Consider the following 72,089-nt stretch of genomic DNA (forward strand, 5'->3'; position numbering starts at 1 on the left):
AGGGACATCACAAAGTTGTTGACATAGAATGAGTTCCCTTGAACAAAAGAATGACTCATATATCACTATACGAAAGCATAAAATAACTTTTTATAAGTTTGCAATTCAAGAGGCATTAACAAACAATCCATATGATTGGAAGAGATAACCAACCAGAGTAGGACTGACTCAATAACAAGGTTATGGATTTCCTAAAGCCAAACTAAGTCCCATCCCCAAATGGCATAAATACTTGTTTTGAGTGCTTTGTTCAAGGGCGACATAACTGACTCTTGTTGCAATTTAAATATCTAAGTAAATGTCCCATTCTAACTCTTTTTGGAATATATATATATATATATATATATATATATATATATATATATATATATATATATATATATATATATATATATATATATATATATATATTCTTTTTCATATTTAAAACCTAAAAACGAATAAAAGAATGCCTATAGTACAATGGAAAGAATGAGTGTCTAAAAACATAGTATCTTGTTTCTTATTTATCGATGAAAGGTGGTGAAAGTGGTCATCGACACTCAAAGGATGTTATTTCCATTGGTGTAAGGTGTCGAATCATGGAGGGAAATGAATTCATGGTTTTGAACTTCCGAAAAGGCCTTGAACAAAAGTGGCTTATATATGAGTCCAAATGAAGTTGGCTTAAGGCGAAAAAGGTATAAGTAGTCAATATGCAATGTTGCGATGCAACTTAACACATGGGAGCCTTAGGGTATAAAGCCAGAAAAATAATGTAGAAGAAAGAGGCTTTGTCGCAAAGTCATGGCGGGACTAAAGAGGACTCTCGAGCCTAAGAATTTCTTGTAGCATGGGCAAAATATGTTAGCGAGGAACTAACTAAGAAGCCCATGAAAGGAATGGCTCTACCATTATGTTATGATTTTTTCAAACAGATCTTGTGGTTATAAAACCATAACTTAATGGGGTTGAGCATATGGAAAACTATCACAGTATGAGTTTGAAGTGGATAATGCAGTAGAGAGTGATATATCCTAACCTATACTCTAGTAATGAAAACGATACCTACCACAATATTTTTGTGATCGTGGAGTCAAAAATGTAAAAAAAACATCTTAAATTCTTCGTTTATCATGAAAAAACAACCTTCTGCAACATTTCAAGCAAAAAAAATTAAAAGTTCATAAAATAATAAAATTTAAAAATATGAATTTTCAAAAAGTGGGTCTTAAAATTTCACTACAAAAAGACATTTATGCTTACCAAAAGTCATTTTGACCTTTAAGTGTTGAGAGTTTGAGAGCTTGGGAGAGAAATTTGGGCATCTGTAGCAGACAATTCCCTCAGACCATTTGTCAACCAAGAGCTTCTAGGTAACTTTAAACTTGATTTCTAGTCATTTTGTGCAATTTGAGTAAAATCTAGTGATTTTTCACCATAATATTTTCAATTTAAAAAATTTTCTTCTGCATGTACAATGGTTGGGTTTTTGAAAGTTACCTGTAGAAATCCCTGCATGTAATTTAAGAAAAAATGCACATACGTAGGCAAATTTGAAAAAATAAAAAGCTAATGGATCAAAATGTCTCAAATTGTAGGATGTAAATCATTTCGAAGGAAACAGAGAATAGTGAGGTTGATAATGAGGTCTTAGGAGATCAAGAATCATTATATGCTTTGAAAATTTGTGGATTTCTCAAATTCTACATGCTACCAAACATGAAAACCCAAACTCGATTGCTAGAAATGCTTGTCCATTACTGGGACCCCGACCAAGTGGTCATTATGATAGATAAAATTCCCTTGGTAATAAATGTAGAGGATATTTACATCATAATAGTGCTATCCCAAAAAGGGGATGTATTTGATCTAAAAGAGAGGGCCTAAGGAGGCCTAAATGTCTCCGATTACATAGAGATCTATTTTAGAGGAGGAACTCCGATAAAAAACGTGAGATTCTTGCCAATCAAAATCATTCTTTTCAGTATTGTCAGAGTGGCAGGTTCATTACATCTACACCAGGCCTCTCATATGGCCATGTTCTTGGAAGTAGAGTTCCTTTGACCCAAAGTATTTGATTGGTGCTCAACCCTCTTCACTTGCATGAAAAAGTAACTAAATTCAGTGAAATGAGGGAAGAAAAAACATTTTCACTATGGTAGCATACTTTCGTCCTTATTCATTGAGATATTTTTGACACTCCAACCTCGGGGGTCTACCACCATCAGCAGTCCTAGAAATCTGAGGATGGCCATATGGTGAGATCTGATCAGGCCACCAGGTGGAGGCGAGATTAGTTGATCAACATTTGATGATGCGTTATCCCTATGGTGTGAGGAAAAAATCATAGCCATAGATGATTATCCCTATGTAGGCATGGACTACAGAGAGGAACCAGAGTTGGCCCTTCTAGAGGGCATTGCATGGGGCAAAATGGCTAAACTATTTTAAATTTTATGTTATTTGATTATTTTATTATGAACATGATATTTAAGAAGTTGAAAGATATTTTTTCCATGAAACAAAAATCTTACCAAATTATACAATCATGATGCAGATCTCGGTCTACTAAGACCCATGGGTCATCCTAGACATAGGTGTCATGGAAGAGATGCAAAGATAATCACAGCTGAGATCGAGAGGGTCTTACACAAAGTATAGAGGAACTTGGAGGATCTATCACCGTAATATTTTCAATTTAATTTTTTTTCTTCTGCATGTACGCTGGTTGGGTTTTTGAAAGTTGCATGTAGAAATCCCTACATGCAATTTTTCAAAATAGAAGTCATGTGTACATCCGACTGTCTTTAAGAAAAAATGCGCATACGTAGGTAGATTTGAAAAAATAAAAGGCTAATGGATCAAAATGTCTCAAATTGCAGGATGTCAATCATTTCGAAGGAAATAGAGAATAGTGAGGTTGATAATGAGGTCTGAGGAGATCAAGAATCATTATATGCTTTGAAAATTTTTGGATTTATCAAATTCTAGATGCTACCAAAGAAGAAAACCCAAACTCGGTTGCTAGAAATTCTTGTCCATTACTGGGACCCCGACCAAGAGGTCTTTATGATAGATCAAATTCCCTTGGTAATAAATGCAGAGGATATTTACCTCGTAATAGTGCTATCCCAAAAAGAGGATGTATTTGATCTAAAAGAGAGGGCCTAAGGAGGACTAAATGTCTCTGATTACATATAGATCTATTTCAGAGAAGGAACTCTGATAAAAAATGTGAGCATCTTGCCAATCAAAATCATTTTCTTTAGTATTGTCAAAGTGGAAAGTTCAGTAGATCTACACCATTCCTCTCATCTAGCCATGTTCTTGGAAGTAGAGTTCCTTTGACCCAAAGTATTTGATTAGTGTTCAACCCTCTTCACATGCATGAAAAAGTAACTAAATTCAGTGAAATGAGGGAAGACAAAGAATTTTCGCTATGGTAACATACTTTAGTCCTGATTCCTTGAGAGATTTTTGACACTCTGGCCTAGGGTGTCTACCACCATCAGTAGTCCTAGAGATCTGAGGATGGCCATATGGTGAGATCTGATCTGGCTACTAGGTGGAGGTGAGGTTACTTGATCAACATTTGATGATGCATTATCCCTATGGTGTGAGGAAAAAATCATAGCCATAGAAGATTATCCCTATGAGGGCATAGACTACAGAGAGGACCGAGAGTGGGCCCTTCCAGAGGGCATTGAATGGGGTGGGATGGGTAAACTGTTTTAAATTTTTATGTTATTTGATTTTTTTTACTATGAACATGATATTTAAGAAGTTGAAAAATATTTTTTCCGTGAAACAAAAATCTTACCAAATTATATGATCATGATTCAGATCTTGGACCACTAAGACCGAGGGGTCATCCTAGACATAGGCATCATGGAAGAGATGCAGAGAGAATCACAGCTGAGACCGAGAGGGTCTTACACACAGTATAGAGGAACTTGGAGGATCTAATTTTCTAGGTTCCAATGACATCTATAGAGGACCTCCCTGAGGGTATTCAGAGGTGGGTGATAGGAGTACCATGAGAGTGGGCGTGACTCTTCTGATGGGTGCTAAATTCCATCATCCACTTCCATGATGAATGGATAGGGTAGGGTCCACAGACTTAGTTTCTAGATGACTGGTCTTTTATGGAGATGATTGGGCCTAAGCCCTAATCTTGTAGGAAATTTGTCCACATTTTGTAACATTTTGAACATATTACTCTATATAAAGATAGTTTCTTGATGGCTTGGTCATATATACAAATGATTTTATAGTGTTTTGATTTTAATGTGAAGAATGATTAATATGCCAATCTAATGCTTGATTAGATATAAAATCAACGAATACATTTTCTCATCATGGAATATGAATGCAATTAATGTAAGTACATCATTGTTGCAATAATCTCACTCTCAAAAATTGGCAATGAAATAAAGGATCTCTCACACGATATATGTTGTATAATTGAGACACCACCAGCTGTGAATCCAAATAAACTACTAATGATTTAATACAAAAATATATTGCTTCGGATATTAAATTAGTAAAAACATTGTATTCAACCATGTTATTGGATGTAAGAATGATACATGTACCTCTTGTGATTAACGACTAAGCAGATGGTAGAAAATTACCCAATTGATGGAAGCTAAATTTTGAGTATGTCTACTACCACCATCGGAGAATCCTAGATACACCAGATAACCCATTGATACCTGCCAAAGCAGCTTAAAATACAACCGTCAAAATGAGAACCATAGATAGAAATAAACATATATGTAAAATATTTACAAAATAAAGGAAATGCTAGGCAATAACCTAGGCATAATACTTCTTAAGATAGAGCCCATTTTTGGGTGTTGATAACACATTTTTGTCAAACTCAACTAATTCATAACCCCATTTTTTTAATACCATTTTAATAATGAATGGACCATACCACATAGGTTTGAACTTATCTTGCCCGAAGGTGTCTTGATCTTGGTCATAGACTAGGAAAAGGTCACCTTCAGAGAAAACCCTAGGATGCACCATTTTATCATATTGATTTTTTCCTCTCATGATATGAGGCTCATTCATTGTGGCCACATCTCGATGTTTCTCATTAAGATCTTCCAAAATGAAGAAGGCATTCTTTGAGACTAGATGTGTCTGGAAGAAGTTTGACTTCTAATTTAAGGGATGGAATCTCACATTCTATAGAGAAGATTTATTCCAAACCATAAACTAACTAAAAAGGGGTGAAACACATGGTAGTCTTGACTGACATGTGGTATGACCAAAGTGCAGGATATAGCATGATGTTCCAGTTGGACCAAACCTTATTAACCATCCTCCATAGGATGATTCTAAGGGATTTGTCCATGACTTTAACATGACCATTGGCTTGAGGATAATACAGAGATGAATGCCCCTGCCAGAACCACAATTTTAAAGCCAACTTAGCCATCATCTTATTCTGAATGTCACTGCCATGGTCAGTGACAATCTCCTTTGGAATACTGAAATGAGAAATGACTTGGTTGAAAAGGAAAAGGTTGTTGTCTCACCATCATTAGAAGAAATAGGCATAGCTTCGATCCACTTCGTAATGTAGTCCACTGCAATGTTAATGTACTTATGACCTTTTTCTGAAGCCAGGTTACAAGTTATAAAATCAATACCCCACTTTGTGAATGGAATGACAATGATGATGGGGAAAAGTAGAGCTCAATGAGTACCCACTTTCTGGGTATATATTTGACAAGCATGCCACTTGCTGACTACTTTGATGTAATATTTAAAAGTTGAGGGCCAAAAATATCTTGCACACAAGATTTTTTTGGCTGTAGCAAGCCTAGATAGATGACGTCCACAAGCTCCATTGTGGTAGTCATTGAAAACAGGCTCAACTTATTCTAAGGTGAAATAATGTGTAATGATTGAGTCAAACCAACGATGATACAAAGTGTCACCGATAATAACATAATTTTTGGCGAGATGACGCAACTTTCTATGTTCATGCTTTAAAAAAGCTAGAGGACACTTTGAATTTTAGAGATATACAATGATTTCTCCATACCAAGGATCTTGTGAAGAAATGAGCAAGATATGTTCATCACGAAACGAATCTTCATAAACAATATCTTCTTCACAAGTAGCTTTGAGATCAATTCTATGAATACTAATGAAATGTTTAGATTTGGAAGACATGAATTAAAGATTGAATTATTGTAAGATTACAATCCATTTGTTATATTCTCTCCTAACACTCTCCTACATAGGACAAACTGAAATGGGTTGACATCAGCTAACACAAAACTTCTTCTAAATATAATATAATGATGAAGTCACTGGATAGCATGAACTGCTACCAAAACTGATTTCTCTATTTTGAAAATATCGAATTTCAACACCGAGTAAGCCTTGAATCATATAGTATACCACATGCTCCTTAAGATTATGGTCTTCCTGAGCCAAAACAGTCCCAATGGTTGTTTATTTCATAGCAAGATATAAGAGGAAATCCATGCTATAATTGGGTGGACTCAGAAGAGGAGAAGAAGTCAATTCCTTTTCAAAGCATTGAATGAGCATTGAGAAAAATTATCCCATACAAATGGAATTCCTTTCTCTAGAAATTTCATAAATCCTTTTGTGATCTCGACATAATTTATGATAAATTTCCTTAAGAAATTGGCTTTACCTTGGAGACTCTAAAGTTGGTGGACTGTGGCTGAGGGAGGCTACTAAAGTATTTCCTCAACCTTGAAGGGATCTATACAAATCCCTTCATTGGATATTATGAACCCCAATAACTGAGGGATGTGACAGTGAAAATATATTTGTTAGGATTCAACTAGATTTTATAGTAACGACATCGTTCAAAAACCAAGGGAAGGTGATGCGAATGATCAATTATCTTTCAAGAACGAGCATTTAGGACATACATATATTCCTCTATAATGTGCTTAATGTAGATCCAACATTTTTAAGGCCAAAAGGAATATGTTTGTATGAAAATGTTTGCCGAGAGAAAATAAATGTTGTCTTGTGTTTATCTTCAAGACAAATAATTATTTGATTATATCCAGAAAAACTATCCATGAAGGAAAACAACTCATTTCAAGTGCACTCATTAATGATCTAATCAATAACGGAGTGGGGAGATTATCTTTAAGACAAGACTTATTTAGTATTGGACACCTAATCATTTATGGTGTGGAAGATAAACCGTCAAAGTTAGTCCAAGAGACCTTGGAATGTGGAGTCCAATGGTCACTCCCATGTATTATAGATGTGTATCATTTGTTAATAGAAAATGTATTCATGCTTACCTTATCTAGCTGTCCATATTCCATGTGTATTTGACATGGTATCAAAGCTAAGGATGTGCATTAAGATCCATTTTCAAAGATTGCAATGGTATGCATTTTGAATTGCATTGATGGCATGGCTATGCGTTCAAATTTGAGTTGTGGGTTTTATTATATGTGCTTTGAGTTTTTCATTAAATGCTGAGTTATGTATGGTTGAACTTTGAAATTTTGTGCATTAATTCATTTCTCATGCACTAGTTCATATAAAATGGTTCATTGGATGATTTATATCAGTAGATTAGTTGGATGATTTTATGCAATGGAGTTTCAGTCATAATGCTAAGATTTTCTTCATTCTTTGTTGGGTCGTCCTCCGGTCCATACATACGTTGAACTCTCCATCGCCAAGTCCATATATAATATACTGCCTCAGCCTCTATACAGTACCATACTCGGCCTCCATATGTTAGCCATTAAATACTCCTGCTCCACAATTAATAATACTAGCCACTAATAATGCTCTGTAGCACTACAGTTACATTGAATACTGCTCTCCACCGAGTCCCTCAATACCACCCTCTAATCCGTTGCCTCTGTCATGCTAAAATTCCATTTATATTGCATGCTCCCATTTCCACTGGAGGCGGTTCCATACTCCACGCATCAGAGATTGTAAATGTATCAACTCCCACATATTACCTCCTAACAACTATATTATCGTTGAGCTACTCTGATGAATATGCCAATCATGTCTCTCCTTGTTTTGTCATACCTGTGTTCCTCCCGTTTTGAATTCACTCAGTACTAATATTTCTGAAATTTTTAATATTATAACAATTTTCGAGGCCAACTGCTAGAGAAGAGAACCTGGTCTAATCCAAGCAAGCCCTGGTTCCTCACAAGATTCACATAATAAAAATTATCGAAGCTCAAAGTACTCAAATGATCCATTGGCACAACCCTGTTTAGACTACAACGTCCAGTGGTAGGGCACGCTCATTTGAGAAGGCCTGTGTAGGCCTTGTTCATGGAAGGGTCGGTGGTGTTTAAGTGATTGAATGTTTATAATCTATTTGTGGATGCGTTGTAGTGGATTTTCCAATTATGTGACCACCTAAAAGTGAAATTATACCAAGTAAAGGGAGACCTTTAAGTTCCAAGATTTTGCATAGCTGAGTGACATCAGAATTGGCTCTAGGTAATGCGTTAAGGACATTGGCTTCCAGAGAGGCACACCCATCTCTATGGAATTTCAATACATACTATGATGGTCTGTTCATCAGAATAGTTGCATCTCTAGCCAAAATAACTAGAATCTCTACACATGAGACAATCCCTGGGCATTCTTTTTCCAATGCCTTCTTAGACCAGACAACCACATCAAACCCATCTCTCTTGGCTCCATTACCTCTGGTGGATGAAATTAATATATACCCATCACAACCCTCCACAAAACAGTCATGGAAGAAGATTCCTAGACTGCTAATGGGTTTCATCTCGTATTGGAAAAATGTTGATGGGCACAAAGCCTACAAGAGAAGAAGCAAGTATCATATCCATATTACTTCAAGGGGAGTATAAAAATACTCCATGTGGAAATGACAATTGTGTGGTAGATATGGTCACAATGCATTTTAGACACATCCTCCAGTGTGTTGAATGTTGGCAACTCCATTGACTGTTGGCAACTCTGTTTACCGATGGCGACCCCACTCCACCGTGTGGTACTCTGAACAGTCAACCCTCTGAACCGACCAACCTTCGTGAATGTGAGCATGGATGGTTTTTTAATTATCTCCTAGTTGATGTTTGTTCATTGTTTTTGTTGGAAAACCACTGTGTAAGGTTGTGGCCTAAGCTGTGCATCCGAAGTGTAAAATTCCAAGTGCCAAAATTGAATTCTTAGAATGGTTAAGGTATGGTTTCTCTTGAAGACTGTGCAGTGAATATCACTCGCCTTTATATGTTGCGTGTTAGTTTTTTTAAAAATCCTTGATATTTAACACACCATTCGGTTTTTATGAGTGGCGAAAGGCATTCTATTCAGCATGTTGAAATTGTTATAACATATTATATATGAGTTTTAAAAGAAAAGAGATTTACTATACTTTCAGTAGAATTTGTGAACAAGAGGATGTTGAATTTGAGCATGGAAATGAGAAGACTCTATGGATTTTAATTTTTTTTGAAGGTGTGGTAGATAAAAATAAATAAAAAATTCCCTTGATTCCTATTGAAAAGTTGGCAAATTAATTTTCTAAAACCATTATTGTTTCTACATGTGCATTTCTGTTCATTTGTTGATTTGATTGTTTGAATAACGGAGAAAAATCATTGATGATTAGATTTATTAAGCACTCCAATCTTATCTACTATTGGAAGAAAATTTAAATTCAGCAAAGACACTATCAGATATATTGAAACTTATTTACAACATGAACAGTAAACCATTGAAGTTTTGTAGCTTGAATCACAGCTACAGGAAGAGGAGTTATAGAAGTATAGTAATCATTCTAAACTTGTTTCTGTTCAAAACATTGAAATAGTCTCCCATAAGCAGTAATTTGATCCAGTTCCAAATGAAGCAGCAAAGTCACGTACAGATGCAAAAGTTCAGTCTAAACTTCCCAGGCCCATCATCAGACCTTGGGAAGAGCTTGTCTGTATCAAGCACAAAACATGTCTTGGATATGAAAATGAGGTTTCCTTTCATATTCAAAATTACTCAAAGCCCATCCAGTTTTAGAGTGTTGGATTTCTCCAAGAAAAATCGTCTTCAGCTGTTCCAGATTTTGCTCCTCTTCCATAGCAACAACAACAGATTGTGAAATTCCAACATTCTGAAAGAGTTGGCCATATGAAAGATCATTTTTATGATCTTTGTCCATGTAAGCATTGTCATAAAACTATTCATTCTTCAAACAAATGCTTAAAAAAAACCCTCCTACAAGAACAAAGATTCATCTTGCATGGATCGCTTCTTGGCAATGGGCTTCAACTACCAAGAAGATATTTTAGTCATATGTCAAAACTTGTTCTAGAGTATTGAACAATCTTGCAATAGAGCTTTCTCCATCATCTCACCTTGTATCTAAAAGGGGGGAAGTGATGGTCATCTACAAGCTTCAAAGCCACATCAAGTGATCTTGACCCACAACCTACCATACTAGATCTAGAGTTGCAACCAAAGACAATGATGTCGCTGAGCATGCCTTTAGTTGGTGATGCTTCATCAAAGAATTGGGGACACTTCCTCTAGCAAAAGGCTTCTGCTTCTTTCTAGTTTTGGAAGAGTTACAAGAATTTCATTAAGCATTCCATTGTTGGTGGTCATCCTTAAACCATCACAAGTTGAGACCTTGCTTTGTAGGTTGAGGTTCTCCCTTTTTATTCAGGGTGAGACCTCCCTTTCAAGGTTGAAGGTTTCACTCTTAAAAACATGAGGAGCACTTTCTCTAGCAGAAGAACTCAAGTTCATGCCATATTTGGAAGAGTTCCAAGAACTGCACTAAGAGTTCTAGTGTTGGTGGTCATCCCTAAACCACCCTCATTTATACCAACATTTTAGATATGGCATTCAGCCTAGTACTTCCATGCTTGTTTCTGCACATTTTGTATTACCACTCTCTTCTTGGACTCATACATACCCCTTTGGATTAAGGGGGGGGGGGGATGTTGGACACCTAATACTCTAAGGGTTATGGTGTATAATATAAACTATCAAAGGGATTCCAAGAGACCTTGGAATATGGAATCTAATGGTCACTCCCATGTATTATAAATGTGAATAATTTGTTATTAGAAAATGTATTCACGCTTTATCTTATCTGGCTATCGAAATTCCATGTGCATCTAACATTTAGATCCCTATAGTCAATGCATAAAAGGATCTTTCCTTCTTTTTTATTAACAGTGACTAGGTTTGTGACCCATTCAATTAATGGAATGGGCTATATGAAACCCACCTTTATCAACATTTCAACCTCAACATTAATAGTTGTTTCTTTCTTAGGGTTTACCAGTCAAATCTTCTAGCTTATAGGTTTAATGTTTTGATTAGTCTTGATCTCATGCTGAACTATTGATGGATCGATCCCAAGAATTTCCTCATAAGACCAAGGAAACACATCTCGAAATTCATTGAAAAGTGTTGGCATTATGATGCATGTGTTGTACTTGATGGAAACCCACTTGTAGTAGAACAAGTATATGGCAAATAGATGAATCTACAGGAAAAATTAGAGGTGATAGAATGATGGCACAGAGATGAATCTATAGGTCAGAGGTGATAAAATGATGGAAGAGAATAATGGTCAAAGGTTTGATACAGGGAGATTGTTAGTGTGTGTTGTCCTTGATAATTGATGAATGAACTATTTAATAAAAGTATAAACATGATGTGACAAAATGCATGGTAGTTGTGTTTACATATGTGACAAAATGCAGGGTAGTTCAGAGAAATTACTGTAAAAGTGATGTATGATGGAAAATTACATTATAACAATTCAATTCAGAGGTAACAGGGCAATGGTACAGAAGAACATGATGTTGGAACAAAGGACTATAGATCAGAATCAAGAAGTTGAAGAAAAAGGATGTTTTCAGGTATGTTAAGTTGTATACACGGGTTCACTATACAAAAAGAGCGTATACACATGGGTTCACTGTACAAAAAGAACTATATGTATATATGCACTTTCACAAGAGCAAAAGTGCATATGGGATTAAAAGTTAAGGAAATTAAGGTGAAAGAATACTAAGGGTCAATACCATTGTATTGTCCCACAATATTGAGTGGAGTAATAGTGCTTTGATCCCGTCTAAGAATACCACAGTTTTAACTACTGTTTTGGTCTAAGGTATTGAGAAATCAAAAAACTATATAAGGCGTAGAAGATATATAAGGAGGAGAAGATCAAAGGGCTAAGCGCATAAGTAATGAATATCTTATGAAGTGTTAGCTCAAAAGAAATTATGAATGTTATGGGTTTCTGATACTTTGCTTGATCTGGACTAAGTGTGCACTTGAGTGTTTAATGATGCATGAGATCTAATGATGGATCAGGAACATAATGACTTATCATTATGTAATCTGATAATGGATAGGCTTGATCTGATTGCTAACACATATTTTATTCCTTAAAAGTCATGATCTGGGTATGTCTGAAATCTGGAATAACAACGAAGTTGTAAGTTAGTTTTTGAAGATCTATACGCTGGTTTGCCTTGGTGAAGATGCATATAAACGCTAGTTCAAAAATTCCAAGTAGTGTATACAAAAGAAAACCTTATTATTTAGAAATGACTAATCTATCTAATCAATGTTATTGGTTTTCTATTGGTTTATTGTTGCCTGTCAATGATGTCTTCTTACATGTGAAAGTAGAACTGAATGCATAAGGAGATTGAGTCTGATTGATTGATTGATTAAGTGAGAAGGGTTATCTTTGCTTTTTTCTTTCTAGATATATGTAATTTGACAATAGATATTCAGATTGTTACTCGTTGGTATATTTTTGATTCAAAGGTTTTTTATGATTGAGTAATTCTGGAGATATATGCAGGTTTTGTTAAAGGAAGTAGTGTATAAATGCAAGTTGGCTTCATTGAAGTAGCATATACATTCTGACAGATTATTTTTGAGGTTACAGTTGGTTCTAGTTGACTACGTAGTGTTATGGGTTTAGATCTGTGTACTGGTTACAATGACCTATCTGCTCCAGTTGATTGGTTGAATTTTGATTAAGGTTTGAATAAGTGGTGGATTCAGCCGTGTCAGAGGTACAATGATTATTTGATTCAGTATGTCAGAATTTTCAGTGGTCGATTGATTTAGTTATGGTTGATTTAGAGATTGATGGTTGTGCTTCAGGTATATCAGAGATTGATGATTGGGTTTCAATGATCAGTTGATGCAGATATATTTGTTGGATGTATTGCAATGTTGATTGATTTTTAACTTCAATGTTACTAATGGGTCCAGTGTGAAAATTTTATGAAACGTGGCCTTCATATTTTGTTGTCGTGTACCAGGAGCATCCAGTATGAGAATTTATGAAACATGGTCCCTTGAGGAAGAGAGAAGGTCATAGCCTTCTGTAGGTTGGTGCCTACGCACTTGTAAGAATATTGGATAGTACAAGAGCTAAGGGTTGTATCTCCCTTCTAGTAGAAGCTGGAGAACGAGAGAAGGTTATAGGCTTCGACAAGTGGGTGCCTGCATACTAGTATGAGTCTACACTAGTTCAATATTGTAAATATATTATTCTTTATATTAAAAGAAGAAAGAGACAACAACAACAAGTGATTTTTATCCCACATTAGGTTTTCACCTTAACTCTTGGTGTTCCTATGTGTTTCTTATGTGTGATGGTTTATGCTCTAATCACTACACATGGTTACTATTCAACGTTTAATAAAGTACTAGCGCACTGATTAAAGATCAGCATATGCTGAATTAACTTAATCATAAGTTCACTGGATATATGATGGTTGCCTTTAGAATAGTTGCATATACATGTGAGTTCACTTCACTTAAGTAGCGTATATAAATATGATTATGAAATGAAAAAGTTATTGATTTGTAAATAGTAATTCACCCCCCCCCCCCCCACTCTAGGTATTATTCCCAAAAATTGGTGTCAGAGCATGTTCTTTAGTAGAAGCTTGATCGTTTGAAGAAGATCCATAGAAACAATGGGAAAGAAGCCAAAGAAGAAAGCACCTCAAAAGAAGAATACATCTCAAAGGAACAATAACAGTAGGAGAGATAATTAGTTGTTAGGTGGAAGTAAGTATTTATATTCAGAATCACCTCAGGTTAAAGATGATCACGCAGAAGAATTATCAGGTACAAATGTTTGGTCTTCTGGCGATACACTTCTCTATTCATGCAATATTCATGATAATGAAAGTGACATTGAATCAACTGTGTTTCCTCTTGTGGATGAAAGTGAAAGGAATATAGAGGTAGAAGTTAAAAGTCTCATAGACAAAAATTAGAGATCAACAAGATCTATTGGAAGAAAGGGAGTGTACCTACAAAGAAGAGATTACAAGGTTAAAATATCAACCAGAGGAAGGAAACAAAGTAAGGAAGTAGTACAAGGACAAGGAAGATCAATGTCAAAGGCTGCAGGATGAAGTGACATCATTGAGAAATGAAGTAAATGAAAAGGATACAATAATCAATAAACTTAAAGATAGATCTAGTTACTATGAAATTCTTGAAGCTGAGGTTGTCTGTCTAAAAGAAGATCTTCAAAATTCAAATAAGAAAAATGAAGAAGTACCTTAGGCATATGAAGAACAGTAAAATAATATTCTCAAATTAAGAAAACAAGTGGAAGATGGAAGAAAGGTTGAAGAAATCATGAGGAGGAAATATTTGGAAAAGGAAGAGCAATATCAGGTTGAGGTAAATATCTTAAAAGGTAAATTAGAAGAAAAGGATAAATTGTTACAATTTCAAGATAGTAGTAATATTTTAGATAATATTCTTAGTATTCAAAGGTCTCCTATCATCAAATCTGGTCTTCACTTTCATGAAACTATTGATGGTGAATCTAGCTCACAAGATGAGGCAAGGAACTCTAATGCAAAATATGAAATGCTCAACAACGAGATAAGAGGTCAACCCACCAACAACCAAGGAAAGAAAGACTTCAAAGAAAATCATTTACTCCTAACTATGGAAGTGATAATCAGTTCTTTCCTCTGATGAATAATGTTGAATGTTTTGTATGTCATAATCTTGGACACGTTGGAGAAAGATGAAAAAGTAGAATGGTTCAAGTTAATAACCATCACATAGAAATATCATAAGCTTCTAGGTACTTTAAGGGATATTTTTCTTATTGCAATATGTTTGGTTACAAATCCATTGATTTCTTTAGAAGGAATATGAAACATATAATATGTTATGCTTGTAACAAGTTTGGGCATAATGCAAAAGAATGCAGGAGAAAATGTCAGCCAACATACCAAAAGGAGAAAACATCATCACACTCCAAGATATGGAAGAAGAAGGAATTACAGTCAGAAAAATGTGGCATAACTCAGTATATAGACAAAAAAAATTTAGGAGGAACTGTAAGTATGAAATTTCATTTTTCTAATTCTCATACATAGTTATCACGAATACAAGTCATGTATATATATGAGTTAGAAGCTACACAGTCATGTATATGTTGGTTTGATGTAGAAGCAGTAAGACAAACTCAGGAAAAGGGGTCTGATATGGTTTAGTCAATTATCAATTATCCTTTCTATTCTAATTGACGATGATTACAATCTATTGATGATATGTAGAAGTGATTTTTACCCTCATAAGTTGTTGATGGCTTGATGTATAACTAGTTGATGACGATGCATTGATGATCCTTACTGATATATGCAATGATCAGATCTGACAGTGAACAGTTGGAACAGGTTCACAAGAAGAATATGCTATGCTTATAATAATGCATTTTTGGCATTCCGTTTAGAAGTCTATGGGACATAATGATTCTTATCAATGCTGAGGATGCTTACGTTCTTGAATTTTTTAAATGATACATCATGCTATGTTGCAGTCATGAGTTGCCTATGATGAAATTTTAGATAATATTTATATTGATTGAGCCACATAGTTGTTATTCAGATCATATTTGTGGATGATTGTGGATGACTCTTTTGATGATGCATACATATGGTATGTTTCTTACATGGTGATCTTCATAAGGACAAAGGACAAGAACAAAGCCTGAGTACACAACTTCATTATTTGATAAGTGTCATTTCTTTTATCCTACTATCATCATGCCTTCAAAGATACACAGACTTCATATGTTGTAGTTATGGATGAGTATTCCTATAGTTCTTGGCTCTCAAATGGTTGAGAATTGGTGATGTTGATGGTATCAAGAAAGCTTGACAAATGACTATGAGCTCATGGTTTGCTAGATACAAATTGTTATATCTTGGATGGTTACACATTATGCTGGATACATGGATGATTACTTAAGTTGCATATTGATAAATATTATTGGTTTGCCAAGACATGGTTATGCAGAGACATGGCTTACTTAGTCATGTAAAGATGATTACTTGTTATTTTATGATGATAAATTTGATAATCACATATGTTGATTATCATGGTCGATGCTTATCAGATGTGGGATGTTCCCTAGTGATGATACGTGGTTGATATATTGAGGGTTCTTGTGGAAAGATCATGCATTTCTTGATGATGATTTTATGATCACAGATGATGACTATGGGCTTTTCACATATATATTATATGATGCGAATGATTTTGTGTTACTTCTTGGAGATGTGACATATGCTTAGTTGATTCATGGACGGTTATGATAAGGCCCTTTCTACTAAAGAAACAGAGCAATTTGATCTTGATGAGATGAAGAGGATGAGTTGATATCTATATGTGGCATACTTTTTCACAAGGTGATGATATTTACATTGTCATATCTTGGGAACTGATAATGGACATATATAGGTTGTTGGTCTTGGGGCTGCTGACAGATGCTTATGGTTGCTCATTTCAGCTATGGTTTTAGATATTTGTATCAATTGTTGCATAGGTCATGTAAAGATCCAGGGTGTAATATGTATCCTTCTATCATAGTCTATTTTTAAATGGGTCCTATTGGACATATGATTTAATTTGTATCCACACTATGCATGGGAAGGATGATGTAATAATTTCTATATTTAAGGGATGTATAAACAATTGGTATATCCCCACTTGGTTGGGTGGATGAGTCAGATTTGTTGTATCCCCACCTAGTTGGGTGATTGATGTATGTATGAGTCATTGGTGATAGGCTGGTCATACTCACATAGTTTAGTTATAGAGTCATTTATTCTTTTGGAAAATATCTTTGTAGACTCTGCATGTGCTCAGGGGGAGCATGGATAGTATAGTGCATCTCAGCATGTAGAAAGGGGGTGTTTAAACAAAGAATTCATCATGTGCCTAGGGGGAGAATGATCAATGTTCATATTCAGTTGTTGAGATATGGAAGTCTTCATTTAACATTGGTCAGTGAGACCTTTGCCCTTGATGTCAAATGGGGAGAGTAGCTTGGTGTTTCGAGAGTTGTGTTTGGAGAGTAGCTTAATGTTTAGAAAAACTTGGTGTTATTTATAGGTTGTGGTGATAAAACACCAAAGTAGTTTCCATCAAGTCCAAAGGGGGATATTGTTGGCATTATGATGCATGTGTTGTACTTGATCGAAACACACTTGTAGGAGAGCAAGTACATGGAAACTAGATGAATCTACAAGATAGATTAGACATGACAAAATGATGGAACAAAGATGAATTTACAGGTCAGAGCTAACAGAATGATGGAAGAGAATAATGGTCAAAGGTTTGAGATAAGGAGATTATTAGTGTGTGTTGTCCTTGATAATTGATGAACAAGCTAATTAATAAAAGTATAATCAAGATGTGATAGAATTCATGGTGGCTGTGTTTACAAATGTGACAAAATGTAGTGCAGTTTGGAGAAATAATTTTTGAAGTGATGTATGATGGAAAATCACATTATAACATGTCAATTCAGAGGTAACAAGGCAATGGTGCAAAATAACATGATGTTGGAACAAAGGACTACATATCAGAATCAAGAAGTTGAAGAAAAAGGATGTTTTCAGGTATGTTAAGTTGTATACGTGGTTCAGTGTATAAAAAGAGTGTATACATGTGGGTTAACTGTAAAAAAGAGCATATACGTATACATGCACTTTCACAAGAAGAAAAGCATGGATGAAATGAAAAATTAAGGAAAATAAGGTGAAAGAATATTGAGGGTCAATAACATTGTATTAGCCCACAATATTGAGTAAAGTAATGGTTATTTGATCCTGTCTAAGAATACCTTAGGCTCTAAGTGTTGTTGTGGTCCAAGGTATTGAGAAAGGCTAAAACTATATAAGGAGGAGAAGATCAAAGGGATAAGTGCACGAGTAATGAATATCTTATGAAGTATTAGATCAAAAGAAATTATGCATGTTATGGGTTTCAGATACTTTTCTTGATTTATACTAAGTATGCACCTGCGTGTTTTTGATGAATGAGATCTAATGAGGAACATAATCACTTATTATTATGTAATCTAATAATGGATAGGCTCGATTTCATTGCTAATGCACATTTTACTCTTTAAATGTCATGATCTAGGTATGTCTGAAATATGGAATAGCAACGAAGTTGTAAGTTAGTATTTGGATATCTATATGTTGGTTCGCCTTGGTATAGATGCATATACACGCTGGTTCAAAATTTCCAAGGAGCGTATACAAAAGAAAATCCTATTATTTAGAAATGACTGATCTATCTAATCATTGCTGTTGGTTTTTTGCTAGTTTAATGTTGTCTGTTAGTGATGTCTTCTTAGATCTAAAAGTAGAACTAAATGAATAAGGATATTGAGTTTGATTGATTGATTGACTAAGTGAGAAGGGTGATATTTGATGTTGGCTGCTTAGATATCTATAATTTGATAGTAGGTCTTCAGATTGTTACTGGTTGGTATAGCTTTGATTTAGAGGTTTTTTATGATTCAGTAATTTTGGAGGTATACAGAGGTTTTGTTAAAGGAATTAGCATATACATGCAAGTTGGCCTCGTTGAAGTAGCATATACATTCTGACACATGATTTTTGAGGTTACAGTTGGTTCTCGTTGATGATGCAGTGTTTTGGGTCCAGATTTGTGTACTGGTTAGAGTGATTTGTTTGTTCCAATTGATTGGTTGAATTTTGATTAAGTTTTGAATGAATTTTTGATTCAGTTGTGTTAGAGGTTCAGTGATTATTTGATTCAGTGTGTCATAAGTTTTAACCATGGATTGATTCAGTTATGGTTGATTTAGAGATTGACGGTTGGGCTTCAGGTATATCAAAGATTGATGATTGGGTTTCACTAATTGGTTGATGCAGATGTATTGCAGTGGTGATTGATTTTGAACTTCAATGTTACTAATGGGTCTATTATGAAAATTTGATGAGACGTGGCCTTCATATTGTGTTTTTGTGTACCAGGAGTATCTAGTCTGAAAATTTATGAAATGTGGTCCCTAGAGGAAGAGAGAAGGTGATAGCCTTCTGTAGGTTGGCACCTACAAACTAGTAAGCATATCGACTAGTACAAGAGCTAAAGGGTTGTAGCTCCCTTACAATAGAAGCTAGAGAAGGAGAGAAGGTTGTAGCCTTCTGTAGGTTGGTGCTTGCGTACTGGTATGAGCCTGCAACAATACAATATTGTAAATAGATTATTCTTTATATTAAAAGAAGACAAAGACAATAGCAGTAGGTGCTTTTCCGCCCGCATTGGGTTTCCACCTTAAATCTTGGTGTTCATGTGTGTTGCTTATGTGTGATGGTGTATTATGTTATTACTGCACATGGTTACTATTCAATGTTTAATAAAGTATTGATGCACTGATTAAAGATTGACATATGTTGAATTAACTGAATCATAAGTTCATTGGATATACACTGGTTGCCTTAAGAATAGTTGCATGCACACATGAGTTCCCTTCACTTAAGTAGCGTATATAAATATGATTATGAAATGAAAAATTTATTGATTTGTAAATACTAATTTAGTGCCCCACGCCCCCCAACCCCCCCCCTCCCCCTCTCTGTATTATTCTTATCAAAAAGGACAATATAAATTTTGATCTCTTCATGGGAACATGCACCTCCAATGAAGATATTTTAAATAATATCAAGATTCCTAGAGATGTTCACCGGAATAGTTTCGAGATATTGGACATACTACCTTCAACAAAAATTTGTGTTGGAGCCAAAGGGTTTAATATTTGGTGAACATTTTCAGTTGAAGAAGGACTAGACAAGCCTAACTCAAGTCGATGCAAGTCAAGGAGAAAATATGACTGGTGATGCAAGTCATCCCATAGTATTTCTACAATAGTCTTTTCTTCTAGGATTTCCTCTTTACATGGTAAGACTATATCAAGGTAGTCCATAATTGAGGTAGAGTCAAGAGTCTGGACCGAAGCCACATATCCATCCACATCCTCCAATAAGAGAGGGATGGGATCAGAATCTACTTAAATGGCTATAGACTAATACTCAATTTAAGATGTAGATATAATGAACGCCATTCCACCTACATGCCCTTCCTCTAATGTGGCAATAGAGGGGGGTAAGGTCCAATGATAAAAAAAATAATGGGTTCTAAAATAACCTTTTGGGGGAAATACCTTGGAAGATGAAATAGCATTAATATGAGCAATAGGATAAGGAAGATCAAAAGTATCCATCAATGAGGAATACATTCCAGATCCTATATTCTCCATAGGCTACTTGGTATTCTTCATCAAAGGGATGGTAGAGTTAAAAGAAGCATTAGGATCATTAGGAGAATAATCCATTTGATCAATGGTAAGAATTATCCCTTCATGGGGGAATCATAGGACACAGAACAATGATGAAGTAATAAATCCATTCCATAAACCCAGTTTCGACCCAACAATAAATTATAATCCAAATTCACATTAACTATTTCTACCTCAATATTGAAAACCTTGCACCTAACTCATATGGGGAAGGTTGGAAGAATTCGATGAGGCCTATGAAAATGACCATTGAATGTGGTAACCAGAGTAGGGAAAGGTACGACTTTTAGAGATCCAATATCCTTCCAGCATGACATCAACATGACACATGTGGAAGCCCCCTCATTAACTATAGGTCAAAAGATATTCATTTTCTGATACGTAGATTTAATATGGAAATCCATATGATGAGGGAGTCTCGGCATTTGACATATCAAATGTTATAAGAAGAGAATGTTTTGGATCCACTGCTCTGATCATAGTGAGCAATGAAATCCTTTGCACATAAAATGATTGGATTACTTCTAATGTTGACATTACACAAGGAATTTGAGCCAAATCTTAAGCAATAGAGTAGTTCTGGGAAACCATAGCATTGGGATTAATAGTCCAACATTTTGTAGAGCCTTTCATCATCCGAGTTATAAGCCCAACTACAAGTGTCTCAATATGTAGTGGCTTTGGAATATTAAAAGAATTCTTAGCCTTAGAAGGTTTTGGTTTGTTACGTTATGGTATGTTCTATGCTTATAACAGTTTACTTATTTTTCTTATTATATTCCACCGATTAGCAATCACATGTACATAAAGTAAAGTGCAGATAGAACATTAAACGATCGACAGAAAACAAGCCAAGACAAGAGACACAAGATGTGGCGGCTAGCTAGGGAAAAACCCCACAATGTGTGGGGAAACCTTTTGATCAAATCTTCTTTTATCTTCAATAATTCAGCAAAGAGAAATAATACAATAAATCTGATTCATATCAGCAGTAGCAAACCCTAGATCAGTAGCATCAGCATTAGTAGCTTCATTATCAAACTAGGGCAGACCATATCTCACAAACCGATAGTCGGATTGACTTCATTCCACCACCAAAAGTTTCAGATTCTAGAGGAGGTTCAGATGAACCTACAGTGCAGTTTAGATGAGGAGATCTTCTAGGCCACGCAAGTCAATCTTTACTTCTACAGTTGCAGCTTCAGTTTCAGCAGTTTCCGACTTCAAACTAGGGCAGTCGATATCTTGCAAACCGTTCGTCGGATTGACTTCATTCCACCACCAAACATTGCGGATTTCAAAGGAGGTTCAGATGAACCTATAGTGCAGTTCCAAAGAGGAGATCTTCTAGGCCACGCAAGTCAATCTTTACTTCTGCAGTTGCAGCTTCAGTTTCAGCAGTTTCCGGCTTCAAACTAGGGCAGTCGATATCTTGCAAACCGTTCGTCGGATTGACTTCATTCCACCACCAAAAGTTGCGGCTTTCAAAGGAGGTCCAGATGAACCTATAGTGCAGTTCCAAAGAGGAGATCTTCTAGGTCACGCAAATCAATCTTTACTTCTGCAGTTGCAGCTTCAGTTTCAGCAATTTCTGGCTTCAAACTAGGGCAGTCGATATCTTGCAAACCGTTCGTCGAATTGACTTCATTCCACCACCAAAAGTTGTGGCTTTCAAAGGAGGTTCAGATGAACCTACAACGAAGCTCCAAAGAGGAGATCTTCTAGGCCACGCAAGTCAATATCTACTTCTGTAGTTGCAGCTTCAGTTTCAGCAGTTTCCGGCTTCACATGTGTGAGAAAGAGAGACTCATTTCAGCGCAGTAGAGAAGAGACTCATATCTGCGCAGTAGAGAGAGAGAGATGTGATGAGATGAGTGAGTCCAAATGAGGAAAAGTCCTCTTATATTTATACACTACGTTGGTCTGAGCCTACATGAGTTGTAGGTCGGCTTGATAATAATTCCATAATCAAAATAAATTCATATGTCCATGAATACTTATCGGAATTGGATGATCTTTATATCAATCCTACGCCTCTCGGCGAGAGGAATATAATAAAAATATTATTAGCCATGAATAAGATGACCCACATGAAGTTTTTCCCTGGTTGCCAATTTTAACACTCCCTCTCAACCATGGAAAACTTCATCTACAATCTGTCTATCGGTCGTTACTATTCATCCATCAAATGCACTGCCTTGTACAGCCTAACCCTTGCCCTGCTTTGCTCTATTTTGTATGTTCTGCTTTGTCTTGTTCTGTCCTGCACTGATCTGTACTATTTTTTTCTGTTCTACTCTGCTCTTGCATTGTTCTGTTCTACTCTGCTTTTGTCCGAAATATGAAGAAGAAGAAATGATCGAGGATGTATCATACTGACTGGAAGTCAGTCTCAGAGTATGTACCACTGGTCCCAGACCAGTCTCAACCAACCCAAAGTCAGTGTCATAGTGAGTACAACTCCAATGGTCCCAGACCAATATCATCCTCCACTGACTCAAAGTCAGTCTCAGAGTATGTACCACTGATCCCAGACCAGTCTCAACCGACCCAAAGTCAGCGTCATAGTATGGTGCAACTCCTACCACTGGTCCCAGACCAGTATCATTGATCCCAGATCAATGGGGGTCATCCTAGCGTAGGGAGTACAGTAGTTACAACGATGCGTCCATCGGTACTACTATGGTCCCTAACTTCATTTCCCTACTCATTGATCAGATGAGAGCTGCTTCCCAAGAGTCCCAGACTGCATGGGTAGGATGCCTCGACAAGAGAACTAATCAATCCCTTCCTCACAGGAGAACACATCAATCCTGCTACAATCACCATGGAGAACACATCAATCCAGGCTGCCATGGAGAACACATCAATCCAAGCCTCACAGGAGAACACATCAATCCTGCTACAATCGCCATGGAGAACACATCAATCCAGGCCTCACAGGAGAACTAATCATCCTGCTACATAGGAGAGCGAATCATCCTATTCCACAAGAGAGCGAATCATCTTGTCCCATAAGAGAGCAAATCATCTTATCCCATAAGAGAGCGAATCATCTTGTTCCATAAGAGAGCGAATCATCTTGTTCCACAAGAGAGCGAATCATCTTGTTCCAGTGTGCACCATTAGGGGAGGGTGAGTCACCCTGTGGTCATATGTTGCTCCAGTAAGAACCATAAGCCCTCAGAGCTCCCAGAGCTCAATGTATGCAACATGCAGGACCCTTGTACAAGGGTTTCTTGATGACTCCAAGTCGTTTGGGAAAATCACAAATTAGATCTTTCCTCAGGGCTTTGACAAGGTGTATCAACCTGTACATCATCTTAATGTGACGGAGCCTCCTTTCTCATCAACTTACCATATCCCAGATGATGTCTATCTGCTGGAGCAATCAACGAATACGGGATTCCTCAATAATCGAATCCCACCTTTGGTTGTTATAGAGAATCACAATGGTATCCAATGTAAATCCAAACAGCTCACTGAAGATCTTTCGCAACCAGACTGCCTCACACGATGTCATGCTAGCAACAGTATATCCTGCTTCAGCGGTGCTCAATGTCACCGACTTCTGCTTCCTGCTCATCCAGGATATCGAAGCAGATCCCAACATGAAACAACACTCGGAAGTGCTCTTATGGTCCACCACACTGCCTGCCCAATCAACATCAGTATATCCAAGTAGTCTCACATCTTCGATAGTGTATCTTAACCCATTGTGCCACGAAGATATCTCAGAAGATTCTTGGCATCAATCCAGTGAGGCTCAACCAAATATGAGCTCACAATGCTAACTGCAAAACATATGTTCGGATGGAGGTTCACCAAGAACATTAATGCGAATGGGTTTATGAAACTCAGAGGCATTTCCCAAATCTGGTCCGACATCACTACCATATAACTTTTAAAAGTTAAGATCCTTGAGGTAGTCACAAGCTTGCAGTCCATCATACCAAATCTTTCCAATATATTTAACACATATTTTCCTTGAGATAGGAAAATTTCCCTTGGCTTCTGCCACACTTCAAGTCCTTGGTCCTTCATTTCAAATTCAGAAGCCATCTCCCTCTTACATTTGTGAATGAGAGGGTTTGCACCTGTAGAAAGAGGTCATCCACATGCAACACCAGTATGATAGGCTTTTCATCTTCAACCTTAAAGTAAAGGTTAGGATCGGCTTCACTCCTAGTGAATCCCAACTTCATCAAGTAGCTATTGATCCTCTCATACCATGCTTGGGGTGCTTGCTTCAGCCCATAGAGAGCCTTCTTCAACCTGCATACATGAGATTTTCAATCATAAATCTCAAATCCTTCAGGTTGCTCCACGTAGACCTCTTCTTTGATCAAACCGTGCAAGAACGCAGTCTTGACATCCATCTGATGTAGGTTCCATCCTTGTGAAGTCACGAGGGCTATGATCAAGCGGATGGTCATATATCTGGCAACAGGTACAAATGTCATAGTCTATACCTTCCTTTTGGGATAGACCACGAGCAACAAAATGAACCTTATACTTTTCCATACTTCCATTTGCTGCATGCTTTATCTTGTAAAGCCATTTTGAAGTAACAATTGTCTTGTCCAGTGTCTAGGAACTACTTCCCAAACATCATTCTCCATAATAGACTCATATTCTATGGTCATAGCACCCTTCCATATTTAATGCTTGATGACATCTGAGAGTGATGAAGGCTCATTTTGTATGATCGTGCTCATGATGGTCAGGTATCCCTAATACTTGTTAAGTTTCTTAATTTGACGGAAGGTTCCTCAGGGTGCAGCATGTCCTTCGAAATCATCAAGTATCCCCCTAAGCCATGAAGGCCTCTTCCTAGAAGAGGAAGGCTCATGTGGATGAGAATCAATCAGATCCATGGGTTCTTCTACATCAGGCATTGATTCATCATCCTTTTCTTTCAGTTCCCTGGTGTTGGCTTCTTGAGAGCTCCTCAAAGTCAAAAGATTGTTCACCTTGCGGTGAACTTTTCTTCAAGAGTCTTGGAACCTAATGCTTGATGAGGGCATCGATTTTGTACATATACGGCGGTGATTGTAGTTTCAACCCATAGAAACTTCAGAAGTCTTTGATCATGTAGCATGGCCTGGACAGCTTCCATCATCGTGCAGTTCTTCCTTCCCACCACACCATTCTGCTCAGGAGTATGTGGTGTAGTAGTCTCCCTCTTAATGCCAACCATAGGTATGCCTGAGTGAACCAACTGTAATATATCAGAGGTCTTGCTTTGGCTTGAGGGGAATGGTCCCCTTTTGAGCTTTCCTTTGGCACATCCCAGACATACACCTTCTTTCTCTACTTGGAATTGGGCCATCCCTGTTACCATCTGTCTTACATCGGGTAGAGCTTTGTAATGAAGGTGGGAAAACCTCTGATGCCAAAGTTCGGACTAAAGAGTTGTGTCACAAGACATGACACCTAGCGGACTTCCATCGACCTGATATAATGAATCAACACTAAACCCAAGAGTAAAGGAATCTTTATCATTATTTTTCCATATACATACCTTGCCATTACTGAAGTTTACCTTGTAACCTTTGTCTTCCATTGCCAAGATGGACACTAGGTTCCTTTCGAGGTCAGGTGCATTTAATACATCCTGGACTTTCTAGCCTTCCTGAATGGTTGTCCTCTTCCTTGATCTCCAGCTCTCCTCTTACCTTTGTTGTTGAATTTGTAATTCCTTTGATTTGCCATCAGAGGGATTTTGATCATCGTCCCTGTGTGAGTCCTTTCTTCTCTTTGCATGAGAAGAAAAGGCAATAGGAGGACCTTTAGGCATGGGCATTTCTTTCACTTCTACCCTTGTTTGTTCTTGAATGCATCTAGCCATTAATTCCTCGAAACTAGGAATTACATTATTGTTCAGAAGAGTAGTCCTGAAAACATACCATTCAGATGGTAATCCTCCGAGAGTTGTGAGTGCTATTTCTCTGTCAGTAATGGTTTCCCCAATAGATAGGAGATCGTTCTTGATCTCGGTGATTCTTAAGAAGTATGCTTGCATACTTTCATCTTTACCCTTCTTGATTTCCCTCAACTTATTTCTAAGAAACAAAACTTGATTTGCATCATTAACTTTAAATAAACTTACCAGTCTGTCGTAGATTTCAAAGGAGGTTCAGATGAACCTATAGTGCAGTTCCAAAGAGGAGATCTTCTAGGCCATGCAAGTCAATCTTTACTTCTGCAGTTGCAGCTTCAGTTTCAGCAGTTTCCGGCTTCAAACTAGGGCAGTCGATATCTTGCAAACCGTTCGTCGGATTGACTTCATTCCACCACCAAAAGTTGCGGCTTTCAAAGAAGGTTCAGATGAAACTACAATGCAGTTCCAAAGAGGAGATCTTCTAGGCCACGCAAGTCAATCTTTACTTCTGCAGTTGCAGCTTCAGTTTCAGTAGTTTCCGGCTTCAAACTAGGGCAGTCGATATCTTGCAAACCGTTCGTCGGATTGAATTCATTCCACAACAAAAAGTTGCGGCTTTCAAAGGAGGTTCAGATGAACCTAGAGCACAATTCCAAAGAGGAGATCTTCTAGGCCACGCAAGTCAATCTTTACTTCTGCAGTTGTAGCTTCAGTTTCAGCAGTTTCCGGCTTCACATGTGTGAGAGAGAGAGACCCATTTCAGCACAGTAGAGAAGAGACTCATATCTACGCAGTAGAGAGAGAGAGAGATGTGATGAGATGAGTGAGTCCCAATGATTAAAAGTGCTCTTATATTTATACACAACGTTGGTGGGTGAATGGATGCGACTGTTGGGCTTCTGAGCCTACATGAGTTGTAGGTCGGCTTGATAATAATTCCATAATCAAAATAAATTTATATCTCCATGAATACTTATCAGAATTGGATGATATTTATATCAATCATACACCTCTCGACGAGAGGAATCTAATAAAAATATTATTAGCCATGAATAAGATGACCCACATGAAGTTTTGCCCTGGTTGACAATTTTAACATGGTTCACCATATCATGTGATCTTGTAGCAACATTAACATGGGACCTTACCATATAGACATTCGATGTAGATTCCCCTTCCTGGTTTCCCCTAGTGGGGGCTTTAGTACCAACATTAGTGCCAGAAAACATTTTCTTCCCTTTGGGAAAAGGGTTTGTCAAAATAGCCTGGGAACTCAAAGAGCCCTACTAAGCTAACAGGTGTTGAGCATCCTGAATCTTAGGGAAAATATTGGTAAGATGATCCCCACTTCATAACTTTCATGGGACCCTAACTTTGTTTTTGAAATCCTTCTTTCCCTCTCCAGTATCATTACTATATCTATTCACATTCCCTTTCCCAACCTTATCTTCCTTTTTACCATGTACCTTCTTCTCCCCATCAAATTGTTGGTCTCGTTTGGGGTTTAAAGATTGGAAAACATTAAAGGTTTGGAAGGCATAGGCATTGATGTTGATGCCTACATTAGAGAAGCATATTTTAAAGAAAATTGTTGCAATTCCTTTAGTATGTTAGCTGTGCTACTATTGAGCATTCCTACAGTTTCATTGGCATAGGGTCCCAACATGGGTTTGGCTAAATGGATCTTTGATCGAAGAGAATTAGGGAAAAATATTATAGAGGACTTCAGATTGAGAATTAACACATTCTAACTACTGGCCTAAAAGTATGGCCTATTCTTGAGTGAACACTCTTCAGAGAAACACATCCTTAGAAATTTATAAGACTTTAAAAATCATTTGAGAAGGAAATCATTACGAATATAGGCATTAGTGAGCCTCTTCCTATTATGCCACTCTTGGGTGTGGTCTAAAATGTGAGTTTCTTTGCCTTGTTGGAAACTAGGTAAAGCTAAGTTCATGAATCATATCATATAGGAAAATAAAAGTTGTTTAAAAACATAGTAGTTCGCTTGCCAAATGAAGAAACAGTACCCCGCCTTCACTCAATATAACATGTTGTGGTTTTTACAGTTAGGGTGCATTGGAATAATCTCAACCTGACCGAATTATAGATCAGGGAGTTCGATGAACACCATAAGTGGAATGTGGTATATGGACATTCGTATCTTCGCTAGGCTTCCTTTCAAATTTAGGAATATGGGACAGACATTTGGTTGGAACCGGAGGCCAAGCCAGATTGTAACATATTATATCATTCATCAACTTTAACACGCTTGTCAACTTTATGGTTTCCAGGAATAGTAAGCGTAGAGGAGCTGCACAATTCCACCCAATAAGAGTAGAATTTCCAATATTTTGGAAAGAGTATCCTAGATTTGAAGAGGTACCAGGTTGCCATGGATTTCTCATAGAAGGATTCAAACCATAAGGATATCATTTTGGCCTATATGTATTTAGAGGGTATCCACTTCTTTTTATAGGGTTACCATACATATGATAGTTTCCACCTAGCAAGACACTGAAAGAAGGGGATAACCCCTGATAAGGATTCCATGCACCAACTAATGGAGGAAATACCTGTGACGTCTCGTAGGAAGGAAGGGCATACTCCCATGTTTAACAAATAAATGGGATAAATTTCTAGCCCCTAATCCACTAATAGAAGGATTTGGCAATCCTTAAGCTCCTCATGAAGGATTAATATTTTGACCCTTCCCTATGTTTAGCGATGGATTCGAAGGAGGTATATGACCACGTCCAAAAGAAAAACCATGAAAAGATGTTGAATCACTTGTCATATAAGTGATAGATGTGGAAATGACAGATGAAAAAGTTGAGGGAACTGAGGTAATCGTACTATGTGGCATCCCATAAGGATAGGTACCATTGAAAGGTTGGCTTCCCCCACTCAGAATTAGAATGGAGGTAGAGCCAACAACTATTGTACTATGTGTAACAGTAGAGATAGAAATAGTAACCCCTCCTAAAAGGAGAGTGAATATGGCTTAACGACCTATGATTCGGGCTGCCCACGTACAATAAAACATATGGAAGATGAGAAGGAAGGGGGGTCGAAGGAGTCACGAGGGACTGAGGAATGTCTTCAATATCAATCTAATCTTATCATTGGAAGAGAACCGTAGGAAGGACCACAGCATTTTCGTCCAAATTATGAACCACACTAGGTTGACCCTATGAAATGAGAGCCCCTCAACCTAGATTAATCTTTGATGTGTTATCTTCTAACGGTTGAAAATCACTAGTAGAACTTCTCCCATGCCCTTTAAATGAGGGATCAACACTTGCAGATGAAAGCCCATGATGCCTCCTAGACTAAAGAACATCTCAATCAAAAGCTTTTAAATATTAAGAGAACTTTTTAAACACTCAAAAAATAAAAACTTATGGAAATATAGGAGTAGAGAGAACTCATTAAAAAAATCCCTAAAGATACAACTAAGCAAGAAACTTCTAGGTATTTCCACTACAAGTGATTAGGACTAGACACCAACATACAATAAAGCGAAGGTAAGGACCTTTTGAAGATAGTTAGGGGTAATTAGAGCCCAAGCCTACTAGCGAAGGCATTATAAAGAGTTATGCGGATGTCCAGACAATACCATTTTCTGGTGCAAGTACCAGATTTTCGCAAGGGAACTCTCCCAAAGTATTATGAAAGTGATACAATGTTTGTCTTAGATACAATGGGTACTCCCCCAGGAAGTTACCTATCTGGTCCCTAGGATAGGAAGCTAAGGTCACAAGTTCGTATCGGAAGCCAGGCAGAATAGCCATGGGAACGAGATCCAATAAGTAGGAGAGGGGGTATCTCTCTTTCCCTATCTTCGCTCGTCCTTGTGCTTAGCTCATGTGTTAGAATAGCTTTCCCATCAATATTAATGAGATTGGATTTTTCACTCTTTAATCAATTTCTATGTTTTAGTTTAGAGTGGCCTTGGAGAGTTAACTCTACACACACCTATTCCAAGGCCCTAAATGCCCTAGACTAGTTGATGTGTCTATCACAAAACAAAAGTCTAGTTCGTTTTAGATTAAACACTTGATTTTATTGGTTGTTACTTAAGTCAAGTGTGGTGGAAGTGAAACTTTTGATATTCTGACACAAAATAAATCAATAGAAAACTAGGCTACATGTGATATGAAACTCCTTTTTCTTCGATGAAAAGTGATCTCTACGACGTTCTACGAGAAACTTATGAATGAAAAAAATATTTTTTCTACTTTAAACACACTCACACGTTCATCATCTATCTAGAGAGACTAAAATAACTTCCTAAAATGCAAAACTACTTAATGCACATTAGAATGCCTAAGCGCAAGATTCTAAGGAATACCTTTTTTTTTTCTAAAACAAATTTATTATCTTAAAGTCAAATTTTTTTCCAAACAATGAGAGCCAAACATCCAAGAAAAGGGACTCTCAAGTAAACGAAATTTCAACTTCAAAGCATGATTCACACACTTGTTGACAATCAAAAGACCAAAAAAAGGAAAAGGAAGACAAAAACAAATATTTTTTTCTTTTTCTTTTAAAATTATTTTGAATAAAAAATTCAAGAAGAAAAAAACCAATGAAATTAAAAGCAAAATAAAGTGAAAAAGGCACTAAATCTCACTAGCCAAAAATACTCTATTAAAAGATAAGGCCAACAAAAATGGACAAAACAGTTGAAAGCTCTGATAAAAAAGATGCACAAAAGACTCAGCAAGCAAAAGATCTTAGAAAACCAAAATCCTTTCACTGAACCAAAGTTGTAAACCTTTCTCAAACCACGAAAAATAAGAATGAAGAGGCAACTTCAAGAATGAAAGTAAAGCAATGCAAATATTGGACCTGAAAGTATGTCGAAAAAAAACTCTTTGCTCTAGATGTATGGAATAGTTAGAAACTTTGTCAAAAGGTTTGAAACCCAAAGTAAAAAGCACAAGACTTCAACAAATAGAAAACCCTTTGGAAAAAGAGACCAAGAAGCAACACTAGCAAGAAATCAGATCATTCGAGACAATAAATGATTCTTATAAAGCAGTAAAACAAGGATACTTCACAAAACTAGAAGGAAAGTTTTAAATAACCAAAATTTTCTAGATATATGAAACCGTGTATTAGGAAATTGGTTTATATATGACTATGATGGAAGAAACACATGTGTATGCATGTTCCTCTGGAATTAGCCATGTGTGTACATGACTGTGTAAAAATAAAAAAGTGTATAGGTAGAAAAATAAGGGAAAAAAAAGCATAGGCCTAATTTTAATGATGACACTAACTGCCCATAATGCAAAAATTTATCAGACTGGAAAAATCAAGAAACAAGAAAAAAGTGTCCAGATGAAAAGTAAAACAACCCTTCTAGGAAACATATGACTATATTCCCCACCAGAGTCACCAATTATATTAGCATGAGAAAACTCCCTCGGCTAAGGGTTGATAACCTTAACATAGTGAAAGAAAATTATCAACAAGAAGCACTCATTGAAGCAAGATCACTATGGAAACTATTAAAGTGAGTTTAGGAAGAATACTTGAAGGTCCTATGTCTTATGTAGATCTCGTAGGGACCAAACACTATGCTTCCTCCAATACGTTCACACCTGCAACACAAACAGGGGGAGAAAATACATAGAAAATATTTCAAAGAATGTGCATATTAGACATGTTAGATCTTCAAATATAAATATTTAAATCATAATATGTTAGACATGAATTATAGAAACATGAGATCAAAACATTTCAGGAACAAGACAAAGATTCTTTTATTGACGACCTCAAATAGGAGTGGAAGAATACAACATGATCCATCCACGACACCAACGAACCGTACTCTAGATCCATCCAACCCTAGCCTTAAAGATCACCTCAATATGTGTGAAATGATGTCATATAATGGAGGATGACCATCTCTGTAAGGAAAAAAGGGTTTACTATGACTGGAAGTGTAGGAGGCACAAAGGAAATATAAATTGGTCTAGGGACAAAAGAGCTATAATGTTTATATCCTATATCCTTCTATGAATTAGGCCTTCCCATGAGGTGTATAAATACCACCAAATATCAGTTAATTTAGTTAGGTCACAGGCTCTTATAGGTGGGCTTTCGGTGAGACCCTTAAACCTCGCCTCAGAATAGGAATGTTTTATATATATATGTATATGTGTATATATATATATATATATATATATATATATATATATATATATATATATATATATATATATATATATATATATATATATATATATATATATATATATATATATATATATATATATATATATATTTTAAATTATGTATGCGAGTTCGGTATTATGCTACCTACATGTACATGCACTTTTATAAGGACAGAGTCACGTATGGAATTTAAAAAATACTTTTTTAATATATGATCAATTCTAAATGGGAAAGTGCTACCCAAGGCCATATAAAAACATCATGACTACATGAGTGATGAATAATGTTATAAAACACTCGTCAACACCCTACTTAATACTATGAACTATAAAAAAAATTCTAAGAGACAATTACACTACTGCTATAAAACAAGAAGGTAATAGGTGCTATGTTACTATATCATTACAACAATCACAAGATATGTGAATGTGATTATTCAATCAATTGTTCTAGAATCTCATGTGAAACATAACTAACCAATATCCAATCACACAAAATGACACTATGAGTGTGGGAAAGATAGAACCACCTATAGTTTATCTAATGGATTTAGCATGTGCTTCAATAGGGCCAATTGAAGCGATTGAATTCCCAAAATGGAATGAGATAAAAAATATGCATAACAAAAATGTGATAATTAGATTTCCTATTAGAATAGGATATTCTTCATGTAGTAAAACACATGTTTTAGTCTATAGGGCGCATCAGTTTGAAATATAATAGTAAAAGAAAAAAATATTTGAAAGAGATGTGCAAGTGCATTCTCCTATACTGAACCTTTAATTTAAAATTTAGTCAAGGGCATGAACTATTTTATTTGTTCTCACTCCTATAGTTGAATCACTATAAATAAAACGACCAATAAAATTATTTGGGGTTAGCTTGGGGCCACTGACTTTAGTAGACCGATCTAGATCATACCGTAAGCTATATAGTCTTATTTCTTATGGGAGGAACTATATAAATAAATAAAAGAGTTCCTTCCTAGGGTTAATTTTTTCTTAAAATCCCAAAAATCCATTACATACGTTTAACATTCTCTTTGATCTATAATAAATAAGTTTTATTTCTACAAGAAACTTTTTAAGGAATGTACAGGAGGTAAGACTAAGGACCTGAAATTGAAATTAATGGCCACCATGCTCCTTCTTGTAGTTCTCGTGCTTGTGATGACAATGCTCTTTGGGAAGTACAACCAAATAAGAAAAATCAAGATCACTGTAACCAATATGGTTCACTGACTTTATTGAGCCCAACTAGATGTATTTTTCATTGTAATCGTCCAAAGCTTGAGTGCCCTTCATGTTGATGAGGTCCTTGGATAACATTGGATTAATATAGGTAGGCACATCCTTTAGCTTCAAACCCCGTATTTGATTGTATACTTGTCTTAGAGCCACAAATTCCTTCAAAATTCAAGCCCTTTTTCCAATACCGTTGGATCCTTCAACCCTTGCAGTAGTCTATATTGCAGAACAAAAAAAAATTAATAACCTCACAATTTTAATAAGGATAAGATTATAGTAGTCCTTTTTTTACCTCAAACACCTTGATTCCAAAAAAAAAACATCCATTTTCTTTGTTTTGTAATTGGAATTTTCCTCTCTCCTGTCTTGCCCTTAGAAGACTATTGTCATTGATGAACACCCATCCATATATATCACAATCTATTTTGTGTGGTGTCTGCCTTGGTTACCTATAATGTGCTATATAAAAGTATTAAGGTTAGGTTATGAAACCTTCATAAAATTGTGGTGTGGCACTCTCTCTCATATTAAGAGGGCCCTTTGAAACTTAAGAACTAATAAATTAAGAAATGAAAAATTAGTTTATTTTTATATATGGAATAAGAACTCTAGATGGGATGAATAAAGTGTTTAATTGATAAAAGAATGAAATGAATCCTTACAATTGACATTGATAAGGGCACATGCACCCATAATTTGGGGGCCAATTAGTTAATTGATCTAATAAAAGGGCTAGTTTCAAAAAATTATCATTAGATATCTAGTAAATACAATTATCATTGGAATGTGTCTTTGGTTATCCATTAATAATTTTGTTCCTTGAATATCTCACAAATGCCAAATTTTTTTAAAGCAAAAAAATGAAAAATTCATGTAAAATACAACAATATGGCTAAACTGTGAGGGTACATCGTTGCATTTTCCATCAATATTTACCAGTGAGGTGTCAGACCCTCCCATCCATGTCCTTAGATATTACATTTCCATTCATAGTTACTAGTGGGAGTTTGTCCCCTCCCAACCATGTCCTTAGATATTACAATGTACCAAGGGAAGCACCTATTATGAGGGTGTCACCCATTCTCAACATATATCCATTTTTAGTGATGATAGCCCCTTCATGTATCTAAATTTTATTTTTGAGATATATATGTATATGATTTTTGACCGATCATATGATGTGTCATTTATTGATGTGATGCTTTTATTGGATGCATGTTTATTTATGTATGTGATGGATTATTATGGTTGATGTTATATGACTCGATGATGATATGTATGTAATACTTTCCAATCAAGGATGTGATTAAAGATGCTATCCATGACATGATTTTATTTCTATGGAAATGTGAAAACATCACATGATAAAGAAACATTTACCAACAACTTAGCATGAAGGTATTTCCTAAAGGCATGAGGATCATGAACCTATATGCCTCGTTTTGTTACACAACGCTAAGCTGGGGAATCAAGGAACACACTCATATGAAAGATATGTAATTGGGAGGCATCAACTAAGAGGCCTATGAAGACATAATATTATACTTGATTATTGGTGTTTGACCCAATGCAAACATTGTTTCGATGGAAAAGGGTCTGTTCAAGACAATAAGTGACCTATATTGTCAAAGCAATATTTTGTAACCAATTAGAACCCACATCAGCAAGCCCTTAATAGTAATTTGGTGGTTGATCCATCTATGGCACATGAAATGAACATATTTTAGTGTACTTCATTGTGGTCTAATCACTCAAAAAAAAATCTTGGTACAAAACAATGTCATAAGGACAGATGAACATTATGGTTAGTTTTGAAATATTTTGAAGTAGAGCCCATTCACAAGGTCTTTGATACATGGGATTTCGGGTTCATTCAAAATGCATATGCCTTTAAGGAGGAAATTCTTGAGGATATAAGGTCCCTTCTATAAAATTTTGAACTTCCCTTAGCCTAAAGCTTTATTAGAAACACTATATTGAATGACCATATACCACTTGTTAAATGAGCAAGGGATGAACTTATGATCGAAAGTGGATTCAATTTTCATTTTGTTGGCCTCATTATATTGGAAATATACTCACTGACATTTGTCAACGTGTTCTAGTTGTTAAGTTTGAAAACTGTTGAAGATGCCTATCAAGTAAGTTTGAAAGCAGAGGAGAAAATATTGCGGAAACAGAGTCAAAGAAACAGAGGAAAGAGCTCAGCAAGAGGTAGAGGATCAGTCAGATCCAGAGGAACATAACATCAGTTTGAAGCAGGAAGTTCAAGCAGCAGATCACCACAGATGGGTGACTCTAGTAGAGGAAGATTTTCTTTTCATCAAGTGGTATCAGAGCAGGGAAAGGATTTCCTGCGAGAAGGAGAAAGAATGCAAGCAGAAGGGGAAAGAGGTATAGTTGTGGTAAAGCTGGAGAGTTTATGGTCTTACCGTCGTGTGGATGGCAGAAACGAAAGGTGAGAAGATTTGCAGCAACCTAGAGCAAGGTGTGCTCAATTGGTTCCAGAGAAGAGAACCAGAAGGATGCCAAAAGACCGAGTGCGGAGGGCTTGGTGAGGTATCGTGTAACAGAAGGAGACTATTACTGCAGAGGTTGGTTGCAGCTCACAGAAGATCATGAAGGCAGTTCCACTGTACCAAGTGGAAGGGATTGATCCCTGTGGATGTTTTCAACAATGCGTCCATTACCAACAAAACTTACCTGTTCAATTTCCTGTGATAATCTCTGGATTGCGCCTTCAGTTTGTGGACAGCGCCTTCTGGCATTTCATTTTTGTGTCTGCACAATGTCATTGCTCCCAATTGTATAGAACTCTTTCGCTCCATATTCCAGTATCCATAGAATGCAAATTCAATTTAATTATGAACAGCTTCCAATAAAATACTCTGCGCCCTTATGAAGCTTACGCTTCTTACTCCCACCAATCGATTTTCACCTGCACTTAATAAACATTCAAATCGACTTTCACCTGCAAACACAGTCTTGATTACCAACGCTGGCTAATTGCTGTATAACCGTTCTGCTCCAACAACAAATTCCATGCATTTCTGCGTCCTGTTTTAAAACTTCCAACATGTTGCAAACTCCCTGCATCCGATTTACCAATCGAATCCGCATAAAACAATTCGATTCAACATAAAGCTTCTACAACAAATGAATTCAAGCTGGATTTTGGAATGAAATTAAGCCTATACCTATTTCAAAACCTCATCGATTTACCAATAAGCAACCTGTATGGTATTTACACGCTCCAAGTCACTCCAGTTTGCAATTATGTTTTAATTAAAGCAACCAGTGTTTCATTGACGTTCCATGCGTTCAATTCAAACCAGTGAAGACCATTCAAACTTTCTTCGTGGCCAAATATTCAATGATCGTGGCCCTTACAATTTGCTGAAGGCTTAGAGCCTTGCTATCAAAACCTACTCTCAACCTCACAATCTCTAATGTCCTTTTCTCACAAAAAGCCCTCCTATTTATACAATTTAGAAAAATCATTTAATTAAATGCTCAATCTCTTAAAATCCTCAACAAACCCCTAAATTTCTCAACATCCCTAAAGGATAGGTTTTTATCCCTAAAATCCTTCAATTTATTAAATTTCCTCATATCCTTTTATTAATAGAAAGATATTTACATAAATCCTCACCTTCTCCTAATTAATTCAAATTAATTAATAAAATATTAAAAATCATCACACCCAATATTTACAAATTAATATTATCACACCCCATATTTACAAATGGAGAAAACGGTCTTGATCCTCCTGCATCATTTTCTAAGAATGATCTAACCTCTTTGTATTCACACATGAGTTTACTTCCCCATACTACCCCTAGACAAATGGGAAAGTAGAATTTATTAACAAATTTCACAAAAAAATGTTGCAGGGTATGGTCGAAAAGAACAAAGATAACTAGAATCACATGATATTATAAACTCCCTGGGTATATTTCACATCAGTTAAAACATCCACAGGGATCAATCCCTTCCACTTGGTACAGGGGGTTTAGGTTGTACTCCTCATTGAGTGCGCATTTTGAAGCATGGTTATTTGAATGATCCTGGGTATTGCAAGCTCTAAGCTTGCGTCAGAAAATCTCATTTTTGAAGTGATTGTTGTGGTTATACAACAACCCCTTGGGAATTCCAAACCATGTGATGGCATGTCTGAAGAAAAAATGAGCATTGGTATTAGTGATATTATTGAATGTGGGCATGGCTTTGACCCATTTGGTGAAGTAATTGATGATGGATAAAATGTACTTATGGCCATTTTGTGATTGAAAATTATAAATCATAAAATCTATGCCCCATTTATAGAAGGGGCTATGGTAATGATCAAGTATAAAGGTGTGGCAATCCCCTTCCACTCCTCATGTAGAAATTATGACTGTAGATTAACCTGATAATGCAATATAACTAAAGAAAAATACTTTAATATACTTCTACAATCAAGCTTGTGGAAGCTTAATAGATATGAGAAATATCAAGTGGAACACATATAACTAGAAGAATACTCAATGCACATGAAACACAGAAGAATACTTAGGGGAAAGCCTCCACTTAAAACCCCACTATCTGTATTATCATACAAGTTGGAAATATCTCATAATTACACAAATCTTTATCTCTCACATATGCTCACAAAAAAAATAGACTTCTCATAAGTCATCCACACTGCCCTCCAACGCAATTCTAAAGGAATGAATTCCTTCTGCATGCATGAGTTTTCCTTATAGAAAATTTATGCAAATGATAGTACAATGTCACTATCTTTAATCTCAACTAGGTCTTTCTCAAAGTAGACATGTATCAGTTAATGATGAGAGAATATTCAGTTATCTGGAGTACACAAGTTGGACAAATGTATGCATTAACTGACTGAACTCACAATTAGTTCCTCAAACAGTTTGGAACTAATCTAACTAGACTTAGCTCAGTAAACTGAGCTAACTAATTACAACTCAAATATAACTCAACCTTATCTCCTTAATTAAGGGATAATCTCCTTCATTTAAGGTATAACTATTGCACGACTTCACAAATACTTCCAACTTGAATTTCTCCAACTAATTAACTCAAGATGAATTAACTAATTATTTTTTCAAGCAACTTGTGAGACTAAATTCAAATTTTAATTCTAAATTTTAATTCAAGGACAAATTAAAATTCGAATATTCTTGTTGCCACATTTCAACACTCCCTTTCAACAAGAAATGTATTATCTATCACCCTGATCATGTCTCTATGGAACTCAAATTTACATTTTGACAATGCATTTATCAAAATGTCAGTGTCTTGATCCTCCGTCAAAATATAATGTACCAACAAGATTCTCCTCGTTACAATGTCTCTGAGATGATGATACCGGATATCAATGTGCTTGGACCTATCATGAAATACTGGATTCTTGGAGAGTCTGACACAACTATGATTATCACAATAGGTCACAGTTGAATTCATCCTCTGATCAAGCAAACCAACTAGAATTTTCTTCATCGAGATGGCCTCACATGCTGCCTGACTTGCAAGCATGTATTAGGCCTCTGGTGAGGTGAGTGCAACCAACCTCTATTTCCTGTTGTACTAAGAATTTGCAGCTGACCCAAGGTTGAAAATCCCTCCTAATTTGCTCTTCCTATATGATGGACTCCCTGCCCAATTTGCATCAGTGAATCCCTATAGATTCACTCCCTCTATCCATTTGTACCATAATCCATACTGAGATGTGCCTCTGAGGTGTCTCAATACATGCTTTTCCGCCTTCCAGAACATCTTGGTAGGCTGAACAATAGCTTGACTCAGTTGGTTCACAACATAGCACAAATATGGCTGTGTGTTCACTAAGTACATCAGTGAACCCACAAGTTATCTATACATAGTAGCCTCTACTACTTCTCCTGAAGTAGCATCCTCCTTCCTCCAATTACCTGCTAGAGGATTCTGCATGGGCTTGCACTTCTCCATGTGGAATCTCTTGGATATCTTGTTGGCATACTTTCCCTGAGACACCAACAACTCCCCATCCTTCTGCTACACTTCCATGCTATGGAAGAAATGCATAAGGCCCATGTCTTTCATCTTGAATTCTCTTGCAAGGTCCTGCTTCCAAGACATGATCAACTGATCATCACCTATCAATATGAGATCGTCAGCATAAAGTACAATGATCAACTACTTACCTTTCACCATGATGTGGTACAGGTTCGCATCCACTTCACTCTTTATGAAGCCCAACATAGTGAAGTAGTTGTCTATCCTAGTCTACCAAGCACGAGGTGCTTACTTCAACCCGTACAAAGCTCTCTTGAGTTGGCACACATGTGACTTACAATCGAAGGTCTCGTAACCTTCCGGTTGCTCTATGTACACCTCTTTCTCAATCTTCCCATTGAGGAATGCAGTCTTAATATCCGTCTAAGGGATCTTCCATCCCATCTATGTTGATAGTGCCAACATTGATCTGATGGAAGAGTTCCTTGCAATAGGAGAAAAAGTCTCATCATAGTAAATCCCCTCGACCTATGAAAAACCACAGGCAACAAATCTTGCCTTATGTTTCTCCACACTAGCATCAGCAGCTTGCTTTACCATTTAAAGGCAATGAGAACTCACAACTGACTTTTTCTCCGGTCTTGGAACCACGTTCCAAACACTGTTATGAACTATGGAGTCATACTCCTCCACCATAGCATCAACCCAAATCGGCTACTACACTACTTCCTCAAAGGAGATAGCTCTGTCTCAACACATTCCCCAACAAGGGCCATGTCTCCAGTGTACCTCCTAGGTGACCTCCTCTGTCTGCGCTCAGAAGATGGTTCTCCCACATTCTCTCTCACATCCGATAACAATCTGTCAACTTCTCTTGTGCACTTCCGTCCATCTCTCGAAGACTCTTCGTGAGTGGATCTCCACTCTTGGATCCTCTGCATGTTGTTGTTCCGCATCAGTCTGAGGCTCCTGCTCCTTAGGAAACAACAGTTCCTCCATAGCCTGTAGTTGGAGCTCCCTCTCAAGGGAAACTCGCATGGCCTTCTCTTCATCAAACTTGAGATCTCTGCAAACTACTATCCTCAGATTGGTAGATAGATACACCCGATAGTTGTGGGGTGTATTAGTGTACCCCACCAGTATCCCCAACTCTACTCTCAACTCAAGCTTCTTCCATGCATCCTTTGTCACATGGCAATATACCAATGAGCGATATATCCTTAAGTGACCCACATCTGGTCTATTACTGGTGAAATCTTCCTCTGGTGTCTTCATCCCAAATATGCGATGCAGGCTTCTTTTCTGCAAATAGACTACTGAGTTGCATGCCTCAGCCTACAAATGAAGTGGTAGGCCTTGGTCATGCATCATCGCCCATGCTGCCCTACTATCGTTTTGTTCTTCATCTTAGCCAACCCATTCTGCTGTGCGTTATGAGGTGTCGTCATCTCTTGTTTAATTCCTCTACCACACATAATTCCCTAAACTATTGAGAGACATATTCTCCATCGTTGTCACATCTCAAGGCTTTGATGTTCTTCCCTCACTCTTTCTCGACCAAAGCTTTGATCTCACAAAACTTTGAGAAGGTTTGGTCCTTCTTCTGCATGAAATAAATACAGCATTTACGAGAATAGTCATCAATGAAAATCACATAATACCTTTGCTTTGCTATGGATGTCATCGAGAATGGTCCACACAAATCAGTATGAACTCACTCTAAGAACACTTATGTTCGATTGTCTCAATCATGACAGGAAGGCTTCATGTACTTTCACAAGGTACAACCTTTGCATGTGTCAACTTGCTCAAGTTTACCTTTGGGAAGTCTAGTAACTATCTACTGCATCATCTTCAAGGGCCCATGATGAAAATGCCCCAACTGCCTGTGCCACAACTCGCCAATGTCTTGGTTTTGCACCAATTCTGCTTTCGAACTCAATGCTGCAAAATCATCTACTTCTAGTTTATAGAGATTCTTCACCCGATATCCAATCCTCTTGCTATGATCCATGGCTATGTGTCTTAGGAATGCCTTTCTTTTACCGAAGACAACATCGTAGCCTTTGTCCTCCAACATAGCAACCGATGCCAAGTTCTTCTTCATTCCATGCACATACTTCACATCAGTTAAGGTGAGAGGAGCTCCATGCTCCCTCTGAAAAGTGACCGTACCTTGTCTTGAAACATAGTGCTTTCTATCGTCACCCATCACTATGCTCATCTTGAGGTCTTTCTCCTCGAAGGTACTGAATAATTTTTTATCACCAGTCATGTGGAATGAGGCTCCACTTTCAACATACCAAACACAACCCACCATCAATGAAACCATGCATGCGATGAGGGTAATGTCCATTTTGAACTGAGAGGCTAATGCTTCACCTTCCAATCCTTTCGAGGATCCCTTCTCGGAATTCTTCGATGGGAAATTAGTTGCATAATGTCCCATCTCGTGACAATTAAAGCATCTGTTTTTAGACTTGTCAACCTTCTTCCCCCCATGAGAAGAATTTGATTTGGAATGGGAATCCTTCCCCTTCCATTTCCTTGAATTACTTGCTAAGGAAAAATTTTCTTCATCATCATTCTTTGATGAAGAACCATCTCATGTGCTCCTCCTAATCTCCTCCTACATCAGATCTGACCAAATTCATTCCCAATCCGATAGGTTCTCTTTTCCATTAACAGAGTCCTAGTACCTGATCCAGCTCTTTGGAAGGCTGAGGAGAGCGAGGCTCACCATATCATCATCGGTAGTAGTTATTCCCACACTATCAAGCTCATCTCTCCAGGTGGTGAGCTTGTTAAGGTATGTGGAAATAATATTGCCCTTCTCCATCTTAATTTTCCGAAGCTTTTCCTTGAGCGCCAATTTCCTCTAGTCATTATTGTTCTGATAGAGGTCTTTCAATGTCTTCCACATTGAAAACAAAGTATCCTTCCCATGGAGACTCGACAAAATATGGTCTCGAACTCCCTCCAGGATGATCTGTCTTGACTACGCCACACACTTCTTCCATTTAGCCAACCCTTATACATTAGCTGCACTTGGCTTTGGGATTTCTTGATCAATGAAATCCTTCAAGCCATTATCTTCTAATACAACTTCCATTCTATCATTCCATGCTATGTAATTCGAGCTACATTCCAAATCATACTCGAGTCTAAAGCAATAGAATGCCATTGACCAACCTAAAGTATGAGATGAATTCAATTTGTACCTACAACCCTGAACTTCAAACTTCAAATTCTCTTCTCAGTATAGTCTTCACATATTTGATAACCTTTGCTCAGATACCATGTAAAAATGTTGACTGTAGATTAACCTGATAATGCAATACAACTAAAGAAAAATAATTTAATCTACTTCTACAATCAAACTTACGGAGGCTAAATAGATTTGACCAAGATTAGGCGGAAAACATATAACCAGAAGAAGGATCAATGCACATGAAACACAAAAGAATACTTAGGGGAAAGCCTCAGATAAAAACCCCACTATCTGTATTATCATACAAGTTGGAAATATCTCAGAATTACACAAAGCTTTAGCTCTCATAGCTAGCCAGCTCTTAGTACAATGCTCACAGAGGCTCACAGGCAACATAAACTTTTCATTAGTCCACGAGGGACATTCCAAGATCCTGTCTCGATCAAAACAGACTCCCATGCCCAATCATGATAAGGGGAAATCTCTAAGAGCCATTAAGATGTTTCCACATCTAGGTATTTTTCTAGCCAGTCGTATAAATGTGTAGGGTTTGGTTATAACTTAAGTTTGCATGTAACTCCATGAAACCATAAAAACTAAGCTTGAGTCTAGAGTGATGATCATGGCCCAAAATATACTCTATAAGACATAAAGAGTAAGATATTTTGTTGGGTATACCAACGACGCATGAAAGGTAAAGGAGGAAGAAGAGATAGAAAGAAATAGTCACTCTTAACATTTATTTTCCACATATCATTGCAATATGTGTTCCCTACCTCACCCCTAGAGGAAAATATTGGTGCTAGAATAACAATTGTAAGGTAAAATATTGTGCATAGTAAATATGTATGTTGAATGTACCAAACGATAATCTAGAAATTATTAGATCCTTGAAGAAATTACTTAAGATACCCATCACTCCTTTCAATAAATTTAACCACTTCCTTTCATATACCTGGAATACTCTATGAATCATTGTAGGCACCTAGTTAGTCACAATGACCATAATGTTCATGAGTCTTATTTCTCCTCATGCATAATTCTACTTATAAAGATTAAAAAATTCCTTGTAAATATTCAAGGAGATTAAATATAAATTGGATAGTTCAAGATACAACCTTTTGAGAAACAAAGGATTAAAATCAATTACATTTTATTCTTTTCCAGACTGAATGACAGTGACCAATCAGACTAGTATATGAATATCTATAAATATAAATAAAGATTTGTATAAGATATATGCATCATGAACCTAAAATTGTGTTCAAAATAGTAACTCTAGTCATCTAGTGAAGCACAAAATAAAAAATTCCACTCCATATATAAGACAACCTATCATGATATGTGTCACGAACAAGGATTTGTTATGTGCAACACAAGGAAACTCAAAATAATTAACTAAGAAATAATCATTAGTGAAGCCAAAACAGAGACAAGACAAAGATGAACTATACAATATCAAATCATAATTTCCAATCCAATATTCAAATTATCATGATTAAGACAGAAAAGAGATGGACAGTTTTAGGGATATTTGTAGATTAAACTCCAATCATTGTCCCTTAAATAATAGTTACACTTGTTAGTTATAACTGCATGATAAATTGTTAACACTTGAGTCTTAAATTATTGAAGGAGGTTTTGATGAATCACATGCCTCCCTTAAACATGATTCTACCTAAAAGAATTTGAAGTGTGGAATGATTGTTGATGAAGTCTTCAACCTACCCAACAGTCATTTCCATTTGATTATTTTATGAAAAAAGGCTTATATGCTTGACTAAGGAGTGATACCCCTAATATTGCATCAAGGTAATCCAGTTTTGTAGTTTTCCCCTCACAAAGTTGACTATGTTGCATATATTTTTTGAGAAAATATCCAAACCTATTGATCCATGGCCAATTGTGCCTTCATGATTTTAGAGGGTTATTAGGTTTAGCATGATGAACCAAATTTTAAGACAATATTTGAATTTGTGTTTTCATACATTTGTAGCGTGAGTTTTCAGATTTTATTGGAAAATCCTCATCAAGGTCTCTCTCTCTCCCTGTTCCTTTTCACTGTTCTCTAGAATCACTTTGTAGAACATTGGTTAAGGACATGAATGAAGGCTCTGTTAAGGGTGTCAAGACCTCAAGAATTCGAGACAACATTAAAGAAGAGAAAGCATTCAAGAAAATCTTAAAATATTTTGAGGCAACCAAGGGCCCATTAATCACCCCTAAAAATTCCATAGTCTTATTTATAAAGAATAAGGCTCAAATCCATCAAAAATTAGTTAGAAATCGTCGAGTTTAAGAGTAGGATTTTACTTATAAATACTTGGGATATCGACTCAATGTAAACAATTGTTCCAGAAAATTTTACGTAGAGTAATAACTAAAATCAAGCACAATAGAATTTAGATGGGAAAATTGGAATCCATCTATGGCTATAAGGTTGGTATGCATCTCATTCATTTCATCAGTTACTGAAATATTCATGTTATTTGTCGTTATAGCCCCAAAAATTGTTTTCAACAATATTAAAAAAATATATCGAAAGTTATTATGAAGGATTGTAGGAGATGGCACCCTATGTTATAGAGACAAGTTACCCTCTGAGAGTAGGACAAGATTTGACCAATTTGAGGTAGACATAGGAAGTAGAGTAGTCAAGAAGGCTAGATTTGGGGAGACAGGGACATAGTTATTTGTTGAAGAAGTTTTTAAGGTTTTAAATCATACATAAAAGGATGAAACTTCAAAAGCAACTGAAGTTATGCTTGAATATATAACTCCTACTGCTATATCACTTTCTTGATCAGAAGAAAACACAAATATTCTAGAGTTAGGTCACATTGACACAAGAAATATAATATCATTTTGTAGCCATCAAGGAAAATAGTTTAGATGTAAAAGTAAACCTGACAAAGTGGTCGTTAACGCAAACTGGCATTACCTCTCAAACAAGAATATTGAAAACCATGGATATTGAAAAGAATCAACCAAGGTTTGCTCTAATTCACCCTCATCCAAAATCTATTCAAGGAAGTATAATAGTAAGGCCATAAATATTTTTATTAATGCATAGATGTATCTAATCAAGTATTCACTCCTGAAAATTACATTCATTGAAAACAGAAATATAACAATACATTTTATATCTAAATTTTCATACAAGGAATTCCAAATCACCCAGAATTTCAGCCTTGCTATCCTCATAATGAAGATATCAAAATAGATGGAACTTCCTTGAAGATATAAAAACCAAATATGAAAATCAGATCTGCAATAAAACAATTTAAGGCAACCTGCTCAATGGGAATTGATCTCCATTGGCTAATCTTATTTGGAGGAATGTATATAATAGCACAAACATAGCTAATTTTCATTGAAATGAGTAGAAAATAGCCAACAAGGTTAGATACCTAATAATTGAATCAATACTTTTAATGAGATGAGAAATAAAGAGTAGAGGATAACCAAAAAGGTGAAAGACCTAATAATTGAATCAATACTTTTAATGAGATAGGAAAGAATGAGTAGAGGATAGCCAACAAGGTGAAAGACCCACTAATTGAATCAATAGAAAGTATGAGGAATGAATAGAAGCCAATTAATTATGATGTAAGAAATAATTGCTCTATTAATAAGAATTAGTGAATTAGATAGAACTAGAAAGTCCTAAGGTGAAAATTTGATTTCTCCCAGCAATCCTCAAAAGTGACAAAGCCCCATAATTATTTGATGGTATCTAATTGTGAGTAAAACTTTGTTGGAACATGTTAGATTCACTCAATTCAAACTTTTCATGGAATTCCAAAATGAGTTTATGTATTTGTATTTTTTACTTTCCAAGTCTTTCCCAATATTTTCTTGATCCAATTCAAACTCTGTTAGGCCCCTATACTACTAGTGTAACCCCTTATTGTTATTAATATAACCCACTTATTATATTGATGTACCCATGTAGTGCCCATATTGTTACTATTGTGCCCCATAGAAGCCCACTATTGTTATTATTGTGCCCTTACATTATTATTGTTATGTCAGCTCTAATTATGTTATGACCCCTTAGACTCCTATATATAGAAAGGAGGTCTTTTCATTTGTATCATTAAAATAATTGTTCATGTATGTAATGTAAAGGAGGTTGCCCCCTCGAAGAGGCTGAATTCTAAGGCGTTGATCTATCTTTTCTATCTTTTCTTGAGCTAGTTTCATAACATTTGGTATCAGAGCTTTAGAATATAGGGTTTCACTGCTCCAAACAGGTCATCATGGTATTTTTGCTATAACTTTTTTATGTGACGTTTCAGAAGTCACAAAAAAAACCCATTTGAGAAGAAATCGCGCCAAAACTTGGGTCCGAATTTCAGAGCTTTTCGCGTGATATTTGCGGAGATATGATCTAAGGAATTTGGTCTTTTTGCAGACTCTTGAATTACATTCAAAACAGGTGACCTAGGGAAAATTGTCAGAACTTTCTCTCTGGGGATCGGATTGAAATTTCGTAAGAAGTTGCAGAAAGAGGACGGACTGTAGTTTCTTGTGTCCTTGTTTCAGATCCAAAGGTTGAAAGAATGATTCGTGGCACGTCGTACAAGTTCGCTCTACTGAACTAGTCTAGAAGCAAGTCACTGTGTGAGATTTCACATAACTCTTTCTTAGAGAATCCAATTTGGATCAGACTGGTGGCATTGGAAAAAGGACACAGTGGGCTACTATAGGTCTTAATTTCAGAACTTAAAGATCTGGAAGTACAGAATTACAATCATTTAAAGGCTCTTTTCTATCTATCTTTTCTATCTTTTCTTGAGCTAGTTTCATAACAAACTCTTGGCTCTTTTGCCTCACCAAATTCTTTTCAATTTGAAGCCTAGTTACTTTAAACTCTCACCTCAATTAGGAATTGCATATCAACCATGACATTTGTGGGACTCTCTACAACTTTGGATAGACTAAGAAGGACACTAAACCATGGGATTTACAAGGTTGACATTAATGGAAACTCAAATTTAATTTTAATCTCTTTTGTAAAATATTAGCTCCTTGCCAACTAGGAATGATTGACATATTGGACTGAGATATTATCTTCTTACCAACCAAGGCTTATTGACTTATTGGATTGGGATATTACATCCCTTCCAAGCAATATTGTCTTATTGAATAAGACATGTCATATTTGGAAACATGAAAACTTTTGAGGATGTGTACATACAACATGTTGACAAGATTTGGAATCATGTAACTAATAGGCACACAAAATAAGCAAAGGAATGTTGAATAAAGTTTGAACAAACATAGCTATATTTAGACAAAAACCCTTTACCATTCTTAGAAGGTTTAAGGGGCAATATATCATTAAAAATTTGATTTCAAAAACAAAATTTGTCTCCTAATTTGAGTTAGGAAGATGTTACAACACCTAGGGCTCATTTTTGGAAATGTTGAGGACACTATTACAACATTGTGGGTTCACTCGTCAACGCACTACTTAATACTTTAGACTATCAAAAAATACACTGAGATAATTACGTTTGTGTTATAAAACATGAAGGTAACAAGTGCTATGTTAACTATAACGTTATAACAATCACATGACATGCCAATCTGCTAAGTCAATCTATTGTTCCATAGTTTCATGTGAAACAAAATTAAGTAATATTCTATCACACAAAGAGACACTATGAATGTGGGAAACATAGAACCACCTGTATTTTATCCTAATGGATTTAACATGTGCTTCCATAGAGTCAAATGAAGCGATTGAATTCCCCAAATGGTACCATATCAAAAACACGCATAACAAAAACCTAATAATTAGATTTCCCATTAGAATAGGATATTCTTGGTGTAATGAAACACATGTTTTAGTACATAGCGGAAATCAGTTTCAGAACTAGTAGTAAACAAAAATTATTTGAAAGGAGATACGTAGGTGTATTCTCCTACTGAACCTTTTATTTAAATGTTAATCAAGGGCATAGACTTTGTTCTTTGTTCTCACTGAAGAATTGCAAATAGAAGGTCCAATAAAATTAGTTGGGGTTATGTTGGCGCCAATAAATTTCATAGCCAGATCGAGATGATACCCTAAGTTATCTAGTCGTATTTCTTATGGGAGGAACTGTACAAATAAATAAAAGGGTTCCCTCCTCGGGTTAATTTTTTCTTAAACCTTTTCAAAAATCCATTACATACATTTAACATTCTCTATAATCTACAATGAATAAGTTTTATTTCTACAAGAAAAAATTTAAGGTACGGGAGGTAAGAGTAAGGACCTGAAATTGAAATTAATAGCTACCATGCTCGTTCTTGTGGTTCTCGTTCTTGAGATGACGACGCTCTTTGGGAAGTGAAACCAAATAAGAAAAGACAAGGTCGTCGTAAACAACATGGTTTAGCGACTTCATTGAGCCCGTCTACATGTATTTGTCATTATAATCATCCAAAGCTTGAGTGACCTTCATGTTGATGAAGTCCTTGGAAAAAAATGGATTAATATAGCTAGGCACATCCTTTTGCTTCAAATCCCTTATTTCGTTGTACAGTTGTCTCAAAGTAACGAATTACTTCAAAATTCAAGCCCTTGTTCCAATACTCTTGGATCCTCGAACCCTTGTAACAGTCTATCTTGCAGAACAAAAATAATGTAATAACCTCACACATTTAAAAAGGCGAGGCTTATACTAGTCTTTTGTTTTACCTGAAACACCTTGATTCCCAAAATACAACCTCCATTTTCTTTGTTTTTCAATTGGAATTTTCCTCTCTCCCGTCCGGTGCCTATGAAACTGTTGCCGCTGACAAAACCCCATCCATCTGTATCACAATCTATTATCTGTGTTGTCCGTGACCCTAGTTGCGTATAGTGTGCTTTGTAAAAGTATTAAGGTGGGGTTCTGAACCCCACATTTATTTCTTATTTTGACATTAATATGCTTAAAATAAATGAAAATTTCTTCATAAGATTGTGGTGCCGCACTTTCTCTCATATCAAGAGAGCCCTTTGCAACTTAAGCACTAATAAATTAAGAAATCAAAAATTAGTTTGTTTTATATAAGAAAGACTAAGACTTCTAGCTGGGATGGTTAAAGTGCTTAATTGATAAATAAATGAAATGCTTCCTTACAATTGACATTCATAAGGGCACACTCACCCATAATTTGGGGGCCAATTATTCAACTAATCTAATAAAAGCGTTAGTTTAAAAAAATATAATCATTGGATATCTAATAAATACAGCTATCATTGGAACATATCATTGGCTATCTGATAATAATTTTGTTCATCGAATATCTGATAAACGTCAGAGCTTTCTTAAAACAAAAAAAAAAATATATATATATATATAAGTAAAATCCGAGAATAGTGCTAAACTCTAAGACTACATCGTTGGATTTTCAGTCAATATTTACTAGTGGGTGTTGGCCCCTTCCAACCACGTCCTTTGATGTTACATTTCCGTTGATATTTACTAGTGGGAGGTCGGCCCCTCCCTATTTACAATGTACCAAGGGAAGTACCTTCTATGAGGATGTCACCCATTTTAGATGTATACCATTTTTTAGTGATGATAGCCCCTCAATGTATCTAAACTTTATTTTTTGAGATATATATGTATATGATTTTTGGTCGCTCCTACGATGTGTCATTTATTGATCTGATGTTTTTATTGGATGCATGTTTATTTTTGTATGTGATGGATTATTATGGTTGATGTTATATGACTCGATCATGATATGTATTTAATACTTGGAAATCTAGGATGTGATTAACGATGTTATCCATGACATGATTTTTATGTCTAGGGAAATGTGAATATATCACATTATCAAAACCATGTATTAACACCTTAGCATGTATGTATCTCCTAAAGAGGTGAGGATCATGAACGTAAAATGTCTTTTTTAGTTGCACAACGACAAGTTGGGGAATCAAGGAACACACTCATATGACAGATACTTAATAGGGAGGAAACAATCAAGAGTATTATACTTGATTATTGGTGGGTGAACCAATGCAAACATTGTTCCGATGGACAGGGGTCTAATCAAGAGAGAAAATGGCTTATGTTGTCGAAGCGAGATTAAGCTGGTGGTTGATCAATATATCACACGATATGAAAACATTTTAGTGTATTTAATGGTGGGGTGATCATTAAAAAAACAAATCTTGGTACAAAACAACATCATAAGGAATGATGAACATTATGGTTAGGGATGAAACTTTTTGAGGTAAAGCCCATTGACAGGGTCTTTGAGACATGGTTTGTCGACTTCTGCTAGAATGTATGTGCCTTTAAACAGGAAATTCTTGATGATATAAGGTCCCTTCTACAAACTTATGAACTTCCCTTAGCCTAAAGCTTTATTACAAACATTATAGTGAAGGACCATATCCACCTTAGTGAATGAGTGAGGGGTGAAATTGTGATCGAAAGTGACTTTGGTCCTCCTTTTGTTGGCCTCACTATATTGGAGAGATGCTCGACAAAAGTTTTCGACGTGTTCTAGTTGAATCAACAACTACTCAAACAGAATAATTTCAGGAATTAGTTTGACAATTGTGCACAACAGGGGGATCTTTCACTCAATCGGGAGTACAACCTCAACCCTATGTACCAAGTTGATGATAGTGAACCCTGTGGATGTTTTGATTGATGTGTAGTATTCTCAGGGAGCTTAAAATAGCATGTGATTTCAATTAGCTTTGTGCTTTTTCACCATACCCTGCAACATTATTTTGATAACTTTGTTAACAAATTCTACTTTCCCATTTGACTACGGGTAGTATGGGGAAGTAAACTCATGTCTGAATCCAAAGAGGTGAGATCATTCTCATATAATCTCATTTTTGAAGTGCTAGTCCTCGTTATACACCAACTCCTTGGGAATGCCAAACCATGTGATAATATGATTGAAGAAAAAATGAGCATTGGTATTAGTGATATTATTGAATGTGGGCATGGCTTCGACCCATTTGGTGAAGTAGTAGATGATGAATACAATGTACTTGTGGTCATTTTGTGATGGAAAATTATAAGTTGGAAAATCAATGCCCCATTTGTAGAAATGGTCTATGGGAATGACCGAGTGTAAAGGTGTGACAACACCATCCCAATCCTCATATCGAATGGGATAGTGTGCCAGTGATGATACAACTCCTCTAGTTTTGTTAGAGGAGTGAGGTACTCGTCACAACAGAATTATCCATATTGTTTTTCCCCTTCTCTTTTTTTACATAGATATAAAATTCTTATTCCTGTACTTATATTTATATAGATAATTATTTAAATTAACTGTACTTAACATTATTACTGTACGTGTTTGATCATTCATAGTTAACAATCCCTGCCGTTAGGCTCTACTATCCCTACCTCCACATCATCATCCGTGGGTCATTTCACGTCCATCGATTGGATGGATCTCCTCCCTGGGCATCTCAATCTACGGTTTCTACCAATGTAACTTTCATTTTCATTATTGGGATTGGCGTAATTGGGGATACAACTCAAGGTTCGATCCTTGCATCTTATGGACCATGTCCCAGCCTACCAATCCAATGGTCTAAGAGAATTGTGCCTCCAACCAACCTTCTCTGATGACGTCAAGGGGAAGGGAGGTCACAAGAGGGAATGGGTGGGCCTCCCTCCATTCCTACTGCCTCCAATTGATCCACCATGGATAGCTCAAGCACTTGTCCCGGTCAAAACACACTCCCGTGCCCAATCACAATAAGGTGAAATATCTGAGATCCATTAAGAGGTTTCCACGTCTAACTCTTCTTTCATCCAATGAGATCATTGTGTATGGTTTAGTTATAAATTAGCTCTACAGGTAACTCCATGACACAGTTGATGAGCATGGAATCGTTCCATCCTTCATTACAAAGCTTATTCTACCATCACAATTGATGCCAATGGCCCTCCATGGGCCTTATATGTTTCTAGCCTTTACAATCACTACCCTACTGAGATTAGGTTCGAGAAGCTTCTCTTGAGTCCACAAAAGTTCTTAAATACCAAAAGGACCTTAATGAGATTGGCACTGCTCGTTGATCTGTAGAGCAAGGAACAAAGTCAAGCTTGTTAGGATGCATCCATTGGTCATCTCGGACTTGTCAAAGGCTTCCAGGACTACTAGAAATTCAAGGTTGCTTGCATCTCTCAAGGAAAGTCTAGGCTATAATGGTTAGAAGAGGATGTCCCCTCAACATTATCACCAGCTTTCCAAGTTGGGTTACCAGTCCTAATTCTTATCTATTCATACCTCCATTTAGATGTGCATGCGAAGAATTGGCCAATAGGTTGTCTATATTGTGACTGCCACTCTCTAATAAAGGATTCATCTAGTTAAGCTTATAATGTTTGGCTCTAGCTCCTAATCCATTTCTGACATTTATTATTATACATTGTTACTTAATATGTATGTTATTAGCATAAAAAATATTTCATAACAATTAGTTCATTCAAAAATGCATTACACCTCTATAGCTTTTGTTGTTAATGTTTGATTCATTCTGGTATTTGCAGTACATTCCATTACAGATATCAACACAATTTCAATCTAGAAAAGAAAACATATATTCATGAACACAACAAATGCTTGAAAAACTTAGCTTGGAATATCATAAGAAATTGAGTCTTAGATAAGGAATTTCGAACCAACCATAGACAACAATAGCCCAAACTACTTGCAGCCATTACCATCAAGCCAAATTCCACATAGGAAGGGGCTTTCTTTAGAGATAATGTCAACGTCGGACTGAAAGAAGGACTCCAGTGGTCCCCTCTCGTCCACCCACCAACCACTCAATCGAGGGAATCAAGAGGCCCATTTCCTCAGACCTAAGATGACAAGGGAATCCAAAGAGTATCCTCTCCACCCTTATACAACACACAATATTTTTGCCCACTTAGGGGATCCTAAAAGCAAATACATATTAACAAGAAGAACCAACAACACAATCCCCTACCCACACCAAGGGGAATTGAGACAAAACCGTCACCATCCCCTTACTTTATAGGGACTCGAAAGGCATTGCTCCTCACCAAGGGGAAACCATCTGCTCACCCATATTTCCAAATTAAATATACTTCTAGTTATATAGTAGAATTAACTCATGAACTTGATGGAATCATGGTGGTGGATATATATATATATAAGATTCAAATTCCATTGTAGCCCACATTTAATAGCATGTTGAAAAAGGGGTATGTTGCTACATCCTACACATTATTCTTCAAAAATATATATGTCAGCCCTAAGCATGTGTACACAGGTTGAATCCAAATCAGAGAGAAAACATGTATGCTCCACTCTCTTTGGTTTGATAAATTCTAAATCTAAATGTAAAGAATAAGGGAGAACTTGTCATATCCTTAGCATCAACATGATGTCATATCCTTCTTGCAAAAACTATGGTTTCTTCTTTCGATAGAAATGATTATCCCTAAGGTTTCCTTAGGTTTTTTTCTTATTGACACCTTAGATAGGGTTTACAAACCATAGATTCTTCAGTATCCAAAGTCTTCAAGGCTTGTCACCTTTCAAAGTGAAATTTCTACATATAAGCTAAAGGGTTAGCTACAAAGCCTAGAGATACCATTGACAAGAATTATATATATGAGATGGAGTTTATAGAAACTTTGTCCTACATATGCAAGGAGAGGATTGAGAACTTGACCTATTTATTATGTCTTTGTACTCAAGACAAGAGACACATGCATTGTAGCACAAATTCATACAAAATTGACTTATAAAATTTATATAAACTTAGTAGTCATTAATTGCAAGAGAAATTGGAATGGACTTGAAACTATGCCTAGTTCGTGAGATATGATGGCAAGAGATTATATGAACCTCTTCAATATTACTTGTCCAACCTTACTTGTTCTTCATTTTTCCTTTGAATATACCATAATATAACTTCCTTGGGCTACTATAAGGAGATATGCACATAGTAAACTCAGAGTTCGCATCACGGTGGCTCAAATAAACTCTTCAATCTTGTTCATAAGAACTCCTGTCAATTTTTTTCATAAGAAGTCTCTAACTTGGTCTTCATATAATATGAATGTAAACCTTTGAACAAGTGTCATTGTCATTTGCATGAATCAAGGTCACATATCTTTACATAAGCAAATGATAAAAACATTTGCAGGATCTTTACATAAGCAATTGGTATAGGCCTTTTGTCATAATTTGAATTCATGGATGTTGTTTAGGAAGAAGAAGACTTGCGCTTAAATAATGCCACTTCATAGTACACACATTTGGTATTGAGGAAGAACATGACCTTCAAACATTCAATTGTCATGGCATATTTGACAAGAAAAATTATCACTAGATATCCCACTAACATATTGTCAAATATTCGACGATAATTTTGTTTGTCGAATATCCAAAAAAAATTGGGGCATTGTTTTAATGCAAAAAATATTTGCAAGTAAAATCTAATAGTATGATCGAACTATTAGAGTATGATGTCATATTTTCTGCCCATATGTACTAGTTTGGGTTAGGGGTTAGGGGTGAAGGGTTAGGTATTAATAGCATAAGGGGTTAGAGCTTAGGGGGTTCATGGAATTTAGGTAAGTGGTATGTGGCTTAAGGTTTAATGGGTCAAGGGGTTAATGAGTTATGAGTTATGAGTGTATGGGTTAATGGATTATGGTTTAGGGGTTAAGGGGATAGGGAATTTAGTCATTATAGGTCAAGGGCTTATGAGTTGTGATAAGGGGGGACTTAATCTCTTTATCACCAGTATTGGGGTTCCCATATTAATTATTCTCGTTGTCTTCCCTCTAGACCCCTTAGCCCATATGAAATTAAGCCCTAAGTTTATTCCTCATTCTCTAATGCTAGAATTATAGATCTTACCAAACCATGCTTGGACATCGTCATGCTTCATTCAATACACAAAAATATACCCTTCCCACCTTTTGGTCTTACCGTTCAACTTATCCTAATGTTATGAACCCCCAAAGTTGGTTCCAATTCCCCTACAACTAAAACCTTGGGACCCCTTGGCCAAGGGAATAAATCTATTAGGGTTTATGGGTAGTGATAAGGGAGCCCCTAATACCCTTATTATAACTTTTGGCAGTTCCCCAATTAACTTCATTTTCACGATATAGAAGAGAAATTGGGAGAAGAAGACAAGGATCATGGAAGATGGAAAGCAATTGTTAAAGAATTAATGGAATCAAAAGCTACCATGAAGGTGGTGAAATGGAATGGTGGAGTTAATACAAAACCATCCAACAATGTAAGAATTACATGTGTAAGAAATTTATTTTTGCATATATGTTTGACCTATGTTTGACAATGAGGTTAGTCTTGAACTATGTTTTCCCTCTTAATGTATTTCCTAACCCAACATATGTTGAGAGTATTAGTGTAATTATGTTTAGAAACAAGCCATTCTTAAAGAATGAAGTAATATTCTCACCAATTCAAAAGAGAGATCCAATTGCAAGATGAACTTGGTTAGTTTTGTATTGAAGGCACAAAAAGGGAGGTAAAAAGGGAATTGAACCTATATATGGATATCTTGAATATTACGCAATTCATGTATTTAAGGGCTACTTGTGTTAGCTTCAAATAGACTTGGAGTAAAATGATGGAATTTGAATGCCATTTGAGCATGTTGTGAACAAACCATTTGAGAAAAATTGTAGAGTTGTATGGGACTAATACCTGTACTCTTCATAAGAGAATGGACCAGTGTTAAAGGATGATGATAGCTAAAGGGACATCCTTATATCCTCTTTTTTCTTTTGAGTGGATATAATTATGTTTGGGTCATGCATGAAGATGAAGCTTAATTTATTCCTATGAATCTAGATGCATTTGTGGACATTAGAAGCCCATATTGTTTCCCTTTGAAAGAAAATACGTAGAGGATATTTCGGGGAAATTTGACTTTCCATAAAATTTAGATCAAATTTGGGGACCTTTTTTTCTTTTCCTTGGATGGTAGTAGTGTTTGGAGTTTCTATTTGGAGGGATTAGCAAACAAAAACCTAATATAACCAAGAAGATTAGTTTTGGAGCACTTATGGTTTGGGAGAAAGGCTTAGGGGTTCTCGAGTTATGGGATTTAGGAGCCAAGGGTTAAGGGTAAAGGGTTAGGGCTTAGGGGGTTTAGGGGTTAAAGTGTCGAGGGCCAGGGGTTTGGTGTATAGGGTGTTTAGGGGTTAGAGGTTAATGACTTCATGCGTTAAGTTCTGAGCACCAAGGGCTCAAGGGTTAGGGGAATTAGGGGTTAAGTGATTAATGTTTATGGGATTTAAGTGTTAGCAGGTTAAAGGGTTAGGGGTTAAGGTTTAATAGTTAAGGGTTATGGTTTAGGAGAATAAGGGATTAGGGTTTAGCGCATTAAATAATTATAAGTTAGGTGTTATGGGTTAGTTGCTTATGGTTTAAGGGATGAAGGGGCTAATGGGTTATGGGTTATGGGTGTAGGGGTTAAGTGATTATGGCTTTGGGGTTTAGTGGATAAGGAAATTAGTGCTTATGGGTTATGATAATAAGGCCTCTAATCCCCTTATCAAAAATATTGTGGGTTCCCAAATTAATTTCTTTCTTTGCCTTCTGTGTAGGCTCCCTAGTCCCTATGTGAGGAGGTCCTAAGGCCCCTTCTCAATATCTAATGCTATGATTATAGATCTCACTAAATCATGCCCAAACTTCTCACTTATAACCATCCATGCTACCCTTATGTCCCATTTCCTCATTCAATACACCAAAATATCCCCCTCCCCAAAATTTCATGAGAATTCAACATTTGGAGGTGGTCATTTAACAATCTCCGATAAAATTTTAATTCTAATGTATTTTTCAATTTTTTTTGGGTAGGATGTTGTCCAAAATTACCTCCAAATGTTACATTCTTATGACTTTTAAGGGTGGTTCAAGTATTTTAAGTTATGGGTTGGGAGTTAAGTATGTTAGTGTCTCAGGGTTTAAGGGATCAAAGGGTTAATCGGTTATGATTTATGAGTGTATGGGTTAAGGGGATAAGGAATTTCATGGCCATGGTTTAAGGGTTTATCAGTTGTGATAATGAGGCCCCTAATCCACCTATCAAAACTATTGGGAGTTCCCCTATCAATTTCTCTCATTCCATTCCTTCTAGGCCCCCTAAACCCTATGCCATGAGTTGCTAGGGCCCCTTCTCATTCTCTAATGCTAGGATTATAGATCTTAGTAAACCATGCTTGAACCTCTCACTTCTACCCATACATGCTAGCCTTATGTCCCCTTAGTTCCCCATTCAATACACTAAATATCCCCCTCCCCAAAAATTCATGCGAATTGAACATTTGGAGATGGTCATTAAAAAACCACCTCTAAAAATTTCGTTATAAAGACTTTTTTTTGGGGGGGATGGGGCCTATCCAAAACTACCTCCACAACTTACATTATTGTGCCTTTTAAGGGGATTTTTCAAACAAACCCCTTTAAAACTCACAAGAATTGAAATTTTGGAGGTTCTTTCACACTCCCTCCCCCCCGAAAAAATAAATCATGAGAAATGAAGTTTTAGAGGTAGTTGTTAAATGAATGCCTCCAAATGTTTGATTATCATGACTTTTGATGGGGGGCTTTCAAAAATCACCTCCAAAAGTTAAATTCTCATGAACTTTATGGAGTTTTCAAAAATAGGCCATGAAAAATGTATTTTGGGGAACTCATTTAAACCACAACCCCCCCACCACCGACAAAAGTGATGAGAAAACACTTTTATAGACGATTATTAGAAACTCACTATGAGAAAAAAGGGTTCAATTTTCATGAATTTCTAGGGGATGTTAAGAAATTGTCATGAAAAATATATTAGGGGAAGTCATTCAAACCCACCCGCTTTCCCTCCTCCCACCCCCACCAACCCCCCCCCCCCCAAAAAAAAAAAAAAAAATGTTCACAAGAAAACACTTATAGAGGTTGTTATTGGAACCACCCCACCCCTGCCCCCCCAAAAGTTCAATGTTATGACATTTTGTGGCAGTTTTGAAAAAACCTCCATCAAAAGTATATTTATGGGAAATAATTTAAAAACGGCCTCCATAATTCATGAGACAACAATTTTAGAGGTAGTTGTTAGAAAACCCCCCGAAAAAGTTCAAATTTGCATTGTTTTTGAGGGGTTTTCCAAAAACCACCCTTAAATCCTTAAAGAAACTTTTAGAGGTGGTTTTTGAAATACTGTCACAAGCCAAACAACCCCTAAAGGCCTCTTTTGTACTAGTTTAGTTTCCAATACATCTCAAGTGCCAAGTGCTAGTGCATTCTAAGTGCCAAATATTTCGTTGCTACTTATCTCCTAGTTTCCAGTAATTGATCTTAAATAACTGTAATATTAAACCATATCAAACCATCATATCTCATGCCAAGGAATCTCAATGAATGCCATGCATGTTAACATTTACCAGGTTCCAACATGTCCTAAGTGTCGATGTGCGTCAGGGAGTGTTATGCATTCTATGGAGTGCCAAGGCATGTGAAAGAGTGTTAAGGTGTGTCATAGAGTGATAATGCATACAAAGGAGTGTTAGGGACTACTACAGAAGCACAAGGGAGAATTAGGTCAAAATGGATGAAAATTAATTAATATGACAGTGTGATAAGGAGTGTCAACGATTGATAGGCATGCCAAGGAGGGAGTGACAAGGTATGCTAGGTAGTGGTAAGGCATGCTAGGGAATACCAGGGCATGTCAAGAAGTGATATAATGTGCTAATGAGTTACGTGGTGTGCTAACATGTGCCAAATAGGGGCAAGACATGCCAGGTTCAAAGGCATGTCAAGATTTGCAAGGTGTGCCAACAATGTCAAGGAGTGTCAATGCAACAAAAGGGAGAACCAAGCTAAAATTTTGTTGGGTGTGTGATATATTATTTCCATGACTAGAATTTTTTGGACACTATAATAGGTGGGAAGACCTACCTGTGGATTTTTGCATGGGGTTCACACATTATTTTGGGCATGTTGGTTTTCTGCTTATGGTATTTTGTAGATATGGTCAAGGGAAATACTATTATGCTTTAATATAGGGTTAATGGATTGGCATTTATGAATGCTTGAACATTTATATATATGTATTGTGACATTGAAAGGAAAATAATTAAAAATCAATATGGTAGTCCCGATTTTGGGATCCAGTGGAGAAATATCTGTGTATTTGTTTTATGTTATCACCATTGTATATTCTTTTATTTAAAAAATTTGTTTCCAAGTAATTTATATACAGAATTAAAACCTAAAAATGCAAGGAAATGAACACATAAGAGGGTTAATAAGTGGTTAATTTACCTTTTCCAAAACGCGCATACAAGGCACACTAACAATAGGTTCCAATACATGCTAAGTGCTAATGCGTTCCAACTATTAATGTATGTAACCATGTGCCAAGTGTTAATGTATGTAAATGCATGCCAAGGTGTTATAGGGCATGGTAGGGAATACAAGGCATGGCAACACATCATAGGGGAGTACTATGTTGTGCTAAGGCATGCCAACATTTGCTTGGGCATCCTAGTCATGGAAATATGTTATAGGTACAAAAATGTTCCAAGACATACGAGGTGCCAAGGAATGTTAGTGTGTGCCAAAATATGTCAAGGTGTTCCACGAGTGTTGGGGAGTGCTAGGTTTCTCTCATTAATATAATTAACAGAGCTTGATTATGTATTAAAGAATACACATACTAGTGGAACTTCATCTAAAGTGAATTTGCTTGATAATAAACCTAACATGGACTAATCATGTGTTGAGTCATAAGAAAACTATATTCTCATCACTTGAGAGAAATAATTAATACTAATTACTTATTAACAAATTTATTGACTCCAATGACTATGGCCTTCGACAAATAATGAAGAATACTCCATAACAATGGTCGTAGATTGTTATCTTTTGACAAAAAATAGAGAAATAGTATCATAGTGTCATAAAAAATGGATTGGAACGATCAATGATGACAAACATTTTTTGACTATCACCAAAAACAACCAGGTCACTAGCTAATGTAACATATTCATTGTCTATGTGCTACTCGTCCCGTTCTCTTGAGTTAACTTTTATTGGCACAACTATTTACACCTCTGTTTGAGTTTATCGACCTAGCTTAATTGTTTCCATGTGTTGATTCTGGCTATCCTGGTAAACTCTTAACATAATCATAACCCTCCGATTTTTATCTTGGGTCTTCTTTCTTACTTCTTACATCGCGTCAAATTCTACCAAGGGAAAATATTCTATGACAACCTGATATTTGACGCAGCATGGAAGTGGGACTCAAGGAAACCCCAAATCACCCCGTGGATCCCTTTTTTAACTATAGCCAACTTTTCTCCTTTCTAATCTAAATACATTGTAAAATGATGCAAAACATTGATTTTTACATTTTTATATTAGCACGCTTATCTTAAGCCAAAATTCAATGCATCATTACTTTGGAACCATTGATTTAGATCGATGTGATCCGACGGTCATCAGAGATTTTGGATAGAACAATAGATTAGGAGTTAATCGCCTGATAAAGCGGTTTTATTCCTATTCGCCTTTGCTACGTGTCAAAGGTTGAATGGGATTGGATGCCGACCCTTCCAAACAACTTACCATATTTGCTATGCCCAGAATACCATCCACTATAGTGAGACTGCTTGGCAATCCAATGGTGGCGGCTAATTACGATCCAACAGTTACGACTGAATCGCACAATCGCAATTGCAATGTTCCCTTGGCCGGACTCCTTATGCTTCAATGCGGTAATGCGATAACCCTCCATAGACCTGATAGATTATCAACCCTTCCCTATAACTTTTGGGATCCAGTTGTATCGTAAAGTCAGAATTTAGCGATTCAACAAGCCTATTCCTCTCCATTGAAGCGATGCGATTGGGTACCACAGACCTGATAACCTTGAAAGCCTCCGTCCATAATATTTGAAGTCTGGATTCCCGAATCTGAATGTGTTTTGCAACGATTATTAGTATATTTTTGGTTTACCACTTGCGGAACCAAAATGATATAATAAACTCCCAATTACTCTTTTAACTCCTATTTCTATTGTAAAGTATGAAAAATAGAGCAAGCATCAATATCATCCAAATACAAATAACACAAAGCATTCGAGGATTTCCATGTGCTGTAAGTATAATCATGTGCACAACAATAATTTATTCATAATAAAAGAGTTACAGAGTCTCGGCCTTGGGCCTGATTACATAAATAAAGACCTCTGTCTCAAATAAAATCCACACACGATATTCTTGTCACTCTACTAAATCCACTCCTCAATCCTCTCTCCTTTTCATTACATTTTTCGTCCTTTTTATAAATCGAATATCACTCTAACCGTGTCTAACAAATCAATCCCTATTTTAAATAAATCTAACAACAATATTCTAATTCCTAGATCTATCTCACACCTATGGTAACATCTCATCTTTGAGCCTAAAATAAGACAACTTCTAACTTATTACAATAATGAAATACAACTAATTTCTTGAGAGATCAAACCCTCTCAGCAAAACTACCTTTTTGACCCATCAGGTCAATGAGTTTCAACTTGTTTAGCCACAACATGTGAATAAATTTTCACATTGCTGGCTAAGTCTAAATGCTCCTACATTAGACTCCCAGGGAAGAAAAGAATCATCCTTTAAACTTTCAGAACTTATTCCATACTTCCGCAATTCTATTGTTGTCAACCAGTTAGCATCCTCCACCGGCTGTGCTTTCCATTTGACTAGATATTGGAAATAAGACTTTCCTCTGGTTCCTTTGGACACTCTTTTCTCTAGAACAGCTTCCACTTCCTTCTTAGCTATCTTTGGCATTTGTTCTTCCGAGTCCATAGTTTGAACTTCATTTCTTGTAGTTTCCTCCTGTAACTCTGTCTCTGCCTCTTTGTATGGATACAAATCTGCAAAATTAAAAATGGGTGATATTCCAATCCCTTCTAGCAACTCAATTTCATATGCATTGGTTGAAAACTTCCTTACAATTTTACATGGTCCTATCTTTTTCATTTTCAGTTTATTGTATGTTTTAACAGGAAATATTTTTTTTCTCAAATACACCATCACTAAATCTTCCACTTGGAATTGTTTCTCATTTTTTTCATATCTGCCCTCTATTTGTATTTGTTGCTACTTTCCTGTAATTTTCCTTTGACTTCTTCCTGTAGTCTCTACATCTATTCTCCAAACTCTTCAGCATTTTCACTTCTGGTCTCCTGTTTACCTAAATCTCTAAGTTCATATACACCTCTTTGATTCATTCCAAAAACAATTTGAAATGGACTCATTCAAGTACTTTGGTTTGGAGTACCATTATAAGCAAACTCAGCTTGAGCTAGTGATAAATCCCACTTCTTAGGATTTTGGTACACTAAACTTCTCAATATATTCCACAAGCTCTTATTTACTACTTCAATCTGTCCATCTGTTTGAGGATGGTATGCTAAACTAAAAATGAGGTTAGCTCCCAGATTCTTCGAAAGAGTCCTCCAAAAATTCCCCACAAACTTTGTATTTCTATCAGACTCAATACTTACAAGTAACCCATGTAATCTTACAATTTCTAAAAAGAATAAATTAGCTATGTGTGTTGCATCACTAGTCTTCCTACATGCAATGAAATGTGCCATTTTGGAAAATCCATCTATTACAACATAAATAGAATCATTCCCTCTCTAGGTTTTTGGTAATCCCATAACAAAATCCATGCTAACTACATCCCATAGTGGGTCTGGTATTGGCAATGGCTGATACAATGTTGTATTATGACTCCTCCCTTTTGCATGTCGACATATCTTGCATTTATCAACAAACTTCTTAACATCAGTCTGCAATTTTGGCCAATAATAAAAAGCATTCACCTGAGCAAAGGTTTTATCTTGTCCAAAGTGACTAGATAATCCTCCATTATGTTTCTCCTTTATTATGTTTTCCCTCATGGAAGATTTGGGAATACACAACTTGTTGCTTTTGAACAATAGGCTCCTTGAATGAGATAGTCCAACCACTGACTTCTGTTATGACTCATTGGATTCTGAACTGTTGTATAGATATCTTTGAAATCTGCATCATCCTTGTACATTTCAATCCTTTCCTCAAAACCTACAACACCCACTTTGAATTCTTGCACAATAAAATTTACCTTTCTCAATGCATCTGCTACTTTATTTTACTTACCACTCTTGTGCTTTATTAGAAAAGTAAAACTTTGCAGAAATTCCACCCACTTGGAATGTTTTTGATTTAGCTTCGGCTGGTTACTGATGAACTGTAAGGCATGATTGTCTGAATATAATATGAATTCTTTTGGAAGCAAATAATGTCTCCATTTCTTTAAGGCATGCACAATAACATAAAACTATTTATCATAAGAAGAATATTTCTTCATTGCATCATTCAATTTCTCACTGAAGTATTCTATCGGTCTTTGCTCCTGACTCAAAACTACTCCAACTCCAACTCCACTAGCATCTATTTCTACTTGAAAAACTTTCTCAAAATTAGATAAAGCCAGAATTGGTTCCTTTGTGATTTTCTTCTTCAACCAATTAAAATTTCTCTCTGTTGCATCTATCCACTTGAATGGCTGATTGATCTCCTTGACTATTTCAAGAATAGGTGCACAAATCTGACTAAAGCTTTTGATAAACTTTTGGTGAAAACATGCAAGACCATGGGAGCTTCTTACTTCAGATATATTTCTGGAAATAGGCCAGTTCCAAATGGCTTGGACTTTCTCTGGATCCATCTTCAAGGCTTATTTAGAAACTACAAATCCCAAGTAAACCAGTTCTTCCTTCATGAAACTACATTTCTTAAGATTTATCAGTAGTTTCCCTTTCTACAGAGTTCTTAGGACCAACTTAAGATGTTCTAAATGTTCTTTCTTACTTTCACTAAAAACTAGAATATCATCACGATAAACAACAAAAAACTTGCCTACATACTCCTTCAAGACTTCATTCATTAATCTCATGAATGTGCTAGGTGCATTAGTGAGTCCAAAAGGCATCACTAACCACTCATACAACCCACTATTTGTTTTAAATATATTATTCCACTAATCTCCTTCTCGAATTCTTATTTGATGATATATTCTCTTCAGATCTATTTTAGTAAAGTATTTTGATCCACTCAAACAATCCATTAAATCATCCATGCATGGCAAAGGATATCTTTACCTGATTCTGATCTTGTTGATGGCTCTAGAGTATGTGCACATCCGCCGTTCACCTCCTTTCTTTGGACTGAGTACTGTTGGTACATCACACGGACTAAGACATTCTCTAATTAGCCTGTTATCCATCCACTCCTACACTTGTCTTCCAACTTCTGCATTCTCTTCAGGAGTCAATCTGTATGCTGCTTTGTTCGGAAAACTTGCTCCCGGTATTAGGTCAATATGATGACTAATACTCCTGATTAGTGGAAATGCATTTGGAAACTCATCGATAATAATATCAGCAAAATCATCTAACAACATTTTAACTTCTTCAAGAAAATCATCCAAGTTTGTGGAAGTCAAAATTACCTTTGTTCTTCCCACAACAACATAATGCAACTCCTCATTCTTCATTACTTCTTGCAACAACTCCTTTCCACTTATCAACATAATACTATTTCCAAGTGTTCCTTTGTCAGCATTGTCCTTCAATGGTAGCAATGTGTGTTTAGTTCCATCGTTCTCCATAGTATAAGTGTTTCTCCTTCCATCGTGAATAGATTTTCGATCAAATTGCCACGGTCTTCCCAACAATACATGGCATACATCCATGGGCATTACATCACATAATATCACATCTATATACGTACCAATTTGTATCTCCACTTTGCATTATTTAGTTAGAATAATTTGATGTCCCTTATGTAACCATGATACCTTGTAAGGAGTAGGGTGCACGGTCCTTGCTAGTCTAAGTTTGTCCACCATCTCTGCAGAAACAAGATCGTCAGTACTTCCACTATCAATTATTACCTTACAACACTTACCTTTTGATTTACAGGTAATTCTAAACAGATTCTTCCTCTGTGCTGGTTCTCCAATCTCTGGCTCTGACGTAAGAAAATTCCTTCTCAATAATAGTGATTCACCTTCTTCAGGAGGTTCTTCCTTTTCCACAAGTCAAGGTGGTTCTTGCTTTGCCTCAGCCACATTCGCATTCCTCTGGCTTGCTGATTTATTATGAGGACAGTCCCATGACATATGTCCCCATTCTCCACATGTATAACACTAAACATCTCTTCCTCACCCTCTTCCTCTAGGCACAAATCTTCCTTTGTTAGATTCTCCCCTTTGCGGTGGTCTGCTACTTGAGCTTCCTGCTTGATCCTGATGCTGTTGTCCCCTTGGTCTGGTAGTTCCCCTACTTCTTACTGAGATTTTTCCTCTATTCCTTTGACTCTGTTTCCTCAATATCTTCTCTTCTGCCTTCAAAATTGCTTGATAGGCATCCTCAATAGTCTTCAGACTTAACAAGCTAATCTCATCTTATATATCATACTTTAAGCCATTGATATATCTAGCTACCTTTTCCACATCATCCTCTACATGCTCCGCTCTAATACTCAATCTATAAAACTCGTCTATGTATTCTTTAACACACATTACTTTTTGCCTTAAATTTTTCAATTTCTTAAAAAGATTCAAATGGTAGTCTTTAGGAAAAAACTTGGCTTTCATTTTACTTACCATTTTGTCCCATAGCTTGATCTTGGACTTCCCTTTCCTTGTTCTTGATGTCTGTAACTCGTCCCACCAAATAGCTGCATGACCCTTCAATCTAGTAACTGCAAACTTCACCATCTTCCTCTCATCAACCTCTTCATAGTCAAAGTACTGGTCCAAGGACCTAATCTAATCCATTAGCTCTTCTGCATTCAGACTCCCTTCATACATAGGGATTTCTACCTTAGGTTTTCCTCCTACTTTTGCAAACATCTTAATGAATTTGGTAGTTTCATTGTCTTTGCCTACTACCTCCTTTGTAGGGGATTCTTCTGAAGAACCTTCAACTCCTTCATCAGGTGCTCTACTCTGGGCAGTCTCAATTGTCTCCATTTTCGTGTGCAGACTTGGTACATCTTCCAATAGAATTGCATTTGCTTCAGGTCTTCCTCCACCAATGCCTCTCCCTGGAAGCATTTTTTTGCAAGAAACCCTTTCTTTTGCTTTGATAACACAAATGACATAGTGGGGAAGCAGAACTCACGAAAACCCAAAATCACCCTTTAGATCCCCCTTTTAGCTATTGTCGATTGTTTTCCCTTTTAGTCGAAATACATTGAAAAACGATGCAAAACATTGATTTTACCTTTTTATATTGGCGCGCTTATCGTACGTCAAAAGTCAACACATCGTTACTTTGGAACCGTCGATCTAGATTGGTGAGATCCAACGGTCATCGAAGATTTTGGATAGAACAATAGATCGAGAGTTAACTACCTAATAAAGCAGTTTTATTCCCCTCCACCTTTACTACGTGTCGAAGGTTGAATGGGATTGGGTGCCGACCCTTCCAAACAACTTACCACCTTTGATATGCCCGAAATACCATCCACTTTAGTGATACCGCTTTGCGATCCAAAAATCATAGTTAATCGAGGTCTAACATTACGATTGAATCTCATAATCGCAATCACAATGTTCCCTTGGCCAGACTCCTTATGCTTCAATGTGGCAATTCAATAACCCTCCGTGGACCCGATACATTATCAACCCTTCTCTATCACCTTTCGGATGCAGTTGTATTCTAAAGTCAGAATTCAACGATTCAACAAGTCGGTTCCTCTCCACTGAAGCGATGCGATTGGGTTCCACGGACTCGATAACCTTAAAAGCCTCCATCCATAATACTTGAGTCTGGATTCCCAAATCCGAATGTGTTTTGAAATGATTCTTAGTGTATTTTGGATTTTCTGCTTGCGGAACCAAAATGATATAATAAACTCTTGATTATTCTTTTAACCCGTATTTCTATTTTAAAGTATGAAAAACAAAGGAAGCATCAATATCATCTGAATATAAATAGCACAAAGCATTTAAGGATTTCCACGGGCTGTAAATATAATCATGCACATAACAACAATCTATTCATAATAAAAGAGTTACAGAGTCTCAGCCTTGGGCCTGATTACACAAATAATGACCTTTGTCTCAAATACAATCCACACACAATCTTTCTCTAACTCTACTAAATCCACTCCTCAATCCTCTCTCCTTTTCATTACATTTTTCCTCCCTTTTATAAATCGAATATCACTCTAACTGTGTCTAACAAATCAATCACTATTTTAAATGAATCTAACAACAATCTTCTAATTCCTATATCTATCTCACACCTATGCTAACAACTCATCTTTGAGCCTAAAATAAGACAACTTCTAACTTATTACAATAATGAAATACAACTTATTTCTTGAGACATCAAAACCTCTCAGTAAAACTGCCTTTTTGACCCATCAGGTCAATGAGTTTCAACTTGTTTAGCCACAACATGTGAACAAACTTTCACATTGATGGCTAAGTCTAGATGCTCCTACGTCAATATCGTTGAAGGTTTTTGTGTGTATGGGTGAAGAAAAATAAGATCCCCCAGTGACCCACAATGTGTAGTTGATGATCATGGTCACGTAAGGATTTGAGGGTTTTTTTTTTCTTTTACTGTGTCACCTACACAAGTAATAGAAGTTTGAGTTTTTGGTTTCATTACATAATCTTCTTTAGAATTGCTAGGGTCAAATTTGCATTGTTTATACCCTTTTCCATTAATTGTGACTACTTAGGCTTATTGTTACCTTTGTTTTCCCTCATTGTTTGGGGATTTTCAACACTTTTCATAGGTTTCTATAATTTTATTTCTATCGTTAAGTATTCTCTTTGATTAGCCATTGTTTTAATAACTTGGATTGACCCTAGTACTCACTTATGTGCTTGTTTCTTTGCAAGAGTGTGACTATGAGAGGCATACTCAAAAGTACACACCTTCTTCTATAGTATGTCAATCATAAACATGTAAAGTTTTAGTATACGCACTTGTTTTATTTTGTTCTTATTTTCTATCCTAAATTCATTCTATAGAATTAGAGATTTAATTACTAAATGTAATGTCAATTTTTTTTTTAAGTTCCATACAGCCCTTTACAATACTCTCCTTTGTGTTGAGCTAAGAGGGCATCGTCACCATTACAGACGGTCTCTATGGATTCCTAGCTGGAACTCCTATATTCTTTGAGGCTCAAAACGCTACAACACACCTAGACCTTTATGAGTAGTGATGTTAGAGTACGCATCCCTTCGGTGAATTCCTTTATAAGTAGTATACATATAAGAACTTACGAGGCTATCAAAGTGTTGGTACTATTTCACTCTTTAGCTAATGTTTACTAGTCCATCATATTTATCCTCGCTCCTTACGTTCTTTCCAAGCTCAATCGAGGTCCTTCCTCATGACCTTGGGTGTAACGTTTTTTGTTGTGTTATCCAGCATGGTTCTCATGAAATGACTCTTATGTAATCAAGAATAACAACAATTTGCTCCTTTAGTATTTGTTAGTAACCATGAATTTTATTAATGAACTGTGTTGTGTTTATTGCTTGCTTTAGGAGATTTTGAAATGTAATTCCATCCTCTGAAGGTTTAATGGCATATTTGTGTATTTGTGTCAGCTAAATTTGGTTACCATATCCGTATTTATAACACTGTGAGCTATATTGGTAAACTTACCACTCCAATTTTTGTTTCACAGTGAGTTTACTTTCTTTATTGAATTGTTACTTTAGTAGTTGTATTAACATATTTATATTCTATATTGGTTATTCATATCAATGCAATTCTATTATGTCTTATTTATTTCCTTCATAAATTTTCTCAATGTTTCAATACTCCTTGTCATTCCATTTATGTAAAGGTGAGTAAAATTCTCCTTATGTGTCCATAAGAGTTAATGAAATATTTGTTCTCGTTGTTGTTCTTAGATACTATTTGTTGATTCGCCTCCTATTGGAACTATTTGGTTATATTATTCTTTTTCATTAAACAAGTTGTTGGGAGCCACATTGAAACACAAGCAACATCTTAATTTGAGAAGTAACTAGTAAGTAATTAAAAACAAACCTAACTATTAATCTACAAGGTTCACTGTGTTTCATTTCTAGCCTAAAACTTGGTTACCAGAGCTTAACAGTATAGCACAATAAGTGTCAATGATATTTTAATTTTTGGCAGTCTATTAGCAACATGACTCCAAACTTTATACTACATAATTCCACTAATTATTTTATGGTTAATTCTATTTCAGTTCCCTAGCTATCCCAATCGCGTTCGCTTTCCTCATGAACAACTATCAAATAACTACCTTTCAAAATTACAATAATAATCACTTAAGCTTATAATTTATTGGTAACCTAATTTAAATTCTATAGACATAAAATACTAGGCTTAATGCACTAGATATGTCCTTAGTTCCTCTCTTTTTCTATGTTAGCATACATAAACAAAAAATTCTAATATCAACATTTTTCCAATGAAGTACAATTGAACCCATTAATTATAGCTACGCGCATTATAGTAGCAGGGCCCTAATTCATATAACTAAATTTTAATATAATAATGTGCATGATTTTCAGAACAATAATAAAGTGAGTCTCTAAGTTGAATCACATTTCGAAACACAAAATCACATTTCAGATTACCAAATACCCTTATCTCTAGGATAATTCAAATATCACAGAACTAAGTTTATGTTATTAATAATTCTGAAACACAATATCTACACAAGGCTACTTCTCATAAGAGAATAAAATAATAACTAATACAAATAGATTCACCAATAGGGGTACTTGGAAATTTCACACAGTTCTCCAGCCAATGTAGAACTATATCCCTCGAGTTCACCCCCAAGTTGAGAAGTTCATGCTAGGGTATCAACCCCCTCTATTGATCCCTTCAATAGGCATTTAATACCTTTATTTCATGATTAATTTCCTTCAATGATTTCTTGCTTTTGTGATCCCTTTTATCCACTTTCCTATGCTTTTCCATAAAATCCCTTCTTTCTCTTCCGCAGCTCTTTATGCTTATCCAAGCTTAGCATATTTCCCCAGCTAAGGGATTTAATGGACTTTCTGTCCTATCCATTAAAACTTATTTAGAATCTTTTGTAGAATCATTATCATGAAAGAATTATCCTAATCACATTTAACAATGAGATTTTTGTTTTTCTTTCTTTGACAAGACTCTCATATTCAAGTGTTTCATTATCAAATACTTCAATTCCTTTTATTTATTTATTTACATAAACCATTCAATGTGCTTCATCATTAAGTGTCAACAAAAATACCACATTACAACAATGAAGGTATATGACATAAATGGTCCTTTTGTTTCTCTCATGTTCTCATTAGTTTTATTACGATGCTAATTCTTTTTTTAAGAAAATAACATCTTAAACTTTATGGGCCAATAAACTTTTGTGGCTAAAAGATGATATTTACTTTAATTTTTATTTAGTATATTATTTTTAATATTTTATATTCATAGTATAGGTATGTTAATTTTGGATCTACATAGTTGCCAGAGGAATGAAATCCTTTGAAATGCAAAAAGTATAAAATTTTAAAAGAAGTTTATAAGTGGAGAGTTCTAATTTTATGTGATTAATAGATGAAGTTTTAAACAAGTATTGTTATATGTGTGTGTGTGTGTTTGCGTGTGGGCTAATAATGGAAAGAGTATGCCATCTCTTTCATCTTGAGAAACATGATAATAGAATATTTTATTTGTAACTATTTCTCATTTCTTTTAAATAAAATATATCTTTACCAATATCTTGTTCCAAAATTATCTCATTTCAGGTTTCATGTGGGCACACACACAGAGATCAC

Source organism: Pinus tabuliformis, chromosome 4_1 (assembly GCF_031772625.1).
Source record: "Pinus tabuliformis cultivar Carrire ecotype Pingquan chromosome 4_1, CPIR1, whole genome shotgun sequence".
NCBI classification, from domain to species: Eukaryota; Viridiplantae; Streptophyta; class Pinopsida; order Pinales; family Pinaceae; genus Pinus; species Pinus tabuliformis.